The sequence below is a fragment of the Nelusetta ayraudi genome, unplaced genomic scaffold, assembly GCF_046127955.1.
Source record: "Nelusetta ayraudi isolate G7.1 ecotype Tasmania unplaced genomic scaffold, CSIRO-AGI_Nayr_v1 ptg000070l, whole genome shotgun sequence".
In the NCBI taxonomy this organism is placed as follows: domain Eukaryota; kingdom Metazoa; phylum Chordata; class Actinopteri; order Tetraodontiformes; family Monacanthidae; genus Nelusetta; species Nelusetta ayraudi.
Genome location: NW_027466120.1, coordinates 6,093,837 through 6,165,194, shown reverse-complemented (window position 1 = coordinate 6,165,194; position 71,358 = coordinate 6,093,837). Strand labels below are relative to the sequence as shown.

General features: G+C 42.3%; 3 protein-coding genes across 5 annotated transcripts; all 3 read left to right on the top strand.

Moving 5' to 3' along the window:
* Positions 1–1,314: 1,314 nt before the first annotated feature.
* Positions 1,315–5,064, top strand: zfp64 (zinc finger protein 64 homolog (mouse)). Its single transcript, XM_076041780.1, has 6 exons — positions 1,315–1,557; positions 1,719–1,877; positions 1,955–2,101; positions 2,193–2,255; positions 2,360–2,611; positions 3,189–5,064. Exons 1-6 carry the CDS (start codon positions 1,536–1,538, stop codon positions 4,430–4,432), a joined length of 1,887 nt encoding a protein of 628 aa, XP_075897895.1. The 5' UTR covers positions 1,315–1,535; the 3' UTR covers positions 4,433–5,064.
* A 24,227-nt stretch (positions 5,065–29,291) lies between these two features.
* On the top strand, positions 29,292–36,550 carry sall4 (spalt-like transcription factor 4). The gene is made up of 4 exons (XM_076041779.1): positions 29,292–29,537; positions 31,626–34,070; positions 34,154–34,446; positions 34,547–36,550. The coding sequence occupies exons 1-4, from the start codon at positions 29,471–29,473 to the stop codon at positions 34,979–34,981; spliced, it is 3,240 nt and encodes a 1,079-aa protein (XP_075897894.1). The 5' UTR covers positions 29,292–29,470; the 3' UTR covers positions 34,982–36,550.
* Positions 36,551–37,125: 575 nt separating this feature from the next.
* On the top strand, positions 37,126–65,039 carry atp9a (ATPase phospholipid transporting 9A). 3 transcript variants are annotated; one of them, XM_076041718.1, is made up of 29 exons: positions 37,168–37,281; positions 37,558–37,671; positions 38,598–38,742; positions 40,262–40,375; positions 40,532–40,640; positions 42,402–42,460; positions 43,336–43,387; positions 44,428–44,522; positions 46,280–46,360; positions 47,906–47,981; positions 48,244–48,320; positions 49,659–49,819; positions 49,927–50,069; positions 50,855–50,967; positions 51,653–51,862; positions 53,552–53,713; positions 54,267–54,359; positions 54,487–54,570; positions 55,271–55,441; positions 55,951–56,049; positions 57,331–57,420; positions 57,653–57,797; positions 59,183–59,247; positions 60,104–60,259; positions 61,968–62,032; positions 62,238–62,346; positions 62,429–62,486; positions 62,904–63,107; positions 64,548–65,039. In XM_076041718.1, coding segments are annotated over exons 2-29 (3,075 nt in total). In that variant the 5' UTR covers positions 37,168–37,281; positions 37,558–37,669; the 3' UTR covers positions 64,685–65,039. The 3 variants fall into 3 exon arrangements, with proteins under 3 accessions (XP_075897832.1, XP_075897833.1, XP_075897834.1); XM_076041717.1 differs by lacking the exon at positions 37,558–37,671 and having other exon boundaries at positions 37,126–37,281; XM_076041719.1 differs by lacking the exons at positions 37,168–37,281; positions 37,558–37,671 and adding an exon at positions 37,681–37,699.
* Positions 65,040–71,358: the final 6,319 nt, after the last annotated feature.

Below are 71,358 nucleotides of genomic sequence, written 5' to 3'. Positions count from 1 at the left end.
AGGATTTGCTGTTTCAGCAGGGAAGGAATCAAGTCCTGTGCCTTTGCCATGCAGGAAAGTCAGCGTAAGGAAATTCCTGAGCCTCACAGTGGCAATCAGGCAGTTAAGGACCTGCCACTGAAAATGGAGCTGTGTGTCACTCACTTTCATGGCTTATTCACACTAGCACAACTGCTCTCGCATCAAAGCAGGCATTCTCATTCGCTCACCTCAACAACCCAGTAAATTGCCCTTACTTGAAGGATGGTGGCGTACGTATATTCAGTCGCCGCCACCCCCACCCCCCGCCATCTACTGCGCAGTGCCTGATGCTGATGCTCGGATTACACGAGGCGCTCTGACTATATTGAGATGTATGCGACACAGAGTGACCTCCTCAAATAATTCACTGTTCTACTTTAGCGTGTGCTCTCACGCTGCTGACTTCACGCAGGCATCATTCGTGTGGTTCACCATGCAAAGCACTCGCAAGCATGATCGCTGTGTCGCTTCCCACACGCTAGATGGCAGTAAAGTCCGCAATCTCGCAACGTTCCTTCTTCAAAGGAAGAATCAGCATTAAATGTAGTCAGGCTGCAGAAAGTTGAACGTTATGTTCGTTATGTTTAAAACAGTTATTTACTGAACGACTAAAAGGGTTTGGTGTAGAGCTGTGACGTAAATATTTGGGGCTTCATTGTCAGTTTTCCTTTCAATTTCATTCAAGAAAATTGCAGCGTTGCTTTCAAGAGCACAATTCTCGGGAAATACGTTTAGGTCACCGATTAATTTTAATAAATGGTTTAATTATTCTTAATTGCGTTATTACTTTTATTGAGTCCATAGTGTGTAAATCCGTGGAAGGATTGTTGATTTCTTTTTTTTTTTTTTTTTTTTTTTAATCGACATAGAAACTTCGTTATATGAAGAACTCTAAGCGCAATTACTTACATAGATAATGAGAAGAAAAGCAACTGTCTCAATTTTGATGACAGCCAACAATACATAATTCCTTTACTGGAAGTGAATAATTGAGTTTAGCATTCTCGATAAATGAGTGTGTTCTTATTTTCATGATAAAATAAAAACATCTTTAAGAACGTAACAATATAACATTTTAACATAAAAAGTACGTCCACAATAAACAGAAATTATAGATTCATTGGGATATATCTTAGAATTTAGACTTTAAAGTGAATTTCTTTGCCTTTGTTATGAACATAATATTAAGGCGGTAGAAGCCATTCATGTCAATGTGGCTCTTTTCCCACCGTCATGAACGCCACGCGTGACGTCAGACAACGCCGTTTCCCCCTTCCGTGCCGCAAAACGTTGCGAAGCATGTCGTAAAACTCGGCTTTGGCGCTGCTGTCGCTGCCGTACGAGTAGTAAACTGTTACTGCCAGTGATACAAATCTTGCGGCATGTGTCACGGTTTGAACAATGTGATGGTTCTGCTCACTGCGTGTCCTGGTATGTCGGCACTGTGTGCTCACGGGACCGGCGACGTGGTTTCTCCTGAGGCCCAGAAGATGACTTTATCTGCTGCTTGAAACATGGCAACGTTCAACACCATAGGTAATAGGAAGCACAACATTCGGCTTGTTGCTAGTTTGCATCTCAGTCGTGGTTGAAACCCCCATTAAATTGTCATTTGCTTCCAGATTTCTGGTGCTGGCCGGGGAATTTCCTGTTGAATTGACGAATGTGTGATTTGCGTTTCCTCTCCCTCTCATCAGGTCATTCTATTGTTGTGGAGGTGAGCCCGGACATCCACATCTGCGGCGTCTGCAAGCAGCAGTACAATAACTTCGAGGTGTTTCTCACCCATAAGCGAAATGGATGCTCCCTCCCAACACCCGACTCATCTGTAGTCACTACAGCCGCACCCCTGACAGGTTTAAACAACTTCTATGATCCATTCTACTGGGATGCTTCCCTCGTCTAAGTCTAAGTGTCTTCCTCTCCTGCCCAGATCCTGCTGCAGAGTTTGTTTTTGAGGAAACCTACCAGACGTGTGTGGTGAAAGGTGGCAGGAAGATCCTCCCCAGAGCGCAAAAAACACCTTCAAAAAAATTGAAACCGGCCCTCACTTCAAAGAGACATGTCTGCTGTTTCTCAGGTTGGTGCCTCTTTAAAAATGTGTAACTACAATAATAAAAAAAAAAAAACACTTCCAAAATCACTCCACCTAACGTTCTGGGATTTTGCAGGTTGCACTTTTAAGACGCAGTACGGCCAAAAAGACATGGAGCGGCATCTCAAAACGCACACAGGTACATTCGGTTGTCTTGCTCTTGACGGGATTCCACATTTTCAAACGTCTGGCACTGACAAAGGTTTATTTGTTGTTGTTGTTGTTGTTGTTGTTGTTATCCAGGTGAAAAGCCATTTGAGTGCGAGCTGTGCCACAAGCGTTTCAGCCGGCGGGACAAGCTCAACATGCACAGCCGCTCGCACACGGGTGAGAAGCCGCACAAGTGCAAGCACTGCCCCTACGCAGCCGCAGACAGCAGCAGCCTGAAGAAGCACCTGCGCATCCACTACGACGAGCGGCCATTCAAGTGCCAGATCTGCCCCTACGCCAGCCGCAACTCCAGCCAGCTCACGGTGCACCTCCGCTCGCACACAGGTGGGTGGAGTCGTCGGCGTCTTGTACGGAAGCTCTCGTGGTGGCAGCTTGTGGAGGTCAGCGGCTCATCCACCTGTGATTTCCGTGCCATGGCAGACTGGAGGAAGGTTTTGCTGGTACACAGAGGAGTCGGGGAGCTTTAATGACGCTCTTGCCAAAGCCAATCAGAAGAGACGTTATTGCTTCTCTTTGCTCTTCATTTCATACGAAGACGTGCGATCAAATCACCTATTGCAGGCATTTATGCTGCAGCTGCTGGTCTACAAGCTCACAGTAGCTTCCTGGTTTTTGTCCCAGCAGCCGCCCCAGAGTGCAAGGATGCTGCTGGTTGGAGCTTTAGCATGCTGGGTGGATTACAGAAATAAAACGGGGGTTTGAAAGACAGATTTGTTTTCAAGTTCAGTTTTCAACATATGTTGCTTTTATTAGATTTTATTTCCTTTTTTTTCTATTGTAAATCTACTGTAGCATCGTCTTGTTTCCCTTTGTCCTAAAAAGTCTTTTTTTTTTTTTTTTTTTTGAAGACCGTCATGATGAGCTCTCTGCACGCGTTTCACTCTCTCCTTCGCTTTCCAAGGCGACGCTCCGTTCCAGTGCCAGCAGTGCGACGCCAAATTCAAAATCAACTCGGACCTGAAGAGGCACGTCCGCATCCACTCAGGCGAGAAGCCCTACCAGTGCGACTTCTGCGAGTACCGCTGTGCCATGAAGAGCAACCTGAAGTCTCACATCCAGCTCAAGCACTGCACCCAGGACTCCTTCCAGTGCGCGCACTGCGACTTCCGCTGCGCCAGCAAGACGGTCCTGCGGCAGCACTCGCGCGAGCACCGGCCCGCGCAGCCCATCCGCTGCTCCCAGTGCTCTTACTCCTGCTCCAGCAAGGGGGCGCTGCGGGTCCACGAGCGGATCCACTCTGAGGAGCGGCCCTTCAGGTGCGACGCCTGCGGCTTCGCGTCCAAGCAGCGCAGCAACCTCGTCATCCACAAGAAGAAGTGCCACGCGGACAAACCGGAAAAGGGCGGCGGCGGCGGTTCTGGCGGCGGTGGCGGTGACCCACTGAGGGCCGTGGGCTCCAGGTACCGGGCCAAGTTGGACGCGGCCCGGGCCTTCTGCTGCGACTTGTGCGACGCCTCCTTCGTGAGGGAAGACTCGCTGCGCAGTCACAGGAAGCAGCACCGCAACGCCCTGCAGCTGCGGCCAGCCGACTCGCCCGACCCGCTTCCTGTCGCCGCCTCGCCGACCAGCGGCGGCGGCGGCGCGCAGCTCAAGATCATCGTGTCGCACCCGCTCGGCCAGGAGAGCCCCCTGACAGCGGCCGGCCTCGACGGCGGTCACAGTAAAGCCGACGTGGTGCTGCTCAGCCCCGAGGCCCAGGACCTGGTGGTGGGCTCCATGATCCAGCAGGTCAGCCTCCTGGGGTCACCTCAGGTCGTGGAGGAGCCCCAGACGGTGCTGCTGACCCAGCTGGGCGCCGCCGTCGTTGACGACCCCACCGGCGTGGCGCTCGACGGCGCCCAGACCTTCATCACCACCTGCTCCGAGCTGGAGAGCCTGAACGCCCTCATCCAGGAGGGCGGCACCGAGGTGACAGTGGTGACGGAGGGGCACGGCGGCGTGGCGGAGACCGTCGCGCTGGTGGAGGAGGGCGGCGGCGGCGGCGCACTCCTGGTGCCCGAGCTGAGCCTCGGCGGCCAGGACTTGGTCATCCACAGCGTTCCGCTGATGGTGAGCGCCGGGCCGCAGCAGCAGCAGCAGCAGCAGCAGCAGGCCGTCCTAGAGCAGCTCTCTCCTCACACGCTCTACGCAGACATCCCGCAGTGAGAGCGACGACGCCCAGAGATGCACTGCATCATTTCAGTCAGAAGTGGGAGCGGCTGAAGATTACATACAGCGGTGGGAAAGGGTTTTTAGGCATCATGATGTGGAATCACGATTGGCATCAATCCTCAACAACAATTATGAAATATTTGCCAAAAAAAAAAAAAGTTTTTTGCTGCATCTGGCAGCCTCTGGTTGTATCTCTTTTTCTGTTATTTATTTATAGAAGAAATAGCAAAGTGAACTTTTTATATCTGCCCCAGACGTGTGGCAAGAGACATTAAACATCAACATCAGGTTGGGTTGTTGACTGGATGGAGTAGAAAGCACCACTCTGTGGTTGTGGTTCTTTACGCAGTGTGTGACGAATGCATGTGGAGTCCAAAAACATTGTATGTCTCCTGCTGCTGTGTGTGATGGACTTCAGTCATCACAGACTGGGACAATCTGGATCGGCCAGTTTGTCTTTGGACCACGAAAAAGTCACGCTGACTTCTGACACGTCTGGAACAATGAACTGTCGTAGCACAAGATCTTAGATTTGAAGATCATTTTTGAAGGGGAGTATTTTGTTATGCTCTAATCGTGCGTTATTTTTAAGGCCTGAAAATAAAACTTATTTTGCATAACATCTACGATTCGTTCACTTTCTCTCTGAACCAAATCCCAAGTCCGTTTTTATTTTTTGCTTTTTTGAAAAAGCTCGCACCCTGAAATCGATGGGACCCTTTTCGGGTGACTTCTCCTGTTTTGTCCACGAGGTGGCAGCATGGTGCTGCGAGCCAGTGTCGGCAGTCTGCGTTTATCTCATATGTCGCCTTTTATCTCGAGACGATGTTTTGTTTTTGTTTTTTCAGTCGCGCGCATTGAAGTCGTCGTCATGGATTCAGCAGACCGCGGAAAGAGGCTCTTTAAAAGCCAAGACCAGCAGCCAATAGATTTTCCAATAGATTTTTGCCCGTTTTGCTTGTGGCACTCAGTTATTGTGAACACTTTTTTTTTTACACTCGAGCACGAGCACTCAGTACCTAGGCCGAGTGAAGGCTGCGCCTTAATAGGAGTCTCCCCTCAACAAGTTGACCATTGATTTCTCCCTCGTCCCTCGATCTGCACTAATGGCTCCTCTGATGCAAACGCCCACATGTTGAGGCTCAGCGCAGCCACGCACTCACATCAAGTTGTTCGAAAATAGAAATTCACCTTAAATTGCTTAAATATTTTATGTCGATATATATATATATATTTTTTTTTTTTTTAGAAGAGGAACCATCCAAAGTAAATTGCAGAGACAAACCCCCAGGTGATGTAATTTAGGAGAGGTTTAGAGAGCCTGACATCCACCACATTTGCTAGGTGGCCCAAATACATTGACTGCTATATCTGATTGATGGCCTTGATTGCTACTTTTCACCCCAGACTATGAAACAAAACTAACTATAATACTTATTTGTGTTTAACTTTTCCTCTCAACTCAAATTAAATGCTTACATTTTGTATGCTGACCTTAGTAACAAATGGAAGAAGTCGAAATACGCTACCAAAAAGTTTGGACGCACCTTCTCATGCAAATGCTTTTATTTTTTTAAATCTTTACAACTTTCTACACTTGCGATAGATACTGAAGACATCGAATACATGAGCAAGATCTACGTAACTGCGCAGCAAAGAAAAACATGTTAAATAACTCATTGGTACTGGTAGGGTAACATATGCCTTTTAGGAAAGTTGGCTATTTTGAAGAATTTAAATAGAAAACGTTTTTGATTTATTTTACAATTTTATTGTTGCCCACATAATTCCGTTTGTGTTCATTCGTTGCTCGATGCCTTCAGTGAGAAACTGCAATGTCAACAGTCATTGAGAGAATGAAAGAAAAGACATTCAGTTCACAGGGTGAGTCCAAACTGTTGACTGCGAGTGTAGAAAGTGGTTCTTTCTTGTGGCTGGGATGAGCAGTGCTTCTGCAGTTGTCACCGTTGGACCTTCTGAACAGCGTGCATGCAATTCCTGGACCAAAGTGTGTCGCCTGATCTTCAGGTGCCGAAAAAAAGAAAAAAAAATCTATTATGCGTGAGGATGAGCGCTACGTGGGAAAAGCAAGAAGTGCTCTCGGTTGTATCTCTTTGATCTATTATCTGGCAGACTTCCAGGCCCTAATCCTGAGCACCCTTGAGGAGGAGAGTCCATGTTTTCCCTCCTCCGCTCTTCCACATGTGACATCATGGCTGGGTTAAGGGCCTTTTTCTGTGGGCCACAATGTCTTCAGAGATTTCTTACAGAAAGGGGGTGTCTTTTGGTGAGGCCAATGCAGAAAAGTGGCAGATTGTCCCCCCGCATGAATACACAGTGGGAGGTGGCCAGCATTTTTTTGTATTGTTCTGGGTATTTTTTTCCACTCGGATCACATTTACTGTCATAATTTTTTATTTGTTTATTTCGGTCTCCTCTCCTCTTTTTCAGGAAAAGTAGCAGGAGTTTTAATGGACCTCTTGATACTGTATGGCACTTTCAAGTTCCTTCCTTCCTGTGTTTGAGATGTCAGCCTTTGAATGGGGTCATAAATGTCCCCCCCCCCTCCCCAAAAAAGCAATTTCCACTCACAGCTGCTTAAAGAAACCGTAAGTTGTGATGCATTCCTTCTGGACATAAATAGACCCAGAGAGGACCAGGTGAAAGAAGGAAAACAGCCAGATCTAGAGACACACACACACACACACACACACACAGAAGCCACACGGCCCCATTAGATTGTGTGACAAAGTTGTAAAACATACCTCTAAAAAAATTAGATTTTTTTGCTCTTAATTCCCTGTGATAAATCATTGCGGCAGGAGGAGTGAAAACTGCTCTTTGCACTTCACACATCTCCAGGTACATTGTGCCACTTCACACTTTCTGACCTTTGCTTTTGTCTGCGCGCTGTTTGCCTTCCCATCAGTAAATGGCGAGAGACGCCCTAATGAAATTAAGTGATCGGCAAAGTATCGACGCAGATTTGTTTTCCGATAGCCGCCTCCTCTCCTCCGCCGTGACACTATTGACATCTTAAAGTGAGTTTTGATTTTTTTGATTTTTTTTTTTTGGAGTGTGTGTGGGGGGGGGGGTGCGGGTGGCTGCGCGCTGGATGGAGGCTTTTATCTTGTCTCTCCTAAGTTCCCTTTGTCTGTGTGACAGAAACACGGTATGATAGAGCTAATTGATTGGGTCTTTTTTTTTTTTTTTTTTTTTTTTTACAGCCGTGCAACAAAAAGACACTTTAATTTTGCTCTCTGAATGCAATGTGATTATTTGCTAGGACATTATCAGGCCATTGTAGTGCCACGGAGAGGAATCAATAGGATAACTTTTCCTTTTATTGCCTCTGTGGGTGGTTGCATGTGTGGCTTATTTCATTATTTTCTTCTTTCTTTCCCTCTGAAGTGCGTGTTCTTAATGATTAGTGACCGAATTTACACACTGAGCGCATCTGATGCCTTTTGGCTGTTCAAAAATTCCACATTTTCCGACACGTTTGTCATGTTCCAGGCGGCGCTCTCTCGGCATTCAGGGTGTTTAAGGTGTTGTTTTTGTCTTTATTGTCTGTCTTGGGTTGTCATGAAGCATTACCCCGACAGCTGCTTTTGTTGTTGTTTCTTTCTGATTGAAAGCAGCAGTTTAAAACCCGTCCTCAGGGGGCACAAAAATAAGTATGATTTTGGGCCAGTGGCCGTGGCCCAGGATGAGAGCGCCACCGCCCATAAAAGTCCTTTCATGGACAAAGGAATGCTACAGTATCTCCTGCTCTCCGACACAGAGCCACTGCCTTTTATAACAATGTCCTTTATAACAACGTGGGTTTTTTTTTTCTTCTCCACCATTTAGCATTGAGCACCGAGTGTGATCCCGTGAATGCAAATAAGCAGCTATCAGCTTTTGTGATACAGAAACAAAGACATTTAGCCATTGTTTCCCCCCCGTCCTGTTTCTGTGCCACTAACCCTAAACAAATGGATGTTTGCACAGTTTTGACCGTGCACACCGTGCCATGCATTGAGGCGAGAACAATCGCTCGATTGTCTCCTTTTATTCCATATTTTGTGGGATTTGAGTTGTGTTGGGAACACTGGCAGAAGTGTCTGACTTGTGGCATCAGGTCCAGCCCCGTGCATATACAGGATTTCTTTTTTTTTTTTTTTTATGTTGTTTTGTGACAGGCTGCGATCATTCTCACCCGTCAGCATGTTGCTTTGTGTTTTCTCTGCCTGCACTCTCATAGTTTGCAGCTTTTGTGTGGTTTGACATTTGTTTTCATTGCCGGCCATCCACGATGGAGCTGATTTGCTGTTCTTCGGCGTTTGGTAATAATTGTAAGGCTGATAACAAATCTTTCTGGAATCAGAAAATGTCATTTGTTAACGTAGGAGCGCGAGCATTTTGAAGTTTTAAGTCAAACCGGTGCGTATCATCTCCGACCGAGGCCACAGTTGCACCAGTGACCAGATGGAACTTGGTTGACGATAAAGCAAAGCTATTTACAATTTTGCACAAGTCCCTGCCGTTTCGACAGATGGCTATGAGCGAGCAAAAATATTTTCTTTCTTGACACATGCCTTAACCTGAGAAAACAAACATGATGGAAATCTGATCTTTACAGATACAGGCCATTGTGTGCATGCATGTGTGATTAACTCTCTGTTTACCTTGCCTGCCTTTCTGGTGCACTTATTGCACCCAGATTGTGCTGCAACTGAAAAAGCTAAAGTAGAAGCACTATGGGGAAAGGAAAAAAAAAAGATCAATGTCACTCACACACAAAAAAATTTAATATTTGTCTGCATATTTGTATATCTTCATTACAATATTACAACTCTTGAGAAGATTTTTTTTTTCTTGTAGCTGTGAGCAATTGGTGTGTGTGATACAAATCCAAGCCATTGTTAAAATATACATGACCAGTCAAAGGTTTGGACACCTTCTCATGCAATTTTTGTATTTTTACAACTTTCTACACTGCAGATGGATACTGAAGACATCAAATGTATGAATAACATATATATACTTATGCAACAAATAAAATCATGTACTTTAAATATGCTTTTTATAAAAGGTGGCTATTTTGAAAAATTTAAATATAGAACGTGTTTGAGTCACTTTACACATTTGTTTCCTGCACAGTTCCATGTGTGTTCATACGTAGTTCTGATGCCTTCAGTGAGAAACTGCAATGTCAATAGTCATGAGAATGAAAGAAGAGACATTCAATTCATAGGGTGTGTCCAAACTGTTGACTGGTAGTCTATATATCCTATTCATCAAATCTGATTTCTTCAAACGTCAGCCAGAAGAAATGTGCAGGTGGACTTTTCCTTTCTTTTATTTAAATCAAGATGTCAAATCTAGTTTGGATGGAATCTCAAACTGACGTCCAGCCGACACCACCGTCCGAACCATAGCCTGTCATTATATATTTGCTGTTTGTTTGACCCCAAAAGGCCGCGAACCCTGGCTGATCCTTCTTTAGAGGACAAAGCTTATGTTTGCAGTGACATCATAAATGCCCGCGCGGAGAAAACAATGGCTGACAAATTCAGAAGGAGCCAGGCACAGTGGACAGCAGAGGCTCAGGCCAGGGACCTCCGGTGTCATGGAAATTTTTTTAAGACAAGGACCAACACCTTGGCCAAATACTCTCCCCTCCTAAAAGAAAAAGGAGGGGTAGGCTGAGGGGGAGAGGTCTGACTAGTGCATTGTTGTCAAACTCTGGCCCGCGGACCAAATTTGGCCACACAAATCTCTGTGGTGGGCTGGCCTGCCGCTATTATACAGGACGTTCATTGAAGGATATTATTATGACCTCACTGGTTTATTGTGGTTATTTTATTTTGAAATGTATTATTAGCCTGTGGGAAATGGTTACTGTTGAAATTTAAATCACAAGGTTGCATATTTACATTGCATTTATTTTGATTTGTCTTTTTTAAATTGAAACTTAATTTCACATGTGTGCAATATGAAGTTGTGTATTGTATAGTACTAAGATCGGCTTGTTCCCTATTCAGGTTGAAGCCAAACTTGTTCCATCTGGAGGAAGATTTGTTCACTAATTATCAATGTTGGCCCACGACTTTGTCCAAAGTTTAAATTTTTGACCCCACTGTGTATTTGAGTTTGACACCCCTGGACTATCGGTGGCGACTGCGTGTCCGGCACTCACTGGAGAGGAGGACGGCTGGTCTGATCAGGTTATGACTCTTAATGTTTATATGAAGCTTTGTGTCTGCTGGAGACAGTCAGCGACGGGGCCGCGCTCCTTAGGGAAGAAAGACGCTTTGTTTTTATAGGCTGCCTGGAATGTGTTGAGGACTGTGGACATCTGCTTTATTAGCATATCCACCCCCAGCTATGAATCCACTGGTGGTCTGATAAAGCCTCGCTGATATCTGCAAATAGAGAGCGTCTAAATGGCTTGTTTGCCGTCTTCACGCCGCCGACTGATTGTGTTAATCAAGTTTTTTTGGGAAGAAAAAAAAAAAATAGAATTGGCCACCAGCACCACGCGAGCGAGCCGAGCAGAGGGAGTGGTCTTTGTGCCGAGGAATGTTTTTGAATGCAAAGACGGGGGTTGCGAATTCTGCTGCGCCACACAGAGATTAGGACTATATGAGGATATGAGGGTCTCCTGGAGCTCTCCGGTGTGAAAACTCCCGAGTCATTACACATGCATCCCACCCTTGCGCTCATACTGGCTTGTGGATTAGCATTCTCTTTGTTAGGCTAATGTCATTATTGTGCCTCTTTTTTTTTTTCTCAAAATAAAATCAAGTCGGGGGGTTGGGGCCTTCGTGGCTGTACAATTTCCTATGGATGAGATGCATTTTTTTCTTCAAATGGAAATTAAACATTGTATACAAGTTGTGATTTTTAACGATTACAATTAATTCAATACATGTCTCTAAAACTTTCTAATCATATTGGCTCAATCCTCTATAATAAAACTTGTGTATATGCATGATGCTTATGCACAGTGTCTGTGTTGAAACTGTTATCACTGCAAACACGAGATATAATGAATTAGTTTTAAATGTTGCACCATTACTCACAAAAAAAAGCATAGTGATAAAGATCACATGGCAAAGTCCCCTGCAAAGTGGTCTCATCTATTAAAATAGAGCAGGCCTGCGTAACCTTACACCTTTTAGGGAATGCACTCAATCACACCTATTGTTTCTGCTCACATACAGTTCCTTCTGTGAGATAAGTATGTCCCTGCAAGATAACAACAATGCCTTTAAAAGCTCGGATGAGACGCTCACTGTCAACACCTCACTTTTTTTTTAGGACCTCAGCCCATTTCTTTGCATGGGTTCAGCTCAAGGGAGGTTTGCTTGTTTATATGACAGTCTCTCCTAATATTCAGACTATTAGTCAGGACTCAATGAGGTGAGTCGGTGCCCACTGTGTGATTCATGTGGCAACTTAATAAGGCCAGGTTCTGAATGGGGAAGCATAAATATTGCAAGCATGGAGGATGTGATTCAGAGCAGAGAGAATCCAGTTCACTGGGCCATTCTTTGAGCTGAAAGGAAAGAGAGGAAGTCGGTTTGAAGATTTGTCACCAGCAGATCTCTGTTTTGGGAAGGGGGCGGGCTCTGCTGAGCTCAGGAATGTGTTAAAAAATAACACAAAACTGAGTGTTAGAGGCTATATTGTTTTTAATCCATTGACGCAATTTGTTCAACCACCTTCTGAGTGGAAGGAGGCAAAACATTATTTAACAAAATCCCATTATTGGCTAACACTTAACAATAATTGCACACTTTTAGCGGTTAGTCAAGTGTGAGTAAATGTCTTATTAATCATTTATAAGACTTACTAAGACACTAGTGAGTGGTTTTTACCCACGGTCACTGACAGCTTTCCTTACTTGTTGTGTAAGGACATCTGTTACGTGTTTATTGATTGTCTATATTTTTAAAATGATGGATAAAAGTTTCAGTAGGCAAAACCAATATTACAATAATAGAATGTTTAAAAAGTATGAATGCAGAATCAGTTTACACACAATAGCCGTGCTAACACAATAAGTAACAAAAAAATATTTACGACTGGTAACAGTGTGTACTTCACCATCATTAAATAAAGACAGTGTTTTAGTGTGTATCTTGTATTGACTGACTTCATGTATTGTTACTTAATAAAATGTTGTTATTCTAAACCTTAATTTCCATTATGTACATCTGGATTGATTTGTTTTCTCCAATTACACAATAAAAGCTGTGCAACAGGTAGTTGAGAATCTGAGCTGGATTATTTTGAGCACAGTCGTCTGCTGGGCGTCTCATTATTATTATTATTATTATTATTATTATTATTATTATTATTATTATTATTATTATTATTATTATTATATCTGCTAACAGCTCATCAGAGGCAGTTGTCCCCCTCAGACTTCGTCACCAGCGGTGGGAGGCTGATATTCCCATCTGCGTCTGTGAAGTAGCACTAATCCCTGACAACTGTGCCCCTCTGGCACCATATCCGTTGCACTGCTGTTTGTGTGATACAATGGGCAACCCCTCCTTTGTCCTTGAAATTGTTTTAATTAGCCCCACCGCAGGGGTCCGGGTTGCAAACGCAAGACTGAGGATACAGTCATAAACATACAGAAAGTCTTCAAGTCGCAGACGAGCAGACACAAAATGTATGTCTGTGCTAACTCAGGGGGGCTCGGTTTCATGTCTTTTTTTTAATCAATGTCCTGTGAGAAATTCCTCCTAACCCATGTCAATTTCAACTCCGTAAAAACTGAAAATGATTGACTTTAGGCAGTTTTTCTAGCCAAAGTTAATCAAATTAATATTTGAAGGTAATTTTGAAATGAAACATAAGGAAACAATATGTAAAAAATTAACAATGAATTTGTTTGGCAGGGCAGATGATTTTAGTTGTGAATAAGCAGCGAATGCAGCAAAAAGTTGAACAATTTTCCACCAATGTCCTCCAAAAACCTGTTATGCCTGCTGGGTTCATGATTCACCAAACATTTGCTCTGTTCTGTGTGTGTGTGTGTGTGTGTGTGCGCGCGCGTGCGTGCGTGCGTGTCTGTGTGTGTGCGTAAAACTTGATAAGCTGCAGCCACATGCAGTCACTTGTCCAGCCAGCGTGGAGCACTTGGACCTCCCAGCAGCCTGCCCCGACCAACAAGAGGTGACAAGAAGTCGTGATGTGATCCAAGGGGATCATGTGGCCCTTTAAAACGCCACTATAATCCAGTGTCCGTGTCTGTTGTCGCTTTCTTTTGGGAAGTTAATTCAAGGAATTTCTGTGGAATGCCGTCCGCGGCATTAGCACCGGCCCCAAAACACACTGAGTCAGGACCTGCCGGAGGTGTCATTTGGAAATTTTCAGACGGCAAATCACAAATTTTTGATGGGTGAAGAGAAAAATCAGTGGCAGGAAAACTTTAGTTGAGCTTTTTCTTTTTATGTAAATACACCCCCCTCCTCTATATTCAACGCTCCCAGGTCAAACACCCATCCCCCCTCATGCTCTCCTCCTCCTCTCCCTGCACTATGGGAGGAGGGGAGGTGGAAAGAGAGAGCAAGAGAGAGGGAGAGAGAGATCCCAAACCATCTGAATCTCTTTGAGCTAAGTGGCTGGAGTGGAGTAAGGGCAATTATTCCACCGTGGTGCATTCCTCTTCCAAAGAGGACACCGTCACTGCTGAGTGCACGGAACACACGCTGTGTTATGGCTACACACAGGGGGTACGTCACATCCTCCTGCTGATGGCATGAATAAAACCAATGACTGGAGTGCTTTGCGAGCAGCGAACTCCAAATATATGCGCTTTGAGTGAGCGAATGATGTATGGGAAGCATCAACAACAGTCAGGCTTTGGCTGCTAAAATAGACCATGAGGTGACTTGTAACTCCATTTCAAGGTCTCATACTTTTGAAATTCACTTCAGCAAGCAGAGGTGGGAAGTAACAAAGTACACAAATACTTTATTACTGTACTTAAGTAGATTTTTCAGGTATGTGATTTATCTGAGAATTTTGCTTTTATTCCCTACATTTGTAGAGAAATATCTGTACTTTCTACTTCTTACATTGGAGAAACATCCTTGTGAATTTTGTGTTGAAAAAGGATAAATTCTGTTCAGAAGGAGTTGAAGCCGTACTTTCACTTTTACCATTTTTACCAGAGTATTTCTGCATGTATCCATGCTTATACTTCAGTACAGACCGTGAATACTTTTGCCACCTCCGTCAACAAGCCTGCCAGTTTCTTGGCTTGCTCCCTTTTTTAGAGAGCGTCTGCCAAAACATAGCGTTCTAAGAGTCGCCCCCCTGTGATGTCACAAGGGGTACTTCCTCCCCCAGGCTATGGACAAAACACCCACTCAGATGTTCATTCCTCTGCTGCCGCAAAGCATTTTACAGTGGGCTGCACATAGGTGGCTAAATAATGAATACTGTTGTTGCTTGGTGTGTTGTTTTTTTTTCTAGACATCCATTGAGTATTTTGGGAGAAATTGATTCTGAAGACCTCAGAATTGGGCCAGAAAGGAACGTCATGCGTATTTCCAGTGCACGTATGCTGAAGGTGTGTGCGGATATGCCCTCGATGTCGATGCATGACGCACACTGTGGCCGAACAAATGTTGCGTTCATGAAAGTCGATTATGTCAGGAGGTCAGCCTCCTGCCCCCTTTACACACTGGCCTAAAAATGATGAACAATGCGCGTGGACTGTTTGAAGCCAGCAATTAAGCAGATAAAAATGGCACGGTGGGATGAAACCCCTCCTCGCTCTGGGTCCCCCGGGGTGAAAAAAAAGTTCTGTGAGTGTTTGTTTATTTCTCCCTCCAAAGTCATGCTGATTATGAGAAACCGGAGACGTCGCTCTCTGGTCTGCGTGGAATTTAAAGTGTGCCCCACCCCCTCTGTCGTCACCTCTCGTCATTAGTTCATTGCAAGCGGAACAAAGGGAGGTGCGTCGGTTCTTATGAGACAGTGACGAAGTTGTGAAGCGCCGCGCGGTCAGTTCGGACATTTCCCCAAAGTTCTTTCAGCAGCTTGGATTCACTATTTGGGATCGCATGGAAGTCACCGTTAGGATTATTACGCTTGAAAATGCTGATGAACAAAAAACAAAAATGCTAATGCCATGCTCTGTGTGGTGCATCCTGTTCTCTCATGCCCCACCTGGAAGCCTGCGCCATATTGATTGCCGTGCACAGCCATGCAAGGTCCACTTCTCCAGCCAGCAGTGTTTAATGGAGCTCATCGCTTCCTCCCAATTCTCTCACCATTTCCCCTGAAACTGGACACGCTGGCCCATGCATCATCCAGCAGCACCTTTTCTTAGGGAGCGACTGGAGCATGGAGCTTCGGCACTTTTGAGGAGTGAGGCAATCGGGTCAAGACAAATTTCCAGCAGAGCAGCTGTGTGGTGGAAAAAAAGGAAACCACTTGCCTTTGTCCAGTTCTTCCCACAGTCACATAGGGGCTGTCATATGCTCAGCATTTGTCTGAAGGTTGTAGATGGGTTTTTGAGAGCATGTCGGCCGGAACCAAACACATTCTTATGTGTGTGTGAAAATCACAGGGTATAAAGACAGATGTAGCATTGCTCAACTCATGTTCCCGCGACTCATCACCTGAATGAATCATCTGAGCTGCGGTGGTCAATGGTGGTCAATGGTGGTCATATATATATATATATAAATATATATATACATATATATATATATATATATATATATATATATATATATATATATATATATATATATATATATGTATATATATATATATATATATATATATATATATATATATATATATACATATATATGTATATATACACACAAAGTATAGTAAGTAAATATAAGTAGTAAATATATGTATATAGAATAATTAAATGGATACCACCTTTGTATCTATGGAGTATCTGAGAAGTTAGCACCAGTGGCTAGATTAGTCTAGCATGAAACTGGACTCAACTAACATGGCTCATGCAAGAGAATTCATATGCAACTTCTCCCAGTTCCTAGTCATTTCTTGCTGTAGCAGTTTTTATATTAAAATGTTATCATTAGATTATATAAAAAAAAAATAATAATAAATTACTTGGCTATCATACAACCATATAAACATTTTGTTTTTATGGTTGGGTCACTTTATCTCTATTTGCCCTGAATCTACGCCATAGTCTTCTCAGTGTCTGCATCACGTTAGCTGACGTGCTGTCACACGAAACAGCAGCCAGCTAAAATGTGCCTCGTGTGATAAGTCCAGCCGAAGCCTTTCATCCTATGGATGTTGGGACGGAGACACGGGCAGGTCAGGGTTAATGACAGGCTGTCATTACACCTTTAATGTACTATGTGTTGAGTAAAGGCTGTTTACTCATCCAAGATATGGATAATGGTTCCTACTGAAAAAAAGGGTGTGGTGGAAAGGGAAGGGGGGGGGGGGCTAGCACATGAAAGGCTTTTATAAATTTCACGTTAGTTAAAAGTTATACTAATTACGTTAAAAGATTCTGAAGGTTTTTTTTTTCCATCCGTTATGAGTCATTGCTGGTCCGTGACTTCATGTTCCATAAGCGCTTTCATATTCACACATGAAACACCCCCCTTTTTCCCTGGCCTGGCCTTTTCTTCACAGAGGCTGGGTATGAATACTTCCTACTGAAATTTCTGACTGTAATGGAATACTTGTTAAAAAGAGAAGAATGCGCTTTAATTTGTCAAGGGGATCTGAGCTGACAACTTTAGTAAAGTCCACTATAACAACCTTCCAGGGCCCCTGACCTAGGGAGGGAGTGACCCTTGACCTTATTTGGGCCTCTTTTATGAGGACTTTTTTGGCTCTGGCCAGATGGCTAAACTATCAAAGGGTTTTTTTATGAGAAAAATCTGCAGGCAAGAGTGGCGTAGTATATTTATCTCATTGTGTGGAGGGAGAAGCCGCTGTAACTCCTGACTGGTGGGTGAGCTGAGAAGGCAGCGATTGCAGAGAGGACTGAGATGGTGGCGGCCTGCGCAGAACCCAAAACCAAATCATCTCTTTTTCAAAAATGAGATCATCTTTGAGTTTTTTGAGTGAGCTTTTTTTTAAAAAAAAAAAAAAAAAAAGCATCGCACTTAAACAAAAGAAAAATACAAACAGGCACCACAGTTTGCACAAAATCCCCCAAACTGTTTGAATTAGCTAGTTATCCTCAAAAAATTTTCTCTTTGTGTCTCCATTATTAGTGTCCTGCTGCATTGACTCACCCCCCCCAACACTCCCCCCAGCTCATCTCCCGGCAAACAAGAAAAAACAGATATTGATTTTATGTCTTTTCGTCTCAGAAGGCAGCTGCTTGTCAATAGCTGCAATCAGACAGTAGAATTAAAGGGTCTGTTGCTGAAAAAGAGCTGCTGCTCTTACATTTTCACACAAACCCATGCATGCGTAAAAAGACAAATTTATAAAAGGCGCTCTCCTGAGATCTCAGATGAGTGCAAATCAGTGGAAATCTGTGTGTTTGAGAAGGGGGAAGAGTTGTGTGTCCCTGGGTCACTATAACTCGCTGCGCTCACATCAGTCATGTGGCGTCTTTATGAGCGATGGGCTGTTTGGTTGGATTAGGTTTCTGGAGAAGCATTTAAGGGACGGCCTGCAAGCTGCAGAGCCAGGCTGCAGAGCCCTGGATGTCAAAGTGTCTCTTCAACTGATCCAGCATACATGTTTCTTGCTGTGTTGTTACATGATTTTGATTGATATGACATACAAGACTTAAAGTGAATAAAAATCACAGATTATGTACAGGGGCAATGTGGCTTCACCTCTTGAATAAACCCGAATCCGAGGAGACGCGCAGGACTTCTAAAATGCAATGCCACTGCAAATTCATCAGGAGCAACTGAGGAATGCCGAGGGATAAAATTGCATCATGTATTCCCAGCCGCACAACCCGATTCCTCCCAGACAGTGATCAGTCATTTGAGATCATTTGTAGCCCATAAAGCAGAATCGAGCCCTTCAGAGTTGGGAGTAACCTAAGCTGCGTCTGGGCCGCTCGTGATAATGTGGACATTCCCTCTCCTGATTGCACTCAGAGGTCGAGTGAGATCTGAAGTCACTGGAAGCAGTTAAAATAATAGGAGCTGACCATGTGTTTGAGGTTATAAGAAATAAGGGATGACTGCTCCCCACCCCCACCCCCTCACCCACCTTCTTTCTAATGACCTCAGGAGTTTTTAAAGAGTGGATGTGGGTCGTCGTGCTCCTCTGGAATTGTTGATTAGTTTAGAGGTCAAACTTTTGCTCTGCCAGTGTTTTCTAACAATAATGTTAGCGAGGAGTTGACTGTGCAAGTGAACTCCCCCGATATGAGGGAGGATTGATTTGTTTTTCTCACTCCACTTTGTGATGTCACAAAGGGCACTGTTCTGCCAGATTATAGAAGAAGAGCCAGGTCTTACCCTGGGAGTCCTCCTCAATGTCTGTTCTTGCCCAGAGTGTTTTTGCAGGAGGCTGTAAACAGAGGGCTAAATATGCTGTTCTCTGGAGAAGTTATGTTGAAGAGGAAGAAAAAATTGGCCCCACTAATGTTGGTGAAGTAAAATATGAACATAACATAAATGAATGATATGATTGTAGGTTAATCATGCACTCTTTAATAGTATTTCTGTCGTGAAACATCCTTTGTTTTCCCCTCCCCTAACCCTCATATCATCAAGACATTCAGATGACAATAGACAAGCACATTTTTGTGATGAATACAATTATGAATTCAAGTGAATCACGGCTCCTGTGCATGTAAGGTCTTTCAAAAACACAGTCATCCGGCCACATGTACACGCAGTCTACGTGTAACCGTCTCCACCCATTTTCATTCACAAAGAGGAGCCGTGAGAGGCGGAGGAGGAGCAAAGACACAGCCAAATGCGCATGAAAGAGCGAGGCATGCCAGCATGCCGTGCATCTGCCGTGTCAGCAGCAGCCACAGTGATGCTTTTCATTGTGAAGACGTGCCAAACATCCTCTCAGCTGCAGTTGTGCTCCTCATAAACTGAAACTCAGCCTCTGCCAGCCGCTTTTCAGTTCGATTTGTGCGCATGTGTTGTGAACGCACAAGAACAAGAATTACGAGGTAGAGGGATTTTTTTCCTTCCTCCTTTTTTTGTCCTGCTTCAGTGTTAAATCTCCTCAAGGTAAGGACACAAAGACCCCTCGGCACTGGGCAGCCCACCCTGCAGATGGCCAGAGGATCAGAGGCTGTCAGCACGCTTAAACGAGCCAAGAGTCGAGGCTTCAGCCCTGCGGGGGAGGACACAGCATGAATAGGGTATTTCCACCAACCTCTATAGCCCCCCACTGGGCATTTGTAAAATGATTTGTGGCAAATTTGTTTAATCAATATGGATGCAGGGGTTTGGATACCCTGCTTGGCCACAAGTCTGCCTTTTCTTCTCACTCTTTTTTCATGCCTGTCAACACTCCACTGAGCCCTATCAATGAAGAAAAGTTTGGATGTGTGTGTGTGTGAGAGAGAGAGAGAGAGAGAGAGAGAGAGAGAGAGAGAGGCCGGATCAATGCACATGCATCTGTGGATGGATCAGACTTCTGATCAGCACAGGGTTGTGAATAAAATGATACAAGGTTGTCTTTTTTCCTTTTGATTTGTTCAAGCCAGCTTTAAATTGTGAGGAAAAGATGACTGAAAATTGACTCAACAGATTGCCTGCAAGTAGCTAGAATTATTTTTCATTTCTCAATTTTTGCAATAAACAATCAATTTAGTTTATCGATACTCAAAAAAAAAACATTTTGATTAACATTTTTGCAAAAATGGCAATTTATCAGCTTTTCTGTTGACAGTATTGTTACCCAGTCCAAGCCTGTAAGAAACCAGCATTTTGTTTTTTAAGACACACTAAAGCACCATTTGGACCTGAAGAAGTTATTCTGAAGGTTCAGGCCATCAGAAGTCCACACCTACACAAACCATAAGACATGTATCATCTATATTCACATATTCTACCTTTAAATATATTAAAGAGGATTAAAGGTTAATTTAGGATTTTTTAGGATTATAAATTGTGAGAAATGTAACATTATTACATATCTATGTTTATGATAGTTTATTTTTCTACTTCAAATATTAAAAACACTCAGTTTCAAAAAGTTCTTTCCAGTGATTCTATATGTTTTTGAATTATTTATTTTCTGGCAATCTTGCCTCAGCTCCCTTAAAGCACTGCCTCTTGCGCTACTTAATATGTTTCTCATTACAGTCTTACCTGTTCTTTCCGCTTCAAGATATTAAGAGCAGACAGTGCGATTTTTATGGTGTTCTGAAGTGCATTTAAGCGCAGAACTATTAAATTGACAGACTTTTAATGAGTTTTATGTGAAAGGCAAAAACTTCCTTGTCACGTAGCACCTCAGCATCAGCGGCTCCTTTATCCAGCGTGCTTGGTGGCTTTTCAGGCAGGCAGGTGGCTTCAATCCAATTCAACGGTGGCTGCTGTCCAGGAGGAATCAAAGGACAAAGGCACTGGAGGGTTTTACTCCTTTTTGTCCCGCTCGTGATTTACAGTTGTGCCTCCCATAAAGTAAACCACCCTCTGTCTCTCACGGTTCACGCTCCTCTTTCAGCCAGAGAAAAAGTGTAGCTGCAGTCTTCATATTCAATCAGTTCCTTTACATGAAAAATAATCAGTGACTCTTGAATGTGCTAGCTGTTGATTTTCTGATCTTTCACCATGTTTCACCATGCTGCACCAAATGAACAGGGGAAAATGGTAACAAAAGTACACTTATTCTGCCTCTGCATACCTCTCCTGTTGCTGCGCACTGTTATTATTTACAGCCCATCTGCCTGAAAGATTCTGTGTTCTTCCCTCCCTCGTCCACAATAAATCTTGCACGGCACGTCGGAACTTTTGTCACACACTTTTTTGACCCCACTCAGTCGGATAACTTCCTATAAAAACAGGCCTGCCACAGCTTACCGCATCACAGTTCCTGCACAGATGTAGGCAGAATTCCTGATTCGGCTCTCATTCTCTCAGCCTGTCAGATTTGAAAGGGGGAAGCAGGACAGAAAATAATCGGCAGAACATCCCATAAGTCTGAATGTGGGGGCAGCAGATGTGGGCAGTGGAGGGGGTGGACGTTGCCACTTGGCCTCCTCCAAGGCCCATCTGACTATTGTTCAGCATAGAAACCATTTCTGAGGTTGCTATGTCAACCATAATACACTCTTATCCATGTCCTTGCTGTCATGGTAGAGTGAGTGTGTTCCGCTTCTTGGGACTTTGTTGACAAGAAGGCGAAAACATTTCTTAAAGTGCAGTGATTCTCTTCAATTAACTTCTTTTCTTGATTTTTTTTTTTTTTTTTTTAGGCAGAAAAGTGAGTTTGCATGATCCTGTTGTCCAAAAGTTTAACAAACAACAAGCGCCTTTCCTAAAAGGATCTAGTGATCCTGTGATGCAGTGATGTCATTCCACAGGAAACTGCGCACAAAATTCGGAAGCTCTTGTCGAATCCAGTGAATACAGAAGCTGAGCTGTTATTAAAAGCCTCTTTCAATACCGCTGAGGTCCACTGGCGTCCTTGTCAGTGGCGGCTGTAAACCGGCATTCACGAGAATTAAAGCCCACCAGGTGGCCAACAGCCCCCAGGAGCAGCCACAGTCACTGTCAAGTGCCTTTTTTCTCCAGTAGATAGATAGATAGATAGATAGATAGATAGTTAGATTTCCATGGGATGATGAATCCCTGAAGAATATGGCAGAAGATCCATCAAAATCGTCCAGTGTCAAAAAAAAAAAAAAACTTAATCACTTTATAAATAAGAAAATTGAAAAAAGTATTGAAAACAAAAAAGGTAACATAAACTTGAGCAAAGTGTGTGTGTTCACTGCACTTTAAAGCAGCTTGGTTAAGTTTGACTAAAATGATTTTACACACAAACCACCTTTTTATTAGCCTGGTATGCTATCATGAAAATCTCATCTTGGTGTTCAGGGGATCTGGGGAAGATAAAAGAACAGCAACCTTCTTCTCAGTCTAACACAAACACACGGGGACTGACTGAAACACAGGATTTGGCAACTCTGGTGCCATTGTATAATCAGTGAATTCTCATAAGCTAATTAGGAGTGACATCCTGCAGGCTCTCTACTCAGCACTTCCCGCTCTGTAAATGTTTATGACCCAGGCCCAGATTGGATCTCAGATTTGAGGAATTGGCCCCCTGTTGACTCGCAGCCCACTGGTGACTGAGCAGCTATCCTTGTCCCTTTTGTTTATTGTGTCTCAAAATTCTTCCAAGTTTGACCTCTTCATCCTCACAACCCCACTTGCTTTTTGTCACTTTAAAAGCAATGCCCCCATTAGAACGCGACGAGAAGCCGTTACATTTTGGAGTATTCTCTCCTTTTAAAATAAAACTACCCTGAAACACCAACTGATATCTTAGACGGTTTCACCTATTTTAATTCTTGAAAATCACATCTTGAAAAGACTCATCACCTCTCGGGGAGCTGATCAGAGGAGGGAGAGAGAAGTGGACACAGTTCTCTTTATACAGTGAGTCCTTGCCCGCCCACCCTTCCCCCAACAACCCCCAACACTCTATTGTTTATTGATGGGGGCAGTTGTCATAGTCATGCCATAACAAAAGGCTGACTATTGGTGTGTTTACCTCTGCACAGGAACCACTGGGCAATTCTCCATTAAATTACAGCCATGTGTGGGCCACTGGTCTCTCCCCTCACCCGCCAGCCCTCTGCTCCACAGACGCACACATCACACTCTCTGGGCCAAGCAGGATATGGGACTTTTACCATCTCCATTAAACAAACAGCAGCACTGGTCACTCATGTCCTGCCACCTCAGTGAGGTGTTGAGAAAAAAAATGGGTGGAATTATAGAAAAGGTCACAAAAGTCTGCATTATAATTAGCAAACTAAGATGACCCTTCTGACTGACCAGAGCAGTGGTTGTTTATGGAATGCCTTTGTACATAATTTGCCCCGGCCCGACTCCCAAGCCCTCAGTTAATGGTGTGAGACAAATAAGCGGTCGTCTTGTTATCTCTGCGGACTCAGATCTGGTTTAAATGCAGTCGTTTATACTTCCTGTTCCACCCAGGTGTTACGACCATTTCAGGCTGAACTCTTCACATGCTAATGGCCGCGTTAAAATTCAGAAAAGGCTAAATGTGATCTTTCATTTTGTTGCTGCATTCACTGCTCAATGTCACCTCCCAGAAATGTCCTATGAAAAAAAATTCTGAGGAATTCAAATTCTACATAATGATCTTATCCATCACCAAGGCCAAAGTGTTATTCATTATTTATTTTATGATATAAGTATATGAATATCTAAGCGCTCATTTTTATACACCCAGTGTGTGTGTGAGGAAGTTACAATTTGGTTTATGTTAACAGAACACTCTACATCCACACAGCCAGTTGCCCTGTTGCATGCTTTATAACTCATATGCTTTTCAGAAGAGCAAAAATTCAATGGGGGGTAAAACAGAACAGCATCCAATACCTTTCACCTCAATGCCCTCAGTCTCTATTCTAGGCTGATGTTACCGAACAAAAGAGCTTAATACATGTGTTCATGAAAAGGAGCACATTTGAAAAGGTGTTTGCTGATCAATAATGAAAATAGTCTGACACTATAGTAATCGCAGTGAGGCTCTATACTTGTATTTGCCAGATAATGCCATGTTCACATTATTGTGCACTCTGAGAACAAAGGGTGGCGGGGAAATTTTTCTGCATGGTCTTAACGTTGTTTATTTTGTCAAAAATAAAAAATACAAAATACGTGGCTTTGATTTATCATGCGGTAGATGTTATTGCTGCTATTTCGCGACATAACTAATGAGAATGAAGGGGCTGGGAGTTTGGGGCATCACAGGAACAAACTCTCAGCAGCCATTTTGCACCAGCGCTGTTTTATTTTCTTAACTTGATCATCCTCAGAATTCCTTACCCATTCCATTGTAATCAAGTCTTGCACGAAAGAAAAGAGGAAAGGCCCTTTCCTTTTGTCCTTGGTGGGTGTTAGACTGTGTTATTTACGACTGCAAGGGAGGAAATCTTTGGAAGTGGGCACCTGAAGAAAACCAGCAGAGGATGAAATAATAAAACAGGATACAGTGCAGGAAGTACACTCAGATGAAATCCTGATGCCAGTGAGCATGAAGCCAGTCGATCATTAAAAGTCTAATCTGGTCAACGCAGGTGGCCGCACACCAGTTAGTCAGGGGCACCGCACAGGGTTCTGTCCTTTTAAAGACAATTTGTCTTGCAAATGAAGTGGCTGCGAGTAGGAAACAGATTGATCTCTACACGTGAAATTGTGTAGGTCCGGAACTGATCTGATCTGAATGTGAAGTTTTGCACGGCAACGTGTCTTTGTCCCTTTAGAAATATACCTGAATGTAAATTTAACCTGAAATCTGCAGTACCTTTGTTGCCATGTCCTCATTTTGTTGTTGCAATCCAACACTTGGGAAATAAACAGAAGGGGAAGAAGAACATGACCTTTCCATCAAAATAATGAAATAATAATGAAACAACACTGATAAACAACCATCCGTTCATTCATTCATTCATTCATTCATTCATCCATCTAGCCGTTTTCTATGACCACTTCTTCTGTACCTTGGGACATGGAGGTGCTCTCGTCCATCCCAGCTCTCTTAGGGAGCAGGCAGGGTTACATCCTGGATGAGTCGCCAGTTCAAGGCAACAGAATAACAGTAAAACAGTTACAGAAAAAAATGCAACATGTCTGAAAGAGACATGTTGCTAAAGAGTTACACCCTGGGCCACATACAGAGAGCAACCATTTGCACTCGCATTCACACCTACAGACAATGTTGCCAATTAGCCTCATGTGCATTTCTTTGGAATGGGGTTTGGAGTACCTGGAACTCACACAGACACAGGGAGGACATGCAAACTCCACTCCGAAAAGCCCCGGGCCAAGGAATCCACAATCTTCTTGCTGCGAACCAACACTAATAACCACTGCACCCCCGTTTCATTTCTTGCTGTTGAAATTTGAAGTTAGACATAAAATAAATGCCGGTTCCTGACTAATAGAGGATGCCAACGGACACACTAAGCGAGGTCAAGAACAACAACATGATTTTAAGAGAAATCTATTCCCAGTTTTCTCTGTTGTCTCATTTATGCTTTATTGTACCGGAGAAAAGTTTTCAAAATGTTCCACTTGGAAAAGTGACCAGATAGAATGACGCCCCTTCCTGCTCTGATTTCTGTGAGGACTGACTTGCTTCCTTTGTGTTGTAAATTCATTCTTTTACTGTTTTGCACAAAGAGAGACTCAGAGGGAAACAGAAGTGGTGTCATTTTTTTCTTTTCACAATGTCAAATACGCAGGGAGATACATACATGAAATTTAGAACACAGAGTTCATGAAATGCTTAAAATTGTTTTTTTTGCAAAGTGAAAGTCAACATCAAGTGGTGACAGTACCTTAATATTTCTTTCATTTGTGGATTGTTGGTATGGTTTACCTAATTTATTTATATTTGGAATTTTCAGGCAACAAATGTTGCCAAATGTTTCAAATCCTTCAACGACATCAATCAACATGCACAGAAAAAGGCACTAACTTCTCAAAGTGGCATGCGGCTTTCATCTTTGGCTTAAACACACGCAAACACGCTCAATTCACAGATCCTCAGCGAGTGTTCAGGCCATTATTGTTTCTCCACGACACGGTTATCTGTTGCTGGGCAAATGACGCATCTGAGAAATGTCATGCAGTGATTGTGTTAACGCCACCGAGCATCAAAACCAGGGTCACAAGACTGTCCCGAGACTATTTTCACATTGTCCTCTGGCTCTCTTATGTGAACACTCAAAAACTCTGTCTTGTGTGGGTTCGCCATTGTCAGATAACTGACCTGGTCAAGGACACACAACAGCGCACAATATTTTCTGTACCGCGAAGGAACTGTGATGGTTTTAACAAAAGGCACATGGGGGGAGTCAAGCATCCATCTGCCTGTAACTTCAGCATTTTTAAACATCACGCAGCAACAGTCTTTCTCTGTTGATTATTTTAAAACAGTTGTCAATTTTCACACTGAACTTTTTACAATACTACCGCGATATTCAGCTGTACAATGTTTTGTTTGATTGTCAAAGAGGCTCAGGCCATGTACCTATTTCCCCTCCCTGGTTCCCACAACTGCTGCTTTACGACCGCACACAGTTTGAGCTGTTTAGATTTAACATAGAAGAAACAGCGTATTCAAGCATAGTTTCTTATTGGGGGCAATAAACCGTCTAGACAGCACTCCCCTCTTTTCCACCTTCAGTCAGCCTCTTAAAGAGCATTTGTTTATCTGGATATATTGGCTTTTCTGTGTCGCACACTCATCAGCTGTGGAATTGTACAATAACACAAGTAGGTGATGTTCATTTTGAACATAAGTACACAAAGAAAAAGAAAAACCTATGGATTAAAATGTGATAAAATGTACAGCAGTTGAAAAAGAAGATGTTTCAGGTCAGTGTTGTGAAGACAGATCTTCTTTGATTTAAGGTCACCTCTTGGCTAATATTTGGAGCTGAGTTGCGCTTGGGTAATTTCATGCACTAATGTATCATAATTTATCTGATTATTGATGATGACTCCTCTGAATCCAAGCAGAATCTCAATCTAAATACTGAAAAGATTGTCTGAATGCTTACAGAAGCACTTCATCCTTTTATTCATCAAATTATCATATACTCTTATTACATTTGTGGTTTTCACTGGAGGGGTTTGAAGCATGGTGATCTATACAATACACTGGTTTTAAAGTGTAAAAGTTGAACATTTTGCATAAAGTAAGAAAATTAATTTACAACCAAAGAAGTCATAAGACTCAAACTGAACTTAAGTGTACTGAGTTTGAAAGAAACTGTTTTTTATACCAAACAACTGAATTGTCACTCACTTAAAAAAAATTTAGTCTAAAAAACAAAACAAAACAAAAAAAACATGGATTGTAACTTATGACAAATGCCATTTGAATATAATAATAAAATCCTTACTTATCATTTTGCATTTTTTTTCAGTGTTGTGTATGTTTGCCTAAAACCAACAACATTTTTTCAGTTTACTTTGAGCAAATTGTAAACGGCGTTGCAAGGTTTTCATTACTTCCTGTGGAAGTTTTGCTCCCCTGATAGACTTTTTGTTCTTGGTGTCGACATGAAAAGAAGTTTAGAATAACCATGCGCCCATAGCCTATAGTTTAATCCTATCACTGTCTTTTCTTTTCATTGTGTGTGGTTCTTTCAATCTTTAATCTCCGCACTCTAAAAAAAACAAAAACAGAATGAGTGGAGCGATTTATTTTTTTCTCTGAATTAATATATACATTTTTCTTATTCCCACAATTCAATCCCTACCTTGGTCTCAATTCCCTCCCTATTGTCTACTGTGAGGTATTTGTGCACAGTTTGGTATGCTGCTAAAAGATAACCAAAAGAGTTAAACTGCAGAAAAACCAAGTTAAAGCAGGTCATCTTCACTAGACAGCTTTTGTTTTTGTTCCAAAATAGTGGATAATTTGATCATCTATTATAGTCCTCCATAAAACATGATCGAATCTAAATGAGTACTTGAATGTACTGATTTAACATGTCCATAACATTTAGAGACTCTACTTGAACTTTTATACCACATCAGCACACATGTCATTTTACAAATACTACCATCCCAGGTTAACAACAACCAAAAGTTACCAAAGCATCGATACTGCAATAGTTTTGTGCCAGTACAATTGCTGTTATTAGTCATCCTAGTAACACACACATACACAAAAAATAAATAAATCCAGAGCTAGTCTTATCTCTGGAGGTGAGTCCCTAATTAGAAACATTTTGAATGGGGTGATGTTCTTCCACAACCCTCTATAAATGAATCTCTCTCAAGATCAGCACTTATAAGATTGAGTTTCAAATTGCTGAAACATAACCTGCTAACCTAAAAACTGGATGTTAACAAAAAATTAAAATTAAAGTTTGAACTTCTGTTACCCTTTCATGATACGCACGTAATATGAACCAACAAATGGCCTGATGCCCTTAGATAAAAATAGACAAAAGCAGCCTGTGTGCGAGTGTGTTGACACTTAATGCCTGTACGCTTCTGAAACAAACTGCTCCAACTTGTTAGAAGAGTTAAAATAAACATTGACACCCACACAACCAATAAACAGACACAAAATCTGTAATAAGAGAAGCAGAAACTGTTGCCGCTAATCCCTTAGAATTAGGATGGTTCCAAACAACGCCTGAATTTTAGGCAGTTAAGGCACAATGCAACAAGTCTGTTTACACGTCCAGAAAGATTTACTTATACATGTACTTTTTAATATCCATCAGTGCGTTCAAATTATACGGATTTGATATGCAAACACAGGGAAATTAAAGTCCAAATTTATATTTAAAAAAAAATAATAAATAAAAAAGCACATATGCCTGAAGTTTACTGATACTCCTGGGCAGTGTAAATCTAGAAGTGCCACAAGTTTTAAAGACGAGATGTTTTTTTATGCTTGGCGAAGATCTTTTTTGAGGGGGGCGGGGGGAAGGGGGTAGGGGTCGTCTCTCTTGATGTTTTGCATGAGCAGGGGAAGGGACGCGATGAGCTGGGTGTTGCAGAGCCAGCCTCCATCCTGCGGCCCATCCACTAGCAGGCCTCCTCCCGCCCACTCCTGCCACTCGGCCGCGCTCATCAATGGGCAGCGCATTTGAATAACGTGTGAGCGCTTGGACTGGAGCCAATCAGCTGTCAGGGGACCGTGATAAATCGCAATGCATTATTGATAATAATAATTACGTTGACATGCGCATTTCTACTTGAGAAGGAGGTGGGGGAGACGGATTTTTTTTTTCTCTCGCTCTCTGTCTCTCTCTGTGTGTGCCGAACCGAAGAAATCTGTTGAAGAATCAGAGGAAAATTTTGTTTGCAACTCTCCGCTGCTGATGGTTGCACCATGTCGAGGCGCAAGCAAGCAAAGCCGCAACACATCGACTCCGACGAACCCGCTTCGTTGGGAAATGGTAAGTTTACGCACGGGAGGCGAGAGGTTTTTCGGTTGTTGTTGTTGTTTTTTTTTTTTTTAAACCCCTGGAAGAAGTTGAAAACGTTTTGCTCGCCGTGTCGACTTTTAACAAAGTTTCCCGGTGGGGGGGTCTTCCGTTTGAACGATGTTGCCTGTCGCACTTTGACCTGTTGCTGTACGATTTAAGTTTTTGGGCAGAAGTCAAATTCGAGCCGCATTTCTGGGAAGTGATTTTTTTTCCCTTTTTTTTTTTTTTTTTTTTTTTCGTAGTACAATACAGGTGCTGCGGGAGGGACGTGTTGAAAAGAAACCGCAACACAATGCGTTCATATTTGTGTTAAACGGTAGGGTGGCCAAGCCGCATCTTTTTGGGGCTAAAGTGGGTTTTATTTGTTTATTGTGAACGTTCGCTCTCAACTCGGGTCGACGTGTTGGCTCGACGCTCTAAACTTCATTCATTGAAACGTGTTACCTGTTGATTGTTTGGTGCGGCGAGAGTTGTGTGGCTTAGAAATTGTGCCGTGGCAGAGCTCAGTCTCTCTTTTGCAATTTTAACAAAGTGTGTATATATAATAACGTGACGAATGACTCCAATTTCAACGGTTTCTATCAGTTCGTATTCCTACGTATCTTTGTTGGCCGATGCATTTGGTCACCTTATCATGTTTCAAGTGATCGAATTTCATTATAACTACATAGACACCGTTTAAGCCAATGTGATATTAATGCTTTTGTTTGCTTTTCCCCCGAAATCTGTTTTACTGGGTCGCTTGCGTGCGCTAGAGTTGGACTTTTAAAACTAAGGTGGCCCCCGAAACTGTATGAAATGTGACTCTGCAGTAAGCTGACCTAAAGGCAATAAATCCCCCAGTTTAATGCATGACTGTTTCCTTTCGTACATATGTGGAGAGGTGGGGGATGGAGCTGTGGCCTGTTTGTGGAGAGAGACAGGGTGGGGGTGCGTTCTGGTGCTGCCCTGTGTGCAGGCTCCGGCTCACCTTGTAATTAGGAAACGCTGTTAACGCGGCGCTTTGTAGAGCCGCGGCGCATTCTGGTGTGTATGTGCCACTTTGATGACGGCGTTGATTGATATAACAGCGCTGTTTACCATGCGATGACCCTCAGTCGTTCTTCTTTGTTTTTTTATTTTATTTTATTTTTTTATTTCTTCTTCTTTTTTTTGTAACTGAATGGTTACTCTGACCTCGTGCCCTACTAAAGGTATCGCACACAGGTCATGCGCCGTCATGTGGTAAAAACGGAGCATTGTCAAAGTATTTCCTTTACTCTGTAACCCTGCGGCCGAGACTGTACGATGGGAGTCGGTACGCGGCACATGGTGATTTATCTCTGATTTGAGCCCGTCCATGTCAGATTTTATAAGTTCGCTTTGACTGAGACTCAGTTTGTACCTTTTGGGCCCCTCTACCGCTCCCCCATGCCTCCCGGAGACCACAGTTTCCTCGAGCAAATGCAAACAGGTGGCCTAACCCCCGGTTCTCTGATACATTAGTATTTGACATGACACCCAGTTGTGAAACTGCCTCTTGGTTAGCAGACAAATTAAAATGCATATAGAATCGCGTTGTTTGATGTTGGAAGCTGTAAGGGCGTTTGAAGGTGGTCAACATGAGCGCTTTCCTTTCTTTTTGCATTTTGTATTGCAAACTTTGTGTGTGGTCATATGTATTTCGTTGCATATGACCTGGACACTAAATAATGGGTTTAGCCCCACATGTGGCAGCAGTGGAAATTGATCTGACATTTAGCATGTACTCTATGGCATACTTCAGGACCACATTGATTTAATGTTCATGGCGCTTTTGCCTTTGTGGAAATTATGCTGGATAATGTTAAGGGAGAATGATTGCCCTCTGCTGGTCATGTGGAGAATAGACGCGTGAACGAGAGACTGAACTGAGGGACGAACATTGAAGTTAATGGGCGTCTCTAAAATGAAATGTTAAGAAGGCAAGATGGTAAAACCTAATGCCATAGTAATACAATTATATAGATTATTTTGCTGTATCAAGACTCTGTTTTCAATTGATTCTTGATCCTTTCCGCATCTTCTTTTCATTTTTAGGCATTCATGATGCTGATGAAAGTGGAATGGCACTGAAGAGGTTCAGGATGGAGGACACCAAGGTCTGCAACAAGTGCTGTGCTGAATTCTTTGATGACACCGAATTCATTGAGCATGAGAAAACCTGCCCCAAGAGTCAGGAAGTGGTCATCATGAACGATGGAGATGGCAATGAAGTACCTGAGGAATATTCACAAGGCTCACCTAATGGCTTGATGAGTGATCATGACGATGGCCAGTCAAGCAGCCATTCGTTGTCCAATGTTAATATGGACCACATGGAAAAGACGGAAGAGGAATCGTGCTCGAATGTGGATGAACAAGGACAGCAGCAACCGGCAGAGATGGCTGCAAGCCCTGAGATGAATTTAGATCCTTTATCCAAACCCCAAGGTGCAAAGTTCACTCTTGAAACCCCTGCATACACAAAGGTGGCGAGATCCCAAAACTCTTCAAGTAGTAAGTCTTTCACCGCGTCACAGGAAGCCCTTCATCTTATTCCAATGATCTTGGAGCAGTTGGTGTGCCTCCAGCAGCAGCAGCTCCAGCAAATCCAGCTCACTGAACAGATTCGAATTCAAGTTGCCATGATGACCCAACCGGGCTTGCAGGCATCACTTGGGTCTGTAATGGACCCGATGAAAGCTCTTGGTGCGCATCTTTCTCAACAGCTGTCTGCTGCAGCAGCACTAATGGGAAAAAGGACCGGGAGTGAAAACCTTTCTGCAGAGGTGGCTAAGCAAGGTAAACTACCTCTCCCCGCTGGCATCTCTTCCTCTTTGCCTGGAGGACCAGGATCACTGAACTCTAAGACCGACGTTTTTAAGGCTATTCCAGATCTCTCAAGCCATTTGCCAGCACTACTGCCACATTCAGCTGGTGTTATGGGTTTCCCAGGCACCTTCAATGGTGCTATGCAAGCTGGAATAGAGTCCAACAAAAAGGTGAAAACTAAGATGCTCAATCTTCCAGTGGAGGTAAAGAATGGTGATTCGGTATACAAGCACAAGTGCAAGTACTGTGGAAAGACCTTTGGTAATGACAGCGCTCTTCAGATTCACTTGCGCTCGCACACGGGTGAGAGGCCCTTCAAGTGTAACATTTGTGGAAATCGTTTCACCACAAAAGGGAACCTCAAAGTGCATTTCCAGCGGCATAAAGACAAGTACCCTAATATCGGCATGAACCCGCATCCTGTGCCTGAGCACCTTGACAATGTTCCAACCAGCAACGGCATTCCATTTGGCATGTCTCTGCCCTTGGATGAGTCAAATTTGAATGAAATAAAGCCTTTAGTAGGTAATCCTGCTCCTGCATTTCACCCAGCATCCGTGAAGACACCATTTGAAAACTTTGCAGAGAACCAATTTTCTCAGAGGCCCTCCTCATTGACCGATGGAACCCCGTCTGTGTCTTCTAATTTGTTTGGTCAAGAGTCCGGACTAGACATGAATCAAACGGATCCTAAAGAACTGCTTGGAGCATTGCATCATATGAACGGCATTACCCTGCCAGGAGAGCAAAATTCTGGAACTGCAAAACTTCAGCAGATGGTTGATGGCCTGGAAAAGCGAACCAACGACCCCAATGAGTGTATAATCTGCCACAGGGTGCTCAGTTGCCAGAGCTCACTTAAAATGCATTATCGCACACACACTGGTGAGAGGCCCTACAAGTGCAAAATCTGTGGCCGTGCATTTTCTACCAAGGGCAACCTCAAGGCCCACTATGGGGTGCATAAAGGCAACACTCTGCTTAAAATGCAACACTCTTGTCCAATTTGTCAGAAAAAGTTCACAAACGCCGTGGTCCTGCAGCAGCACATTCGAATGCACATGGGTGGTGACCTTCCCAACATGCCATTGTTAGAAACCCAGTTTGACACAGCAGAAGCCATGGATTCATCTTTACTGGAAGAGACATCCCTGGATACCAACAGCTTCGAGACAAGCACAGAGGATCACAAACCAGAGCTGAACTCCCAAAATCCAAGTGATACCCCGGAGTCCCTCCCCTCCGCCTCTGAGGAGAACTCCCAGCATCATGTTGCCCCAGCTGGGCTTTCCAGCCTGGATGTTTTGAAGAACCTTACTTCAGCTCTTGCACTGAAACGACAGAATAGCACCACGTCGGAAGGTGAGGGAACAGTCAAAGAATCCTTGTTGGCTCCAAGAGAGTCTGAATATCAAAATGGTCGTAGTCCTGCTGTGTCAGACTCTGTCATGTCCCTTCATTCCTCCTCACCAGTAAACAACACAATTAATTGCAAATCTCCAGAGTCTTCTGTTGATGACAGTACCCGCAGCTCACTAAAGCAAGAGTCTGATTGTGGGGCTCAATGTAGCGCACAGTCAGGCGGCGCTCTTGACCTCACTGCTTCCAGCAGCTTTACTCCAAAGGCAATTAAGGAGGAACCAGGCATTCCCTTCACCAATGGCGACTATGGTGAGTTTAATACTTACGGAACGGCTTTACAGGCTTGTTTTGTGAAGTGCTCAGCTAACGTTCTATCTGTTTCGCGCTCGCAGCTTTGAACAACATGCCGTTCATGAGGATGCCATCCAGTCTGGAGATGAAAATTCCTCCAGAGAACCCTTTAGGCCCTCATGGGTTGTTTAGTTCTCACATGCCTCAGGGAACGGCCATGCCTTCCATCTCTTCGGCACCACGACGATCAACTAAACAGCACATGTGCAATACTTGTGGCAAGAACTTTTCATCTGCGAGTGCTTTGCAAATACATGAACGCACTCATACTGGGGAGAAGCCTTTTGCTTGCAACATCTGTGGCAGGGCTTTCACTACCAAGGGAAATCTAAAGGTAGGTGTCATTCAAAGCGATTCTTACACAATTTCCCTGTGAATACTCAAACGTGTGGATAGCGGTATGATTTCATGCTTTTCCTCTCTCTTGTCTCAAGGTACATATTGGTACTCACATGTGGAACAACACATCAAGACGTGGCCAGCGCCTCTCTTTGGACAACCCAATGGCGCTAATGGCAATGAGCTCTGAGGCGAAGATGCTGCCAGAAACCATGAAGGTGCCCAAAGAACTTGGGGCTCCACAAATGAACTTTGATACATCACTGTGGAACCAGTATGCTGCTGCTTTCAGTGGTGGCCTGACCATGAAGACCAACGAAATATCTGTCATCCAGGGCGGTGGCATACCGCTACCTGGAAGCCCTGCAAGTGGGCCTCTGATTGGATCCACTGGAGGTCTCATGAAGATGGATGGATCCCACTCTGGCCTGCCTGCCTCTGTGGCCGAAATTGAGAAGAACAGCTCGGACAGTGTGCCAAAATCCCAGTTCCCACATTTCATGGAGGAGGGTAAAATTGCAGTTAATTAGTATTTCTGGTCAGCTTATCCATTTAACCCAGTTTTTGAATGTCTACTTTTCAAATGAGGTACAATCAATTTTCCATGACAAATTTGTAAACTTACTCGTTTGATTGTTCAGTATTCATTGCAGCTCCCTTCTACCATTCTGAATGACTTTTTTTTTTAGTTGATCTTGATTACTACTGTAGTTTAATTTTATACACACATACATATATATATATATATGCGGGTATTTTCTTTTCCTCCGTTTCTTTTTTTTTTTTTTGTTCCACTGTCTATCCAAAAGTTTGAATGTATAACTTACTTGAAACTGCTTTACTTACGTCTTCATTATTTCTGAAGGATTGGTTATATCCGACGAGTTTCAGGGCCTGGTTGTTCAGGAGAACTAAGTCTCAGTCTTATGGTGTAATTAACTAAAATGTCCCTGTCATCATTTGCCAGATTTTATTATAGTGTACATTTTTGTAGTGCTTAACATTATTAACATGTTTCATTTTGGTTTTGTTTCCTAACAAAATGGTTGATTCCAGTGCTCTTGCATTTTATCACAACTTCAGTTCTTTGGTTGTGAAAAATGTAAACCTTTTTTTCATATTCTGAATGTGGTCTTAGACACAGCCAGTTAATACTCAAATATTATGCAAGTGCCCAGACCAAATTGTACTTGCTGCTGCTGTCTTTAACTGAAACATACATTTTGAAGGCACTGTTAGGGATGCTAAATCATAATGGTATTCCTTGTAGAATTCAAGTCTTTCAGATTTTTGATCAGTTACAGAAAGACGCCTCCTTCCCATTTAATGACATTTATTCATTTGTATGGTCATGCTTAGTTGGCTGAGGGCTGTCTGCTTTTCATACTTAATGTTCTCATGCCTGCACTTTATTTCATTTCAGGTTGTGGTTCTATTTACATCTTTGGGACTTTCAGTGATTTTTTTTTTTCTTTTTTTAATATTGTAATGTCAGGGAGAGGGGCAAGTTAACTCTTAACTTTGCCTTGACTTCAAAATAAGTTAGATTTATTTTCAGACTTTATCTTTTTCTTTCTTTTTTTAACCACGGTTCTCATCAGCTTGTTGCATTAATTTATTTAAACTTGACAAAATGCTTGAGAATGGGGTTAAGATCTACCTCGTAAGGATTTAATATGTCCTCCAACATAATCCCCTACTCTCAATGCAATGTTCTGTATATTTTCTGATACATTCTTAAGTGTACGAAGAGATATTTTTTTTCCCTCAACCTGCTGAGTTTAACAGTAATGAATGTATCACTGGACACTTTACACAACTCCGAATGGTCAGAATTTCCCTATTTGTGTAGGCCCCTGCTGTACATTCCTACCGATATGCATTTGCCAAGTTGTGCCTTTCCTTACCAAACCATGTCAAAACTGCTTCAAGTTGTCTGTACAATTCATGTTATGTTGAGCCAGTTTGGCCTGTTTACAGTGTATATGTTTTACAAATGTGTTTTTTTGCCTTTTTGTTTTTGTATTTCAAATGTTTCTTCACCTAAATGTTTTCTGATTTTGAAAAAAATAAATAAAATCAGGGTGAATTTTTTTCAACCTTTGTTCTTGTCTTTATAATGGATAGGATTAGAACTGATTGGTGCTCTTGATGAATACAATGATTGAGGTTTTGTATCATCCATCCATCCAACCATCCGGCCATCCAAAGAAAATATCATGATACTGTACAGATTCCCTGCAGTTTTTCAATGGCCCAGACTATGAAGTAAAAATAAGATAGTTAACTTGACATATTTGTTTTATTTTTCACTTAGTATAAGAGGGGGACACTATTGACCCACCGAAACAAAATATGGTTCAAGGTTTATGCAGTTTTATGTAACTGTTATGAGTTACCTAATTTTTAACTCTTGCTTTATTGGTGGAAGATGAACCCAATGATGATTACGATTAGATATTATCAATCTTATCATATTGAGCCTTACATATCTGTATAACTTCCTTTGATTAAAACATTTAAGAATAATAACGATTATTATAAATAAACATTTCTGTCTATCAATTATAATTTATCTATTGTTAATATTACAAGCTCATGGGTAGTGCCAGCGAAGTGCTGCGTGTTGCCCTCAATAACCCATCAGCGTTATCCTGCTGACTGTTTACCGTCCTACGTGAGTGGCAGCCAGTGCCTCCGCCCCAAAACCGCTATCGCCCGGTGGACTGCCTAGCCTCCAGCCGCTACCAGGAGCTGCAGGAATGACCGACAATATTCCTCTACAACCAGTGAGGAGACCGAAAAGACACGACAGTAAACATAGAAATGGGTAAGGGCGTTACACGGAGGCTAACCGCTAGTAGTACACTAAAAAAAAAAAGAAGAAGAAGAAGGGAAAAAAATAAATAAGCCATTTGTTAACGTATGTCGCTCATGGGTTCTGCTGATGTCACAATAGCCGTTAAATGGGCGTCGACGTCATTTCTGTATTTGACATTGATGTGTTTCAGGGCAAATGTGGCGGTGGAAAGGGGTTGGCATATATATACATATAAATAAAAACGACGGGGCCATTTACTAGCTCGTTTTTCTCTGCTAACGTTAGCTAGCACTGCCAGGAGACATCCTTGTTCCGGGGTGCAGTTGGAGCAGCAAGTGCATTTGACGCCTTGGTCAATATTTGCGTGGCCGACTGGAGCTCAGCAATATATCCATAAATGTATCTGTTAAAACATAAAACCTAAATGGTAAGTCCGTCTATGAGCTGTTGGCCTGCAAATTTGTTTTGACAGTCACATTCTGGCGTCAGCGTCAAAAACACGCGACACACACACACACACACACACACACACACACACACACACACACACACACACACACACACACACGCACACAAAGGGAGATGGGGCATGGAGTCTGACCGATGAGCAGTGTGTACGTCTTGAGACACAACATAGCAAGCCACCTAATGTGACATAATGAGTGGCCACTGCTAGGCTAGGCTATTGGCAGTTGTCAGTTTATTAGGTAGATCAACTCAACGGGACAGGTGTAGTAACAGAACCGCAGCTTTCAAACAGTCGTAATTTGGTTTAATAAACAGCTTTGTTTAACAATTTCAACAGCAGTTGAACACCGTCAACTATATGAAGGGAAGTTGAAGATGTACCAATGGCCAGCTTTCACTGTTCCGACCACAGGGTTATCGAATATGACCTTATCTGAGTGACCTGAAGCTGAAAAATGCCAGGCCTATACTAATACATGGGTCCAAGGCTGCTCTGTCAAGTTCTGCTTGATGGTAGGAAGGTGGGAGGAAGTCAACAGTTTTAGTTTATTTTTGTTTTCCAAAAGTAATAATTGCTCTGCATTCCATGGTCATGCATGGTTTGCAGCCTGTCACTTCCCAGTGATTTTATAGCTGCTCTAAGCTATACATTAACTCGAAGATGTGAGAGGAAATTTGTTAGTTAAGGAACAGTTATTTCACACCCATCGACACAGGGTTTTCAGACAAGTTAGTGGTTTTGAAAAACAGCCTAAAGTAAACTATTTTTCTATTTTTCCTTTGTATAAGCTGTGTCTTAGAATGATTACAGTGACGAGGAATATTGAAAGTAAAAATTTCTCCTGTCTTTTTCTCAGGTGCTGCCCCTGGTCAAGATGTTGTGGTATGGGTGACTTCCGTCCCCGTACCGTGTGGCTCGGCCACCCAGAAAAGAGGGAGCAGAGGTACCCGAGGAATGTCATTAACAACCAGAAGTACAACTTCTTCACCTTCCTGCCTGCGGTCAGTGTCAGTCAAAGGTTCCCATGCCACTTCCCTCCATCTAACCCCCCCCCCCAAAAAAAAAAACAAAAAAAAAACACCCACCCCTCTGATAACACTGTTTGACAATAAGTCGTCAAGTGCATTTTCGCATTTGAGACACAATAATTTAGTCTGATTAATACATATGACTGAAATAATGAAAACAGGACTGCATTTTGACTTTTAACTTTTTTTAAATTGTAATTTCACATTATTGCTGGATTTATTATTATTATTATTATTATTATTATTATTATTATTATTATTATTATTATTATTATTATTATTATTATACAATTACAATATTGGTTGTTCCTATATTTTTTGTACAATGTGAACTCTATCATGTTCGAGTGAGAGTTTTCCAGAGCCCCGAAGTGACAGTAGCAACAGTAGCAGTACAGTATGGTAACATAACATTGCACGTAGCACATGTTGTATATTAAGGTAGACACGGATGCTACCCAAATCATCAATGTGCAGATTGGAAACCAACAAAGATGATAACACTAAGTGCATTTTGTGTGACGATACGGGAAGGAAGCAAGTAAAACTGATCGACCTCCCTGCGCAATAAATTGGTGAATGATTTAAAACAACTGCAACAAAAGGCTGAGATGCAGCATTACAGGTCCATTTTCTTTCCATACTTTTTGGTCTATCCACATACTAAGTCACTTCAGACCTGTTTCCCATAGTCATACGTGTTCTTTGTGACTTTACACCAATCCCGAGTGTTTATTGGAAAATATGCTGTCAGACTCTTATCATCCAAATTTATTCACTTTAAAGTGAAGTAGAAATTACAACCTCACATCATGCAAGACAATCATTAGTCGCTCTCAAGTAGTGAAAGATAAAAGAAGATGGTAGCATATGTGGGGAAAAAAATTCTGATAGCACAGATCCTAATGTAAATGCAGACTGACTGCATGAAATACACCCTGTATTTCTGACCTTGGTATTATCTCTGGGCTTAATTTACATATCCATTTGTTTTCCAGACATGCAGTTGTCTTAAGATCTTGTGGCTCTTTGTGAAGTCAGACGTTGAAAGTAGTTTGGATTTGTTTGGAAAGCAGAAGACAAGAGCAGATATTTTTGCATGGCAAATGTCATGTTTTTATTGTATTGTTAAGAGCGTCTTCTCAGTAGGGCCAGCTGCAGTCTTGACATTTTTGTGCACTGTGTAATGTTCTCCACTGCCCACATAGTAAGTTAGGTTTCCCCATGGCAGTTGTTTTGCACATTAGTGTTAATGAAAGGAAGCAGTTGCTGACATGTTCATTTTAAGAATGATGTTCCTGCAGGAGAAGCCAGCGTGTGTGTTCCAATGTGGTTCCATGTCTCACTCTTGATATTCTCAGTTAAAAAAAAAAAAAATCTCAGTGTGAATATTAACATTGTGTTTAAAATGGCCCTTGAAATGGCTGCAGTAGCATTGACTCCCTTTCTTTTATTTTTTTTATTTAATGTTATTTCATTTAAATTTTTACAGGTGCTGTTCAACCAGTTTAAGTACTTCTACAACTTGTACTTCTTGCTTCTGGCCTGCTCTCAATTTATCAAAGAGCTACGCCTAGGTGCACTCTACACGTACTGGGTCCCTCTGGTATGTATCCATCTTATAGTCTTTGCACCCCCATCACTGATTAGTATCATAACTGCTGTTTGACACGTTCTTCCAAGTATTCATTTGTGTCAGTTGTGTATCCATACACACAAGTGCCACAGTACTGATACTGAACCACTGTTTTGATCTCCTCAGGGCTTTGTCCTGATTATCACCATCATAAGAGAAGCAGTGGAAGAAATCAGATGCTACGTTCGAGACAAAGAAGTCAACTCTCAGATTTACAGCAAACTTTCGGCCAGAGGTAAGGATTATGTATCAGGTGCCTTGCCAAAGAAAATATGCCAATAAATCTAAACTTGATTTCCCCCCCACCCCCACCCCAGTCTTTTTAGACTGTTTAAGGGTTTCTTAGCACCAAATCAAACTCCATTCACTTTCAAAAGGATCTATGTTCTAGTTGCTTTCACTAAGGACTTGTCTGGCGTTGAAAGTTTAGCCTGGCTCAGCTTTCTTGTCACTTCAGTGAGCCGCAAGAGCCATTCATGTGTCTTGGCAATCTGACACCAGAACAACACCGACAGCCACATGCAGTGGGTCATGTTATATTAATTACACAAGGCAAAACATATTGGATTAAATAATGACTTGTTCTTGTAGAAAGCGAGCATTGGATGGCATCTTTACTGTCAGTAGAACATAGACCTCACCACATTAGTGCTGCTGTTTTTCATGCGCATTTTTTTTTTTTTTTTTTTTTAATGTGAAGGAATATGTGTTCCGCATTTTTCAGTATTACCAGAAACTTTAGACATTATTCCTGGACCAAGATTACATAAACCGTGTTGCTTATTTCTTAGCATCAGCATCTATTAACTGTAGGAGGTGGGTCCCATTAAAACTTATTAGAGTTAGGGGAAATGGTGGGTAATTCAAAGCAGAGATGTAAAAGTGTACATAAGAGGCCCTGGTATAAAGTGCTACCAGCAATAAAAAGCAGGAGACCTCTTGCGGTTTCCATCACTTTGGCCCTTTGATGTGGCAGCTTGTCTTACCCATAAATACAATGACTGCTTGCCTCCGTGATCGCAGCCCTCGTGCATAGCTCGAGGTTTATAGTGACTTTCTGATGTCAGAGCACAGTGTGTTGTTTTCAAGCACAGGAAGTAAGAGGCTACATATTTGGTAAAGTTTTTTTTCTATAAAATTTCACGAGGGGAAAATAGTAATTTAAACAATTCCCCGCTATTTAAAAACACTTCTTTTATGTTTTTGTTTGATGCGTGTACCTTAAAGTATGTGCAGCATGTTGTGGAAAGAAAAGCAACAAACCTTTTAAATTCAAGTAGGCTGCAGCCATTGAAGGTTTGTCTTATTGAGGAATTAATCAATAATGCAAATAGATTAACTTTCATTCATTCAACAAATGGAATGATTGATGTTTAGCAAGAAATATCTAAAAAAAAAAAAAAAAGAAGAAGAAAAGAAAATCTTTGCTTTAAACCAAAGAGTGTTCTTTGCTTCTGATGCAGCTTTGTTTTTATGTTTTATTTTTTTTAGTGATGTTCCAAGAGGCCCTGTGTTTTATTGTTTCCTGTAGAGCAATCATTAAAATATCTTTATATCAGTGGAGCATAAACCCTTATGTGAAGGCCCTTGTACTTCCATGCATAGCAATATTAATGTGCTTTAATGTCTTACACATGCAAAGCCCAAAGGTCAGGACCAAGGTCAGGGGTCACTGCTCTCCTCCAAACAATTTTGCCTGTTCATTCCAAATGAAATGGGTGAAAAGGCTCAACTCCCCCAGCATTCTTTTTAAATCTGCAAAGAAAATTGCCCTCCCAAATTCATTGGGGTGACCACTCAGGCATGGAGGACAACAGTTCACCCAGAAAAGACGGTTTTGTGAAGTCAGAGTGAAATTAATCAGTGGGGGACCTTTTCTCTGCAAGATATTTAAAGCACCAAGCCCGTAGGCAGATGTTGACCATTATTTTTAAGCAAAAACCGTTAAGTAGTAGAGATTGCTCTTACATAGTGCTGCTTGTGTTTTGTGTTGCAGGCACGGTGAAGGTTAAAAGCAGCGGCATTCAAGTGGGAGATCTTATCATTGTGGAAAAGGTTTGTCACAAATTGTTTCACCCACACCTGTACATAGTTTGGCTTTTTATGGACTTTCAAGTCACTATTTATGTGATGGTGAATAATGAGGGAGTCGTTCAATCTGCCCCAACTAGTGGTGGAGGTGAAAGGAGTTAGTAAAGATTTTATAATCTTCTGATCAATGCTGAGCCCTCAGCCTGTCAAATTCAATGCATAAACGCAGGCCTTGAGCCTAAAATCCCTTTAATTCAATCTAAAAACACTGATTCAGCTGTGCACTATTTAAAAAAAGAATGTTAATCTAAAACAAATTCAGAGTTTTCAGGGAATATCATGTTTTGCCCTCTCATGGACACAGAGGATTCTCTGAGGACTCAGTGGATTCTCAGAGGCCTTTGTAGATGAAATACGAGAAGTGAGTCTTGCTCTTAGTTTCTGGCTCATTCCAGAACAGCTGAAGGAAGAGTCACGCATGTTGTCTTTTCAAATATGACTGAGTAGTTGTGGCTTATTTGCTTTGTAATTCTCTCAATTGAGTACTTTGAAGAGGCTTTTATTCACCAGTGTGAGAAAATGGCCCACTGACCAGTAAACCAAACACAGTTCAGAGTTTGAGAAGCTGTCTGGATGAATTGAATGGTGAATCCGTCTGCTCTTGCAGAAGGGACCAGGTCAGACAGAGTGTAAAACCTGGTCAGGGTCCCGTTGAGGCCACGACAGGATGATTTGCTGGAGGGCCTATTATTTTGACTGACTGACTGTTTGTAATGTGGCATCTGAAAAGCCTAAAAGTCTTGCTTTCCTGCCTAGAGGACGAGGAGGAGGAGGAGGAGGAGGAGGAGCGCAGAAGCAGGAAGTTGAAGTTGTGTTTTTCTTTCTGCCTTTCTTTGTAGAACCAGCGTGTTCCTGCTGACATGATCTTTTTAAGGACCTCTGAAAGAAATGGTAAACATCTGCTGCTGGTCATTCATCCAAATCTCCACAACAGGCTGGCTGGCTGGGGAAATGACTTGTTTAAAAAGGCGGTGAGGTGCCGGGATTAGCCCTGAGCCAGGACAGGAAGTCCTACAATGTCTAAATTGTAATTGGGTCCAGTACTAAACTATCACTCAAAAGGGCAGTGTGCTGAAGAGTTCCCTTTGCGTGACGAGAGGAGAGGGAGACTTTTGACGGTGCACTTTCCTCTCGTCATCTCCGTCTATGACTACCGGTAGTTTTGTCTTTCAAATGAGAAGAAAATGAAAAGGAAACTCAAACAAAAATCGAAGACAAAACATGAGACGTGATATGCCTTATCTGAATAATCAAATTTGTAATGGTGGCATGATTCCTCAGTGATCACACAAACTGAAGGGACTCCATTGTTTATTTGCACATATACAAAATACGGCTTGTAGAATGACAGTGCTGTTAGTCTTGAAACATCAGTGGTATTGTGACGGACACGTGTTCTGTTTGCACCTTCCAGAAACCCAAATGTTACCCTGTGAGGACCACAATGAGGAAAACGTTGTTTTTTGTTTGTTTTTTTTTGCTTTACTGGAAAGAGTGCTTAGTTATCTTTCCTCCATGTGGAGGCCATTAGGTCAATTATGAAGAGCCTATAGACCTGGAGTGGGAGTTTGAGTCAGGGTGAAGCATGCGGGCCTGTTGGGGGGGGCTTTTGAAATGCCCAGATTCCTATTGCAAAAAAAAACTTAATTATTTCTCATTTGGCTTTGCTACTCAGAATTGCATTTAATTTTTGGGGATCTTTTAAAACAGATATGTATTTCACTAATGTCAAAATGTTGCCACAAGGGACTGTGCAGTCTTAAGCTTCGCTATAAGTGTCCTGATGGCTTTGCTGCTCCTGACCGACCATCAGCGTTATCATTAATGGTGGACATTTGTAAAGGGGGCGGTCGTTTTCCTCTCTTTTGTTGCCCCCTAGAGGCGAATGTGTCCGTCTGGCATCCCGGTGTCTCATTTCCTCCTCTTCCCAGGCTCCTGTTTTGTGAGGACTGACCAGCTGGATGGAGAGACAGACTGGAAACTACGCCTCCCTGTGGCTTGCACACAGAGGTTGCCAACTGCTGCGGTACGTCTCAGGAAAAAAAAAAGAAAAAAAAAGTCAGAGGTTCTAGGTACCAGGAAGTATCGGTCAGGATATGGTACTTGTAAGACTTAGAAACTTAGAAGTGGTTCGTAAAAATGATTATCTTTCAGGGGATGAGGGGATTTAACGAGGATGGCCCGGTTCCTAAACAAATGTCTTAACTTTAAGATCAAACATTCACTGCATGAATTAATGTAAACTTCAAAATAACTGAAGCATGGATGCATGCAACAGTGAGGTGGCAGTTCTTGTTTGAGTGAAAACACTCTGTGTCTGGGAATCCACAACATAGCCATAACAAAATTAACTGCCATATTTGAGGACTTGCCATTAAAGTTGCCTCAAGAAAAACTGCAGGGGAAACTAAAAAAAAAAAAAAAAAAAACTGCAGGTGAGAAGTTCATTTAAGTAATTTCTCAATTTTTTCATAAGTTTGCTTTTTAAAAATAAAATAATTAGTCCACTTTGATTTTAAATGCCAAACATTAGTCTTTTTTTCTCATAGCAGTAAGATAAATCAAATCTATGTATAAAGAAGCCATACACTGTATAGTTATGTTTATTAAAAACAGTAAAAGCAAAAAAGTGTATAATAGAAGAATAATATTTGTCAGAAGGTGAAAGATAAAGCATATTATGAACATAATGCTTAAAGTATGAAAGCATTGATTTACATTGTAAGATGGGATACTGAAGAATGTTCAGTGAATAATAGACATTTGAATAGATTGCGATCAGCTGTAACTGAACAATTTCCCAGCATAATTATCTGCCTCCTTAAAACCTTTTGACAGATTTTTAAATGATTAATATGGTTTTGAAATAATACAATTGGCAATTTGTCAGTTTTCAAGACTAGAGTGTAGGAGTAGTATGCAGTAAAAGGTTCAACTTCCTAACTACAGGAGATATCGATACGTCTGTGTACGCTCAATGACACATTTTAATTGAAATGATGTTGAATTGATAATGTATGGGGTTCAGGATGGTGATCTCACATAATTTGTCACTGGTTGACAAAATATCGCTGAACAAATTATCAGATGAATATACACAAAAGTAACAAGCACCGGTTGAACTTGCTTTTTGAAGTCCTGCGCCTGAAGAGCTTCTTTCTGCACCAACGTTATCTCCTGTTCCCTAAGCCCCAAACAGGATGTTTTCATGCCTCTGTGCAGAAGACGGATGTTGCTGGAGGCATTTTTTTTTTCATTGTCTCTCTTTTCATCCCATTCTTTTAAATGCTATATTTAATGAACACTTTTTGAAATTTTGCCAACATGTGAGACAGAAGTCCACTTGAATCCAGTTTTGATACATTTGTCTTTCGGCGATCAAGGTGACGGTTAACCTGTCCCTCCACTCTCAGGAACTCCTAAAGAGCTGTAAAAAAAAGGAAATTCTCTATTCCCCAAGGCGAAATAGAATCCCTCCTGCACCCTCTCAACAGAGTCCATGGTGAAAGCCTTGTTGAAGGTTTTATTAATACGCAGCGTCCTCTCAGCATCTTCTTGTACATTGAATTCACTCTCAATCTGTCATTGCATATAAATTAAACTATACTGAACACATGGATGTAAACCTTATTCATCTTTGCTAAGAGTGGTATACAACTACAATTTGCTAACTCTGGTTTGAGTGGAAACAATACATGCCTATATATTGATATATATATATGTTTTTGTGATATCATCATCAAAGTTTTTGACTACTGATGTTCTGTTTTTGATGTCTTACAGGACCTTCTACAAATCAGATCCTATGTGTATGCAGAGGAGCCAAACATTGATATCCATAACTTTATTGGAACTTTTACAAGAGTGAGTGTAAAAGTTTTCAGAACTACAGTCCCCAGTTCATGTAAACCCTCACTTTAGTTGTTGGAAATTCTGTTTGAAATTCTTAGTTTGCTGTTCAAATTGCCTTTTGACATTTTCATTCTGTCATCACCATCTTTTTGGTTTTGGGTGTACTTACAATATCGAAAGACTCATTATTCATAAATACAACCTTTTTTTAAAGGCATGTTGTCTGAATTTGCATTATATCTGACAATTTAACAAAATCTGTCACAAATGTTCTGTTGAGATTTATCATTACCATGACGTCATGTGTAGGAAATGTTCTACACTCGTTCTAAATTGCTGGTCTGGTTGCCAGTCTTCACAATCTGCATTTCATTCTGCTGCAAACGCAGATCATCAGGAGTTTATATTAATTTCTCAGAGGAACTCAACAGTTACTCGCGAATGAGTCAACGGTTTATCTCCAGTCCAAGCTGTCTGTTACTTCTTGCCTGCTGGGTGACGGTTTGCCTAATTGTACACCTACCTTCAGAAATAACAAGCCTCAAGCTACATTACAGGAACTTTTCTATTTAAAAACAAAAAAAAACAAAAACGTTAAAGGTGGTAGAGCCACGAAGGCTTATATCCGCATCCAATTTACTTTGGAACCTTCTAAATCATAAGGCGTGGTAAATACCGCACAGCGTGCTACGGTTTCAGACAGTGGTCTAGTGGTGAGGTTTCTGTTGCTTCAGGCTGAGTTGGATTCTTGCTTCGGGACACCAGCCCCCATCACTTTTCTTAGCAGCAGTTAAGAAAGGTTGTACTGAATAACTGAAACCTAGACTGTTGCTACTCCTCACCTGACATTCACTTTCACTCAAAGCTCCAACAGTCCTGAATGCTGGTAGTTAATTATCTGTTTACAGTATAGGCATTAAAATGAGCTGACGTTGTTTTCATTATTATTGTGTTATTGCCTTCTAATGAGGATAATGATAGCGATGCAACGGACACACTGTGCCCAGCTTGCCAGTGTAGAGAACCGCATTCACCGACATTATCCTGTGAGACATTTTCTCCCCCACACAATTGCCACCAGCTGGAATTTTTTCTCTTTTTTTGATCTTTCTGTGTGAACTCTAGAGACGGCTGTGCATTGAAATCTCTGTAGGTCAACAGTTTGTGAAAACATTCACTAACAATGGTGTTCAAAGTCGCTTCAGTCCACTTTTTTCCTCGTTCTTCCTGCAAGTTTGAACCTTAGCGAGTCATCTTTGCCACACACATGCCGATGCAATGCATTCAGTTGCAGCCCAATGATTGGCTGATTTGTTATTTGTGTTCAATAATGAAGTGTAAACGGGACTCTAGGACTCGTGCATGTCGTACCTGACGTTGGGATAAGCATGTTGTCTGTGCTATTTGAACATTATTTTCTAACTGTCACACCAGGAACACATTGCTTACTCGACTTGGCAATATTTGCAGTTCAAAAAATACGCTGACCTTTATGCCAACAGTTTTGTTATCTTCTCAACACATCTGTCTGTATATTTGTTGTGTCAACTGTTCCAGGAAGATGGGGACCCTCCTGTTAATGAAAGCCTCAGCATTGAGAACACTTTATGGGCCAGCACCGTTGTTGCCTCTGGTAAATAGGAAACTTTTGCTCCTCACGCATTGTTTGCGATCTGTCCACTTGTCTATCAAAACACATAGTCAGGCACATATTTTTCTCCAGGGCAGCAAACTGTAATGATTTTCCAAGTGTGCATCCTGGACAAGTCCTAGTAATCTGCCCTGTCATCTGTCACGCCAGAAGACATTTTAAAGTCTGTTTATGCCTGGATAACAGTTCAGAGTGACGTATATGGACCTGAGGCATTTCCCCCCCCTCTTTTTTCCCCCTTCAGGCACAGTTGTGGGGGTTGTGATTTACACAGGCAAGGAGCTGCGCAGTGTCATGAACACCTCCAACCCAAAGCATAAGGTATAGTCGTGTCTGTCCAAGCCTGAAGACTAGCAGTTAATTATTTCACTTTCCACATAATGCACACATTTACATGCTTTTGACACTTTTTTTTAGACACTGCTTTTGTGGAAGGAACCAACATTAAGTAGTTATGCAATACAATATTGTTTAATTTAATAGAAATTATTTTAAATGAATCAGTTTCTTAAAGTCATGACATGTTTTTTACAAAATGAAATATTCCGCATGTGTTTTTCTGGTTTTCTTTGTCTTTCAAAAACAACATGGCACATCAACAAGCCACCCTCCCTTTTTTTCGCAAGTAGCTGTAGTTTCAATTTGGCAACGGCATAAATAGTTTTTACAAACACTGTAATGGAGACTGTGCGGGGGCTGTAACCCTTCTCTATGTCCACAAAGCAGTTTGTTTTCCTTGGATGACAAAGTCATTACTTGAGGGTAAATTCTTAATCTATTTAGCAGTTGGAAGCAACACACACAAACTTGGTGTTGGGCTATAGAAGCTGCCCCTTTATTGACAAGCAAGCAGTTAACCTGCAGTTGGGTGATAAACTGACAGTTTTGGCAGACAGATTGTTTTCCAAACCCAAACGTGCATCCTTAACATGATTTGGTGCAAACTTATTTTGTATTGTTCTTTTTTGTGTTGATCAAAAATGAGTGCCAAACACAGGAAACCTTTAGAGCTTTTGCTTGCATCATGAAAATTCATTCCGTTTGTCCTGTCTAATCCTTTCGACAAACAACTTGGCAAACAAACATGAATATAGCAAATACCAAACTCACCAAAAGGTGTTGCTTTCAAATTGCAATCATTTAGCAACACTTTCTGTTGGTTCTTTAAGTTTTTATCATGAGTTAAGAGTGAATTTCCTTAAAATAAAAAATATATACATATATATATATATGTATATATATATATATATATATATATATATATATATATATATATATATATATATATATATATATATATACATATATATAATTTATTTTTTTAGCAACAATATTGCCACCAAAAGGAATAGCACAACACAGAGCAGTATAGCACTGTATATCTGCAGTCACACTGGAATTGTATGATTTATTTTCATTAATTGTTTTTAATAAAAGATAAGATAATCCTATCAATGAACAAAACTCTGATGTAAGCAGCACACATCTCTGTTTGGCTACCACACAAACAGCTGGAGCCAGGCAGTGATTATCCTTTAAAAAAAAATCTACTTTTAAATATTTGAAATCAATGAGATTTTCAGTGAACAATGTTGAACCCACCTTCTCTTAGTTTATGTATGACAGTGTAATGATATGTTTGTCTGTCGGTCATGGTAGGTTGGTCTGTTTGACTTGGAGGTGAACTGTTTGACCAAGATCCTGTTTGGTGCCCTGGTGGTGGTCTCGCTGGTCATGGTGGGACTGCAGCACTTTGCCGGCCGTTGGTACCTCCAGATCTTTCGCTTCCTGCTGCTCTTCTCTCAGATCGTGCCCATTAGGTGCAAATTTAACACCTTCGTCACATAATGTGACCTGCATTTCTTGTGTTTTTACTTGCAGGCAAGGTGTTAAAAAACTATTCCTCTGTGTCTTTGTACTTGTGCAGTTTACGTGTCAATCTGGACATGGGAAAGATGGTTTTCAGTTGGATGATCAAGAAAGACTCCAAAATTCCAGGGACGATGGTGAGGGCGAGCACCATACCTGAAGAACTTGGACGCATATCTTACCTCCTGACGGACAAAACAGGTTGGCACATAGGGAATCTTCTGACAAAGCAGACTATTTACTATTTATTTGACACCTATAACCTGAAAATAACACAGCTGTAGTCAGTAAGTCATCAGGACGGTTGCTCTGGTGCTGTCCTCTACTTTTTAAGTGCAGACGGTTCGCAAACCAATTCTGTGTAATCCGCCACCTGCCGTTCTGAACTCTTGGAACAAAGTTACGAATGCAGAGTTAACCAGCAGTGCTGCGGGCAGGCAGCGAGCAGTTGTGCCCAAGTGGAGTACAAAACAGTAGCAATAATTTGAAAATGCACTAAGCCCATGAGCTGTATTGTTCAATTGAGACAATTGAGGTTTTTGGATTTGCTCAGTGAGTAGCCAGCACAACAGTGTTAAGTCGTTTCCTTCCTAGACTGGGGGCTGCTGTTTAGCCAGGTCTTTTTGTCTTTGTTACTCAAGACCTCCTACATATTGGACCCTTAAATCATAAAAAGAACTAAGAGTCTCTCATCCATACCACCTTTTAGAGCACAACACCTCCAGTGGTGCACTTCCTTAGGTGTGAGGTGTTAGGTGGCAGATTTATAGCCCATATGCCCGTTGAGGTCTGTAGGTCAGGCTGTGTGTGTGCAAGGCTCTTGAGACCTTTTGGTGAAAAAAATTGACTTTAAACCGTTAACCTCTTGTGAAGTCACAAACAAGACTTGGAAAAAAGATGCTATTGTTTTAAGAAAAATAGTAATGTTGTTTTGGAAGTTGTGTTTTTCTTTATTTATCATTGCATCATGATGTCCTTTTTCCTAGGAACTCTAACTCAAAATGAAATGGTGTTCCGGCGGCTTCACCTTGGAACTGTGGCATATGGGATGGATTCAATGGACGAAGTGCAAAGCCATGTTTTCAGCGCCTACACGCAGGTAGATAGAAATACTCGGGAATGACTGAAAGTTAAGTCAGTAGTTCAGGATACAGATAGAAAAAAAAAGAGAGGAATTCCACCTTTTATGGGCTAAAATCACTGTTTTTTTTAGAGCGATATCAGCTTGTGATTATTGTTTGGTTGAATGCTTCCTGACCTTTGACGACACCCTTTGTCCCCCCTTGACACCAGAGGTTAGCGAAGCAGGAAACAGGATTAGCCCACAAGCGAAGCACTGACCGGGCTTCTTTAATGGTGCCACCATTAACCCCTGGAACTCACAGCCCTTCTAAAAATAGCAAGGCCACTCTGCAGGGGCTAATTGTTCATATTTACTTTACACATCTGGTTATGTTTACAGGCAACTATCACAGCAATGTTTGAAATGGAGGGCAGTGGAGCAGACAGTTTCTCAGACTAAAAGTCTGCATGTGTTCAGTCAGCAGTCTCTATGTTGATGTTGCCATTATGTTTTATAACTCTCTCTCTCTTTGTACTCTCAGATCTCTGCTCTCGGTCTCAAGATTTGCACAAACCTATTTTCTGTAATTCTATAATTCTGATTATTAGCCATGTCATCAGTTGCGATTTCTGAGCAAAGGTGCCCACAGTAAGATACTGCTGCAACAATACTCAATGCACCTCTCTGTTACACGGTTGCTTTTTTTTGTCAATTTTTCCAGCCCACCCATGACGCTCCATCATCAAGAGCTCCCGCTGCCACCAAGGTCCGCAAGACCATCAGCAGCAGAGTTCATGAGGCCGTGAAGGCCATTGCCCTGGTGCACAACGTGACTCCAGTGTACGAGGCCAATGGCGTGACTGACCAGGCCGAGGCCGAGCAGCATTATGAAGACACGTGCAGGGTCTACCAGGCCTCCAGCCCAGACGAGGTATGATGAACAACGACCAAAGAGCCCCATATATTTTCCTCCGGCTTTATGTTTTTTGGGTTTTTTTTCCCCCCCCAATCTTTTAACCCCTTGGGTTTGGTGGGCACATGCACACGCGCACGCACACAGACAGAGTGTTTATGACAGTATTTATCTTCATCAGCATTTATGGATATATGACTGTCTTAAGTGCTAGAGTGACAGTCCTCTGATTCAAATGTTAAAATGAACACACAAAACAGATAAACAAATATGAACGTTTTTATTCATTTGTGTTTGCTGTTTTGCAAGCACAGCAGCGTTCATTCATTCACCACTTCCCACATTTGTGGGTTTATGAATGCTTTGGACATCAGGGAGAGGGTTGCCGACTTTGACTTCGATCAATTTCCTGCAGCGTAAATACGGATTTCCTTTATGTGCTCCCTAGCCCATTGCACTTAGAGCCCTTTTTAATGTCTCCATAATAGCACATTTTGATGTCGCCTTGTATATCTGTTGATCTTTGGTGTATTTTTTTGTGACAGCCCAAGCCATTTTTGTTGTTGTTGTTTTTCCTCAACCCTTGAGATCAGAAAGACGTGCTGAGCTGATCTTATCTGTAAGAGATTTCAGCTTGCTTTTCGATGGGTTCCTGCAAGTCTTTTTATAGTCCTGGGTGCAGGCCAGCACTGTGGATGCACTTACACTGACTGTAAAATACGTGGTTTTAAGTCCAACTGGAACAATCTGTTTCTAAATTTTCATCGTCGTTGCTTCACTAAAAACCTAAATGTTATTTCTCATCATATTGAGCACTGCGCAACAAGACATATGATTTTTTTCTGTTACTTGATCCTTTATTGTCTAGTTTGATTGTTGAGTTCCTGCATAGTTTAACCTCACTTTCCTATTTCCATTTCCAGCCTTCTTTGATTATTATAGGGTAATTAAGATCATCAGACTCACCTGTGCATAAGTAAGAACACTAATTAAAAGACTAAATTGCGTGTGAGTCACAAAGCATATTTCATCTGGACGGAATCTGCAGCCAATCCAGATGCCTCGTAACAATGTGGTGCTGTTCGGGCCAGATCCAAGAATGAGTCCACACCATGATATTTGCAGGCGGTGACTAAGCACAATATTTCATGTTTTCCATCCCGAGTGACAGAGTTTACCGTACTTTGGTAATCGCTGACGTTCAAGTGCTTCCCAGACAAGGCGTTGTTGGAGAAAGTCATCAAGATAAGGGTTTTCACAACCACAAAAAATGTGGCTTTCAAATTAAAGACGGATGTCTTCCTGAGTAATTTCAATTGTACAATGTAATAAAATGTAATTTTGGCTCATCTGTGTCAATTTCAGTGCATAATTACATTTATTAGTATTTAATTGCAATGGCATTCTGAATAAATGCTAAATATCATCTTTGTTCTTTTTCATTTAATTTCCTCCATAGTATTACCACACAAACCAACTGACTTGCATTCCTTTCAGCAGTGCATTAGTGGATCAGACAATATAAGCTTGAGTCATTGTGCACTTTGACTCTTGGCTCAGTCCTGGGGTTTCACTACTCGATGTTTTGTGATAAAGTAATAGCATTTTTAACAAAGTTTCTATTTTAAGAATAACTGTTTTTTTTAAGCATTTTGTTCCCTTGTGTCCTACGTTCCCTAGTGACCTTCTCCAATGTGCTCTTGCTAGGTGTCGCTGGTGCAGTGGACCGAGAGCGTTGGCCTGACGCTGGTAGGGAGAGACCAGTCCTCAATGCAGCTGCGGACCCCTAGTGGCCAAATACTGAACTTCACCATCCTGCAGATTTTCCCCTTCACTTATGAAAGCAAGAGGATGGGCATCATAGTGCGAGTAAGTGCCAAAGTAACCATGTTCTAATCGTCCTTCGACTGTGTGGGGAAGACGTCTTGTTTTTTCATTTGCTCTAGAGAAGCTAATTTCCTGGTATGTCAAAATCTTTTTAAATAAATGACTTTTAAATTACAATCGGAGTCAATTGTTATTGATTGGCTGATAATTGGGATTTCATACGGCATTTGCACAAAGCAAACACAAGAAAAACCAATGTTCCATGAGGTACATGATCTGAGAGCGACCTCACCCCAAAACGACCTCTGACTAACGGTGATGACTAACTTTCTTTTTGTTGGCTGGACTCTTACTGAGAACGCCTGGAAGTTTTGAACTGAACTTCCCCATAATAATATTTTAATATTTTTGTTTAAGCCTTTAGATGCCAAAACACCAGATTAGTGTGTAGTTGGCATTAAATGATAAAATAACACTTGTGCCCTTCTACTTGGCTCGCTAACAGAGAGGAAATCCTTTCTGCGTGAGTCACCCAAGTTGAATGTGGTTTGTCTAATTTTTTCACTTAGTAAAGAGGTAAACAATTGTGTTCCAGGATGAGTCTACTGGAGAGATCACTTTCTACATGAAGGGTGCTGACGTGGTGATGGCAGGCATTGTCCAGTACAACGACTGGCTGGAAGAGGAGGTACGTTTTTTTCTTGTTCCAAGGCTTGATAAATTTGTAAGATTGATAATTTCAGTAGCTGCAAAATTTGGCGTGTCATTATCAAATAATGTAAACCCACTAAAGATGTTGTTGATACTTTTTCTAGTGTGGAAACATGGCACGGGAAGGCCTGAGGGTCCTCGTGGTGTCTAAAAAGTCCTTGACCGAGGAGCAATATCAAGATTTTGAGGTAACCGAGTCAGATGAACGAAAGCTGTCGACGTTTATCATGTTGCGTTCTCGCTGACAGACACACAACTGCATGCTCAGTGCTGTTGAATGTCAGAGTTTGCAGTATTACAGAGTCCGATCCATGTACCCAACCCTCCCACACACAGCAGCGGGCCCGTCCTATTGTTTGATCAGGGCTGGGTCGTCTCCCTGCAGTCTTCGCCCCAAGGCCCATAACTGAAGTATATAATTGTGTGAGCAGAGCTGGTGGGCAGCAGTGAGTCACCACATGAGTCACACACACAGTTTGTGTTCATGCATGAGTCATACATGCTTTATCTCACTTGAAAATTGCCCCAGAGCTGAGGCCCTGAAGATCAGCACTTGTGTCTGTTATGTATTTCCAGCTTTCTAGAGCATGGAAGCTTTGAGGGATATTTGCAAGCAAATATTTCTCATTTGGGTTTTAAACTGAAACTTTCAGACCTCCATGCAAATTTTATGCCTGGTTAGTGTGTTTGCTCAGTCTAATCTCTTCCTAAGTGGGAAGAAATGCTGCTGATCTCCACAAACTCAGAGGCATGATCACCCTGTGATGGCCACCACGTCTGCAGCTCATGGCCACATTTGTATTTTCTCTTTGCTGTTTCTTATTAGGTTTTGCAGCCATTCTGTGTTCTTCACACCACATAATCTCAATGAATCCAATCTGATCTCAGGCAAGGTACATCCAGGCCAAGCTGAGTGTCCATGACCGCTCCCTGAAGGTGGCCACAGTGATAGAGAGTCTGGAGATGGAGATGGAGCTTCTGTGTCTGACTGGGGTTGAAGACCAGCTTCAGACCGACGTCAGGCCCACCCTGGAGATCCTCCGCAACGCAGGCATTAAGGTCTGGCAGCTGGCCGATTATTCACGCTCACATTAACCCAAAAAATAAGAAAAGTTGCAAATGATATAAGTGAATTGTAAAAGCAAAAAAAAAACAAAAAACTTTGATACAGAACAAAAAGTTTGATTATAGTTTTTGATTATAGTGATAGTATTTATTTATTTTATATATTTTTTTCCTTTTGACATATTGGGGTGATTCAAGAAAAAACTAAAAGCGAATGACACATTGTGTCCAATGCAGTAGCATATTCTCTTTCCATCCCTTTTAAAATATTTCAACTTTGAAATATTTGGTTTCATCTTGAAGGGAGACAGTTCAGCTGCCTGCACCATTGAAATCATTTTTCTAAGCGTCAGCTCTGTCTTGCACTGATAATGACTAATTTTCAGAAACCGTTCCTTTAATCCAGACGATCTTTCTCTATAGCAAATATTTGATGTGTTTGCAGCCATGTAATTGGTCTTTTTTCACCCCAAGCAACTTGCTTGTTTTTCTTTTCTGCATAGGTTTGGATGCTGACGGGGGACAAGCTGGAAACGGCCACATGCACTGCCAAGAACGCCCACCTGATCACCCGCAACCAGGACATCCATATCTTCAGACCTGTGAGTGCAGGGCGCCGACCCCTCTTCCTCTTACACGCTCATGAAGTGGGTTATAGTAGATTTTTAGTGCCGCAGGGTTCACAGTTCAGCGCAGAGCCGACAGTTTCCTGACTCCGCCGCCCAGCGGGCGTCCATCCTCTGTGTGACCCAGGACACAAGCGCGCGGTCGCAGCAGCCTGCAGGCGCAACTACGCACGCAGCTGCGAGCAGCAGCAGCAGCAGCAGCACCGGCGTCCACAGCTGAATAAATCACCTCCCAACAGCGGAAGAATCCAAGCCGCTGTCAAAGAGAACAAACGGGGCTCCGCTCAAAACCCGAGGAGAGGCCAGCTGAACCCCCTCCCTGAGGGAGCGCGCGCAGGGCTTCACTTCCTAATTTGTTTTGCAGGTTTTTGGACTCTCTCGTCACTGTGGTAGTCCGCTTTGGAGCCGCGCCAGAGCAGGGGGCGGCGCCCGTCGTATAGGAAGGTTACGACTTGCGTACAAGCGCGGCGACTGGAAGGGAATAACAATGGTTGGCAGGGCTTGAAAACCTCGGTCCCAGTGGACCAGGGGAGTGCTGACTGGGCCGACAGCACATACATCTGGATTAGTTTCCTGGTGGTCGCCAGTGGCCTGATCGGGACTGACGTATGAATAGTCAGCGGTTGAAGGATATTCATTCCAGAGCAGAACTCCCGCCGACAGATTAACACTGTGGCCGCGTCACCCACCGCTGCCTGTTTCAAGTGTCTCCGGGCCTATATTTGATCCTGTAGAAATTGTTTTGAGCTTGAGTTTTCCTGCTTTGATCATGAGATTCTTTCCAAACTCAATCAGGGTTCCATGGACGCCCTCCAGCTTTGCACATGAATTTTTTTGTGTATTCAGTATTTTTTATTTTTTTTAACAATTTAGGACAATTTTGTTCTGCATAAAATCTAAGTTTGTTTTAAATTAGCATCACTCATTATGCAGGTGCCTACATGGTATAATTTATAATTTAGATAATTGATTACATTTTAACTCATCGTTATAACTCACATTGTTGAAAATTCCATTATTCTCTTTCTGAAATTACTATCAATACATGTTTGCACAAGTAGTTATAATGGTGATGATGCATGGTTGTTTGAGTCCAGGGACAAAAATAAACTCAGATGTTTCGGTTTTTAACATGCTGTGCGCCCTCATTGTACAGTGTAAAAGCAGACATACTGTAATCTTCAACATCTTTATTTATTTATTTATTTATTTTTTTTTTTTTTACTGTCTTTGTGTGCGTGTATATTTATATCACAGGTCACGACACGTGGGGAAGCTCACCTAGAGCTCAACGCCTTCAGGAGAAAACACGACTGTGCACTGGTGATATCAGGAGACTCACTTGAGGTGAGCCAGCGTGTCGGTCACAGTCCTCCAGCCACTGATTTTCTATGTCCTGTTCTCTGTCTGATACACCATAACCGTAGCTGGAAGTGGCGTCTGTGGTTAGAGTCACATGATCAACCACCGGGAGCAAAACTGAAGGTTATGCTCTGGTGGTACCGATCTACAGTTGAGATTAGACGTGTGTGTGTGTTTGCGGTGGCTCATCTGTCCTGTCTGCTCGGTTTTCTTGCAGGTTTGTCTGAAATACTATGAATATGAGTTCATGGAGCTGGCGTGCCAGTGTCCCGCTGTGGTCTGCTGTCGATGCACGCCCACCCAGAAGGCGCAGATAGTCCGGCTGCTGCAGGAGCGCACAGGCAAGCTCACCTGTGCTGTAGGTGAGCAGACGAGACTCAGATTTCACGAGGTGATGTGTGTTGAAAAGGTTCATATAGTCTGATTTCTTAACATTTGCTCTGCAGATTGAAGCAGGTTGATTTCAGTTAAAAATCCATCAACAATCTCTTAACACAATCTTAACCCCAAATGAGACTGTGTGTCCCTTCTTTAGATGTTTATCATCAGCATGTGGTTGGCATTGTAGTGCACAGTCTTTAATGTTTTTCAAGAGAATTAATCCTTGTTAATTAAATTAGTTTATATTAGGTATTTATAGTTGTTCAACTCTTCTTCCCATCCCCAATTTTTTTATATATATAAATGTATATGTATATATGTAAATATATATATGTATATATATATATATATATATATATATATATATATATATATATATATATATATATACATATATATATATGTATTAAATAAAAAAACTAAATTAAGAATTATTAAACTTTTTTTGTAACAAAACCCCACCTCCTCCCCAGCCGGCAGGTTTTTGTCATTTCTAATCGTGCCACATCTACACAGAAAACTGTATGAGATTTGTATCATATTGTATTGTATGAGACCGTATCAAGGAAGCGACTCGCAGCGTGAACTCCTGCAAACACGCACCCGCATTCCTACCACCGGTTTGCATGATTTGGAGAATCACCGTGATGTGTGTTGAAAAGGTTCATATAGTCTGATTTCTTAACATTTGCTCTGCAGATTGAAGCAGGTTGATTTCAGTTAAAAATCCATCAACAATCTCTTAACACGATCTTAACCCCAAATGAGACTGTGTGTCCCTTCTTTAGATGTTTATCATCAGCATGTGGTTGGCATTGTAGTGCACAGTCTTTAATGTTTTTCAAGAGAATTAATCCTTGTTAATTAAATTAGTTTATATTAGGTATTTATAGTTGTTCAACTCTTCTTCCCATCCCCAATTTTTTTATATATATAAATGTATATGTATATATGTAAATATATATATGTATATATATATATATATATATATATATATATATATATATATATATATATATATATATATATATATATATATATATATATATATATATATATATATATATATACATATATATATATGTATTAAATAAAAAAACTAAATTAAGAATTATTAAACTTTTTTTGTAACAAAACCCCACCTCCTCCCCAGCCGGCAGGTTTTTGTCATTTCTAATCGTGCCACATCTACACAGAAAACTGTATGAGATTTGTATCATATTGTATTGTATGAGACCGTATCAAGGAAGCGACTCGCAACGTGAACTCCTGCAAACACGCACCCGCATTCCTACCACCGGTTTGCATGATTTGGAGAATCACCGATGTGAATCTTGACACCTCCGTGGCTTTTGTTCTCTCTTAGGGGACGGAGGAAACGATGTCAGCATGATCCAGGAAGCCGACTGTGGCGTGGGAGTGGAGGGAAAAGTAAGGCTGTCCACCTCGTTGCCTCGCAGCAGCGTCGACGCACTCGCAGAGTTTTTCTCTCCCCGCGTTTCCTGCCAAGATCTCTCTCACGTTCAGCGGCCGAGCGCGCAGATGATTCCTCTTTATCGGGCTTCTATTGTTTCACGAGAGGAAGCAAAAGATGACAGGATGCCTCTGCGCTCAAGTAAAAGTCAGTGTCTGTCATCAGCCTGGCTGTAAAGATGGGCCATTTCATTCTCCAATGCTGCCACCTGACTTGGAAAACTTTTTTTTTTTTTTAGCATTTTATTTATCAAATCAATTCAAATCTGTCTGACTCTGTCTGAGAGTTTTGTGACTTGAAACTAAAATAATTAAAAAGCTGCTAACCGCAACCCTAACCCAGGATGACGGAACACATGCCAAGTAAAGGGTTTAAAAAAAGAACAACCACATCAACAAGTGGCCCTGATGTTTATTTAGAATACTCATTGTGACAGAAATGTTCCAGGAAGTTTGTGCCCTTGGACAAAAAGTGGCCATCAGCAGACAACCACCTGTTGAGTGACACACGGGAATAGGTGATGATAGCGGGATTTATAAAATCATTGACACACACATTGAAAATGTGTCTTTGCCACAAGTGACTGATTTCCTTAGCCAGTGGTCTATAAAATCTGGTTATCCGTTACTTGTCAGTTGGAGTTGACTCATTCTGATCAGCCTGCATTGCTTCTTCACTATCGTATTGTTTATGAGCTCTGTATTTGTCTCTGAGCAGTCAGTTTCTAACAGGCTCTTAAAAGATCGCCTCAGGTCAGCCAACGTCTCATGCAGCTCGTCCTCTGGGCCTCCTGTGCTTCTTTGTGTTTGACAGGAAGGAAAGCAGGCCGCGTTGGCTGCTGACTTCTCGGTGACTCAGTTCAAACATTTGGGCCGTCTCCTCATGGTCCACGGCCGAAACAGCTACAAGCGCTCTGCAGCCCTCAGCCAGTTTGTCATCCACAGGAGCCTGTGCATCAGCGCCATGCAGGTACAACTCAAACACGGTGCCCATTGTCTGTTTGTCTGTAGCTAGGGGTCTGGGCCTTTTTTAAAAAAAAAAAAAAAAATTATGTATTTATTCATTGCCACAGGTCAACATTATAAACTCTGACCATCAAAATTTTGATCCGGCCAGACATTTTTAGAAACCAGTCATGTATTTCAGGTCTTGTATGAATGAATGAATAATGAAAAGTCGCTTTTGCAATGTTAGAACTGAACTGGCAAACATTTACTTCTGAGTTTAAATAGTTTTTACTTGACTTTCTTTTCATTTACATGTTTCCTTTTATGAATCAAGGTTTTCCTCACTATAGAAAATGAAGTCATACCCTCACAAGTCCATAAAGTGTCTTTACTGTCATTGACTGTCAATTGATATAACAACACAATTTTGATGCATGGGTGTTCATGTGACAGTATTACAGACACACAAACCAGTCGATATGATTTTTGTTTATTTCTTGCTTAATAAGTGCCAGCAGAGGGCGTTACAGGGCGAGGCCCCGCCCATCCCTGCTTGTCTGTTGCTCCAAAATATTTTTTTAATCTTTTTTGTGGAGTAACAAACATGATAGCCGCTGTAAATGAGCAGTGCTCTGCGCTGAAGACCTATTTTTGAGAGGTAACATTCGAGGGGTTCACACTTAAACCCTGCAAAAGAGAAATCCTCAAACTCAGCTCACGGTCAGCAGAAGAGTTTGCACCATCTCAGAGTTTGGTCACTTTCTGTTTATCCGCAAACACCTAAAACCTAAATGTGAGGTTGTGGGTGACGGGGAGCTGGCGCGGCAGTGAGCTCGCAGTGACTCAGGAGTACGACCTGTGCTGCCGTTTTGACCCAACTACACTGCTCCTCCTCCAACACACAGACACACACACACTCGGTGCCAGGTTCTGATTCCCATGTCTCGCTCCGGGTGGAGGGACAGCCTGTGACTCACTGCGTGGTGAATTTTTGGCTGTTTCGGGGGAGGCCCTCCTCCACACGTCTCGCTTGAAGGCCAACCGCTGACGCAGCTGTGATCCGTCTGGACGGCGGGCTGACAAGTCGACCGCTCCGGATTGGCTTAATCCAGCCTTTCTCAACTAGTGGGTCACGACACAAAAGTGGGTCATGCAGCTGTTTTGATGGCGACGCGGTTTCAAGGGCAGTTTCCCAAAAGGGATTTTAAAATATATATATTTATAGAGAAAATGTTGGGTATTTATTTTGCAGGATACACAATTCAATTCAATAATTTCAGTCATTTATTTACCAGACATGGTGGTAAGTGGGCTAGCATTTTTATTTTTGTGGAATAAATTTTGGTTGCGACTTTAAGATGAGGAAAAAAATGTGGGTCCTGAGACTCCACCGGTTGAGGACCACTGGCGTAATCCATATGTCGGTGACGTGTTTGTCAGTCGGTCAGTGAGACGCGGTGAAGTTCCTCTGCAGCAGCAGTGCTGTGTGACATAATGAGCTTCACTGTGTTGTTGTCTTATATGATTAGTTGTTTTATTTTATTTATCGATGAATTGATCGATGTGTAGTTGACTGAACCAGATTAATGGTACATTTTTTCACTTTCTCATCTGCGTTTGTGGGGAGGCATTGTAATATAAAACATTACATTTTGTCTGATGCGTAATTACAGAATAAATATTTAGACTCTTTGACATAATTTCCCTTCTTTTCCTCTTTGTCGACGCAGGCTGTCTTCTCCTCAGTCTTCTACTTTGCCTCAGTCCCGCTCTACCAAGGATTCCTGACTATTGGGTGAGACACGGACTCTGCACGGCGATGACTTGCCAAGAGAGCATTTGGCTGCCTCGTTCCCTTGGCATTTCCTCTTGCATTCGAGCGCCGTTGAAATGCGAGAAGGGGGAAAATGTGAAAGTGCCGACTCCGGCGGTGCTGCGTTTCACTGCTGAGTCGTGCGATGAAATGTGTGAAACGTCACCATGTGTGTGTCTGTTCGCAGCTACTCCACCGTCTACACCATGTTCCCCGTCTTCTCCCTGGTGCTGGACAAAGACGTCAAGTCGGAAGTCGCCATGTTGTACCCTGAACTGTACAAAGATCTCCTCAAGGTACTTGGCAACCAGCGGTGTCTTTTAAAGCCGAGGCACGTACAGAAATGAGAATCAAGTGTCTGATGTTTCCCCACCACAGGGTCGACCGCTGTCTTTCAAGACGTTCTTGATATGGGTCTTAATAAGTATCTATCAAGGTAAGACACAGTTTGTGCAAGAATAAATCAGCTGTATAGACAAATCCGAACAAAGTGTCATTACTGCTGTGTGCAGTCAGCATTAATTGTTCAGATCATTAAACACACTTCAGTCACTATGGTGCAGATGTTCGAGGCATCAAATCAAATGTCCACAAAGGTAAACTCAACAATGCTCAATGTTATAATTACTCTCTTTGCGCCAAGCAAAAAGGGACTATAATTGACAGACATTGGTGAATTCATTGGCATTCATTTGTGTAATTCATTGACATTAGATAAAGCTATACCACAAGTTCTAATGCTTTACTGATTTTATGACTCTGACTAATATAAACTTGGTTTCATGAAGAGTCCTTTGAATGGGGATGTTGCAATGTTGACCTTCTCGCGCCCCCACCCCGACCCTCCCTGCAGGAAGCATCATCATGTATGGGGCGATGTTGCTCTTCGAGTCGGAGTTCGTCCACATCGTGGCCATTTCCTTCACCTCCCTCATCCTGACGGAGCTGCTGATGGTGGCGCTCACCATTCAGACGTGGCACTGGCTCATGATCGTGGGCGAGCTCCTCAGCCTGGCCTGCTACGTCGCCTCACTCGTCTTCCTGCATGAGTTCATAGGTGAGAGAGATCGCCAAAAGAAAAAGACGCACATAGAAAGTTTTGCTATGAACCGGGTTTCAGGTCAAGCTCTAGGGGCCCATCAATGCTGAAGTCAAAAACTTTTTCAGGTCAGGACAGTCTGGGGGTGTGGTAATAAGCCCTTAGGAAGGTCAAAGGTTGGTGCATCAACAAACTGTCCCGATGCTGCAGTGCGAAGGAGGAAATACCAACCAGTCCTGTTGTTTTCCTGCAGGCCACCGGGGCTCATGAGTGTATTGCACTCTGAGGTGCGTTGGTAGAAAACAAACGTGTATTTTTATTTTTTCTCTTCGGACATAAACAGAGCCATAAACAGGTTTTACAACAGAGGAGTTGCTGCAGCCCACTCATTGGCGGGCTGGCCGAGTCAACTTATTTACTGGAGCTTGCAAAAAATAGTTATGTTGGTCAGTTCCAAATGAGGAATTGCTATTGAGACAATGCTAGAATGTTTTGGTTTTTTCTTTGAAAAAAAGAAAGAAAGAAATAAAAGCTTTCCAAGCTTTTATTTTCAGCTCAATGTGGAGTGCAGAGTTCCATTTTGGGCCTGACAGCCCCTGCCACTGGAGTTCATGACTGGCATGTGGTCGAGTGCTCCTTTTTGGACACTTTCCCTTCCCGTTAGAGTCTGACTGGAGGAGTTTTTAAAGGCTACTCCTCTGCCGCCTGTGCAGTTTATGCTCTGGAAATAACTTCAAATGTTTCAGCTCCATTTGTTCATCCGTTGTACAATTGCTTTTCATTTTCAGTGGGTGCTTAAAGGCAGGGCGACCATATTTTGAAAACCGAAAACCAGGACACATGGCGCGGCAATCAGATGCTCAAAGTTTACTGAGGGATTTCAATATGTTTTAAGTATGCTTCCTCTGTATGGATATAAAAAATAAAAAAAAATCCATAATTTTATCACTTCATCAAAAGAAGCCAGGTTGCCCAGGACAGGGCGTGAGGTCACCTTAGTTTAAGGTTCTGTACTGCTCTGGAATAAAAGTCCTTCCACATCGAGTTCAACACGACGATCCAGGAGCTCAAACTTGACCCAGTGAAATTTGGCCAGTACTTTAGATTGTCCATCGGACAATTTGAAGGACTGCTCCGTCAACTGTCTACATGTTTGCAGAGGGAGAGAACAAATTATCGAAGTTTTGATGTGACGTCGTCGACATGCCAACATCATTTTGATTGGTCCAGCCGTTCGCCTTTTCGCTTCCCAAAATTCGACACGAGTGAAAAAATAAAAGCCGCTTTTTCTCTCCTCGGAAATTTGCTGCCGTTGTGGAAGGTTGCGTTGACTTTTTTAAAAGCAACTTTTAAAAAAACTCCCGGTGTGTCAGGCCAGGCTCTTAGCTCAATATCAACTTGCTTCTCGTCTCACTCTGACATCTCACTCTCGTCCCGTCCCGTGCCTTGCCTTGCCAGACATCTACTTCATCGCCACGGTGTCGTTCTTGTGGAAGGTGACCGTCATCACGCTGGTCAGCTGCCTGCCTCTCTACATCCTCAAGTACCTGCGCAGGCGTTTCTCCCCTCCAAGCTACTCCAAGTTGACCTCCTAAAGTCCGACAGGAACCTCCGGCCTCCTTGAAGCGGCTGGAAAACCCAGCGAGCGATCTCCTGGCCCTCATCCAACATGGACGCATCCCCTCCGCACTCCCTCACTCACTTCCCCTTCACAGAGAGTCACGGAAAAGGCACAGGGTGTTTCCAACCAGGGAGACGAGGGAGAGGCTCTTTGAAGCCGCGTTCATTTCCACGTGTTTGATGCAAAGACCGAGCGATTGTCTCCCTGTTTGGAGAGGAGCTGCCGGATGAGTTCATTTCTAACTCATTTGTTGTCATCTTGAAGCATGAAAACCGAAATGTCGAAACGTCCCGGTCTGATCTGCGAAATTGTACAAAAAAACAAGAAAAGCCCACCTGATCGGTCAAAACACAGAACCAGGTGCCAAACAGGTTTGTTTTGAAACTCCAGAGTGAAGTGTTGTGGAAAATTCCCCCTCCAAAAAAAAAGAAGAAAACCTCAAATTTCAAATCCAGATCCAGATTTTAACGCCGTATAGTTTGTGCCACTCTGAACGGAAGTGACACTTCTCTCAGGACTCCCACTTTACTCTGCGGTTTCTAATTTTGGGCCGAAGAAACGAGACGCTTGGACGGCGTTGAGAAAAAATAAAGTGTTTACTGTCTAGACTTTGCATGAAACGCGCACGTCTTCAGGTTTGTGTATCCGTTTGTGCGTCACGACGAAGCTACGAGGCGACGCGGCGGAGGTGGCATTTATTTTAGCGTGACCCCGTTTGTGTGTGTGTGTGTGTGCGTGTGTGTGCGTGTGTGTGGACAGTGGTCAGGGCGGTCACGGAGCAGTTTTGGTTCTTCGCAGCAGAGGATCTCTGGACTGGCTGAGTTGTGTGTGTGCAGAGGAAGGTGGTCGGCTCTCGTCGGCGTCGTGACTCACTGTAACAGTGACCTTAAGCCATAACTGAAAATAACACTGGTGACCCGCGTCCAGCTCGCCCCTTTTAGACCGTCTCACCATTCCGTCCCCGTCGCTGCTTATTTTTCGACTAACCTCCACGTCGTTTTAAGGAAGGGAAGGAAGGGAAAAAAAATCTCAATACAATGTGAATATTGTCGAAAAGCGTTTCTGCTGCACAGTTGATCGAGGAAGAAAACACTACTTTCATTTTGTTGCAGCTGCGATGATGGAAATACTGTAAATTTAAACCAACTGTCGTGGAATCGTTGCTGATTTTAAGTGGATTGAAGGGGAATGACTGTGTGGATTTAACAAGGTGCCACGTTTAAACGTTGTCAATAACATGTTGAACTAGAAATAATGACGTCACGAGCTTTGTTTGCACACAACCTTTTTTTTTGTACAACCGATAATTCTATTTTTACGTTTCGTGATTGATGATAAAGTGATCGGTTTGGCTGCTTGTAAATAACCTCTTTTATTTATTTATTAACATGTTTTATTTAATGGTCTTGATTGCACTCAAGTGAGAAGAACAAAAAAAGGGAGAATTGTGTTAATGTGAACATTGTGCTGATGATTAATAAAACCCTTGTTTTCTTTTACTTGCAGTCATGTGTTCTGTATTTTATGTTAAAGCCCAATGTGTAACATTGTAAATGGATGAAATAAGAATTTGCACCATGATTATTACCATGAGATGTAACTAAATCTTATACACTCAAACATAAAAGAGTAAAGCAAACTATACACTGCCAATATCATTTTAGTTGCTGGTTCTTGTAAAACAAGAACCAGAAAATGAAGGTCGTGAGAGAAAAAAAGTGAGCAATCAGAGCAAACTAAATAGTATTTTAATTGCAGACTATGTTGTTCATATACATTTGGTGCTATTGGATAAGCAGGAAAGTGAATGTTTTCCACTGAAGATGTAAAACTGCTAATGATAAAATGATAAGAAAAGTCCAGTAACCTTGGATAGAAGTCATGGGAGAAGTCAGTTAGTCAGTGATCTGAAACACCTCAGAGAAATGAGGATTATCAATCAGAATACACGCATGTCTGAAATGATCAAGGTGGCTGTGTTTCCCATCAGATGCACCTAATGTCAAACACAGGATGAAAGCAGAGTGAAGCGTCTGAGTGCTAGACACACTTTGACCAGAGGAGGGAGTCCCTGTTGCCTGGAGGTGCTGCTGCATTGATGTCACTCAGGTAATCCACACTGACATAGTCTCAGTGAATGTGTAACCCTGCCAGATCCATAGTTAATGCTTTCACAGTACAACATGGGTTCATTTTGGCCTCATAATAAGGGATAATAATAATAATAATAATAATAATAATAATAATAATAATAATAATAATAATAATAATAAGTGTCTACTCCAACTTCTCCCACACTTTTAGAATCATCTGACTCCTTCATCTTCGCCACCACTATCACATCAGCAATAATCATTTAAAAAAAACAAACGGTCACGGCATTAACACATTCACAATGTTTATGTACACCAACAGTCAAAAGTCTGGACACATAACTGTTTCACAGTTTGTGTCTTTTGCCTCAAAAGTATTGCTCATTCTGTAGGTTAGGAGTTTTTAAATTGTGCAATGCTTTAAGAACCTAGCATTGCATGTTGGAAGTAGAACTGCAGCGTGTATCCAGCTGCTTGTTCCATGGCCCATGTGCATGGCCCAAGTTACACCATCAAAAGAGACCATTTAACTTGTCCCAAGAAGTGGAATTCCTCCCCAGGATCAGTGGGGCTGCCTCTCTAACCTCCACCAGCTGCTCCACTGCCAAACAGTCCAATCTGACTATTTATTCATTTACTTATTCATTTATTTTAAATTTAAAGTTGGATTATCAGACTTTAAGCACTCAACATACAACTGTTATGCAACCAGTCCTAGGTAATGATCACAGAGACTGTGCATTCCGTCTCTGGCACTACAAGGCAGGAATTAGTTTCCAGCATGGAAAAGGTCTCCCCATGTGCTTCCCAATGGAACAGCTAGAGGCAGAGCGCTAGACACAACATGCATGTGCTTCACAACATACCACAGACTGCCTCGGGAAACTTCCACTGATACTATGGAACCGTATGGGATCTTTATTCCATCTTCAGACCATGGTACCCGCTTAAACCGTGCGGCAGGGCCTTGGCCAGTTTCCTGGAGAGGATCTGCTGCTGCTGCTGCACAGTGACTTCAGGCCAGCAGAGAGTCTGCAACCTTTTAGCAAAAGGAGAAATTCTCACTAAGAAAAAATAGATTAGAATAGATAATAGGTCTTTTACCTATAAGGTGAGATTAAAACTGTGTTGAAGGTCAGTCGACATGCACCCAGTATGCACAGACAGTAGGAGAAGATTATTTGGCAAATTCAACCACAGCTTTTATCAAAAAACTATTATTTGTTTTATCATTTGTTTGTCCACTTCCGCACTATTGTTTACGTTTATGTTTATGCAGCTGAGAGACGACGCAGGCCTGAACCCCGGGATCACTTCTGTTTTGCTTTGACAACCTAATATTGACTCTATTTGTGTCCACGTTTGGCTGATAATAAAAGATAATAGATGTTAAAGTTGTGAAATATTGCCGGCTGGATTTGGAAAGCTGGACAGACGAGGGAGTGGGCGTTGTTGGGGAGGTTGGTGGGGGGGTTGGGGGAGGCTAATATTGCTGGGATTTTTAGCTTCGCTCTGCTCCAAAGGGGAAAAACCCATGAGCTCGTCTGCCACTTTTCCACTTTTCCAGCGGACGCTGCGACACGTGAATTCTTTTTGCAAACATGCGAGTATCGATCAGAATCCTGTTACATAACGGGGAGCTTCGCTCTGGTCTGGATGGATGTAGCTTCCTTGTTGATGGAACGTTTTAGTTCAGTTCTGTCCTGTTCTGTCGGAAAAAAGGACTTGGCGGCGACGGCGGCGGCGGTAGGAGGGATGGGAGGGGGCGGGGGCAGGGGTTGGGGGAGATTGTTTTCCAGGATCTCGAGTTGTGGCGGGGATGAAATAGGAATCCTCAGTGCACTGGTGACGTTTGGGAGCCATGCGTAGGGAAACCCTGTCAGCAGTCTGACATGCAGTGTAATGTCTGAATCTCACTGCAGTACTGCTGAAATACACATTTTCGAAAATTGCACTACAAACATTGGTTTTCAGAGAGTGCCAGTAGGCACGACAGTGGCAACGCGGAGTTTGATCTTAAAATCAAATTTAAGGCACTGGCGAAAAAATGACACTGTTTGTAGAAACCTGAAATTAAAGCATTATGGCCTTGTGAAGTGCGGCCTCGCACTCCTTTTTCATTACTTGCCCCAGTTTAAACGCCAAGTGCACCTCCGTAGGCCTCTTGGGCTTACGGCCGAGCAGCGTAGAAGTCCTTCAGGGGTAGTTGCGCTTTCAACTTTGGTCCACAGGAGGCGACCACAATAAATCAAACTTGCCTGTTGGTGCAACAGAGGTCGGGTGAAATGTTCAGAACTTTTCGTAAGCACGCTCAGTCAGAGGCCAATTTTAATCACAACTGATTAATTGTTGTGCAAAGAGGAAACGCCTCTTCCACAAATTCAGATTTTGCAGAAATATTATGACTCCCTCTAACCCCCGGTGGCCAGTTGCAGTACTGATAATTAGCCCTTGCCGTAATGTTAGCACGAGGGACATGAAAAGGACAAAATTAATCGTACCAAAAATATCTAAGGTTTTAGACTATAGTTCCGAAGTCTTACTCTTCCACCTCATTAACCTTCAATTCAAAAGAGTTCAAACAATTTGCTTTCCTTGCAGCTTCCTTTCAAAGAGGATGACGAAATAACTGCTGTAGCTACCTATATAAAACTAGCAATATATGAATGATTGAACATAATAAAGTGGAGATTTGTTCAAACACCTTACACATTTTGCCACCCCTCTTAAAATGCTTTTTATGGGCTCTTCACAAGAGACACTTGAGATAAATAAAAAGTATTTTTTTTTAATCCTATCACGTGTGTCAACTTGGTTTGCTACCACACTGGAGGTTTTTAGGTAGCACACTTTCTGGGGATGTAACCAATGTGTGTGTTTTAATCTTACCTCATTTTCAAAGCTCTGAGAAATGTTTCACCTGGTGTTAATCAAATGACTTAAAAGGCCATCAGAAGGTGATGGTCTCTGCCTTTCCCTTTGCTCTCTGATTTTATTTATTTTTTATTTTTTTCTGAGCATATGTGTCATGACAATGCACTATTTCCACATGAGAGACCGGCACCATGTGTTTGCAAGCTAAATCACACATGTCACACTTGGAAAACGGCAACCGCGCGGCGCTCGAACCCAGACATCTGTACCTCAATGGGCCGTTTACGGTGATGGAAAATCCTGCATGGTGCTCGGAAAACGTGGGACGGAAGCACAAACTCGGCCGTCTGGACACGGGTGGTTTTCCTCCCTGGTGCGTGTGCCCAACTCATTTACTCATTCATAATTTGTGGGGTTGCATAAGAGTTCTGTAATAGTGGAGGAATTTACATCTGGTAGACGCGGCTGCCGCATGTTTACCCCCCAAATCGACGGCTCGCCGGGTCTCTGTGGTTTGAAGACTCATCGCCGTCACCTCATTTGACCCCCCCTCCAAAATCCCAGACTAATCTGTGTCTCGGTCCCAAACAGATCCTTTCGGTGCCGGCCCTCTTTCCTCCGCAAGGACGCACGTTTTCCGATGGACGGCCTCGGGTCTGAATGGAGCTGAGGTCAGCTGCAAAGCTGTCTGTCTCGGAGGCTGGACTCTGCACATGTTGCACTTCAAGGTCAGAAGGAATATTTTGTCCCTCATAGGTAGTGCTGTGGTCAAGACCGCACCAACTGAATCCAAGAGATTATCAAGACTAGAGAGTATCGAGATCATCGAGACAAGACCAACCCTTTATATATTGAAGAAAAATAACAACAAAACAGAAAAGAAATGACAGGTATCTTGACAAATGACAGGACTGTCACTAGGTCTGGGCCGAGTCACTGTCCGGTTGTTGGATGCCACTGTGTCATTTGGTTTTGTTGTTGTTTTTTTTTTTTATCATTCAGCTGTGAGTCCTCTGACCTTAGTGTGATATCAGTGGACCCTTTTAAATGATTTGTTAAGTGATTTGAAGGATTGTGTGTTTTGTAGACATGAAAATCAGGTTAGCTTAGCGAAGACACCTCTTTTTACAGAAATGAGACAGTGGAGATGGTGTGTTTGTTTACAAGCCAGCTCAGTTGATTTAAAGTTCAGCACATCAACAAATGCGCGACTGTACTAAAATCCACACAAAGCCTAGATTTAAGAGTGGCAATTGCTGTGCTAACTTGCTGTGTGTTAATACATGAGAGGCATCATCATAGGGTTGACTTTCACTTGACTCCTCTGATTCTTGGGGACACTGTTTCCCCCCTGAAAGAAAAGTTGGTATAATACAAGTGGATGCTGCCTCAGGTGGCTGTTCATCCAGGATTCCAGGATGTGGAACATGTAGATTTTACTGCTTTGAACTGCAAAACGGTGGCAGTTTAACAGCTAAACATAATCAACGAATGCTCCTCCCACTTTAAACCATCCTGTTTAACTCACCGAGTGATTTAAAATGTATAAAACTCCCAGCTCATTTTGTGTTTATAGAATGAGCTTCCACACACACACGACACACACGACACACACACACACACACACACACACACACACACACACACACACACACAAGCTGTTAATTCACCTGACAACGCA

What these genes read in the sequence shown, in the direction of transcription:
- zfp64 (XM_076041780.1), top strand. Translation starts at nt 1,536, where the DNA reads ATGGCAACGTTCAACACCATAG. An exon ending in ACATGTCTGCTGTTTCTCAG is followed by an intron (nt 2,102 to 2,192) that starts GTTGGTGCCTCT and finishes GGGATTTTGCAG; the next exon opens with GTTGCACTTTTAAGACGCAG. An exon ending in GCACCTCCGCTCGCACACAG is followed by an intron (nt 2,612 to 3,188) that starts GTGGGTGGAGTC and finishes TCGCTTTCCAAG; the next exon opens with GCGACGCTCCGTTCCAGTGC.
- sall4 (XM_076041779.1), top strand. Translation starts at nt 29,471, where the DNA reads ATGTCGAGGCGCAAGCAAGCAAAGCCGCAACACATCGACTCCGACGAA. An exon ending in ACCCGCTTCGTTGGGAAATG is followed by an intron (nt 29,538 to 31,625) that starts GTAAGTTTACGC and finishes TTTCATTTTTAG; the next exon opens with GCATTCATGATGCTGATGAA. An exon ending in CTACCAAGGGAAATCTAAAG is followed by an intron (nt 34,447 to 34,546) that starts GTAGGTGTCATT and finishes TCTTGTCTCAAG; the next exon opens with GTACATATTGGTACTCACAT.
- atp9a (XM_076041717.1), top strand. Translation starts at nt 37,214, where the DNA reads ATGACCGACAATATTCCTCTACAACCAGTGAGGAGACCGAAAAGACAC. An exon ending in ACACGTACTGGGTCCCTCTG is followed by an intron (nt 40,376 to 40,531) that starts GTATGTATCCAT and finishes TGATCTCCTCAG; the next exon opens with GGCTTTGTCCTGATTATCAC. An exon ending in TGTACAAAGATCTCCTCAAG is followed by an intron (nt 62,347 to 62,428) that starts GTACTTGGCAAC and finishes TCCCCACCACAG; the next exon opens with GGTCGACCGCTGTCTTTCAA.